The 64,747-nt window shown below is 41.3% G+C and overlaps 3 protein-coding genes across 12 annotated transcripts in view; all 3 read left to right on the top strand.

Moving 5' to 3' along the window:
- Positions 1-997, top strand: part of LOC145653109 (uncharacterized) — a 5,415-nt gene extending 4,418 nt beyond the window's left edge. Inside the window, exons 4-6 of the mRNA XM_081705746.1 lie at positions 309-408; positions 600-639; positions 777-997. Of these exons, the coding sequence (XP_081561872.1) occupies positions 309-408; positions 600-639; positions 777-984 (348 nt within the window). The 3' untranslated portion in view covers positions 985-997. The remainder of the gene's footprint in view (positions 1-308; positions 409-599; positions 640-776) is intronic.
- An 8,328-nt stretch (positions 998-9,325) lies between these two features.
- arhgef2a (Rho guanine nucleotide exchange factor (GEF) 2a) lies at positions 9,326-32,986 on the top strand. Of its 2 annotated transcripts, XM_027028595.3 has the most exons (22): positions 9,327-9,594; positions 13,592-13,754; positions 15,376-15,443; positions 16,442-16,508; positions 16,643-16,772; positions 17,160-17,269; positions 17,501-17,644; positions 18,029-18,279; positions 18,761-18,886; positions 19,592-19,709; positions 20,701-20,949; positions 21,176-21,252; positions 21,570-21,745; positions 21,858-21,925; positions 22,022-22,210; positions 22,414-22,512; positions 23,611-23,660; positions 23,925-23,966; positions 24,696-24,746; positions 24,929-25,240; positions 29,109-29,295; positions 31,593-32,986. In XM_027028595.3, the coding sequence occupies exons 1-22, from the start codon at positions 9,532-9,534 to the stop codon at positions 31,661-31,663; spliced, it is 2,811 nt and encodes a 936-aa protein (XP_026884396.2). In that variant the 5' UTR covers positions 9,327-9,531; the 3' UTR covers positions 31,664-32,986. The 2 variants fall into 2 exon arrangements, with proteins under 2 accessions (XP_035385138.1, XP_026884396.2); XM_035529245.2 differs by lacking the exon at positions 24,696-24,746 and having other exon boundaries at positions 9,326-9,594.
- A 1,705-nt stretch (positions 32,987-34,691) lies between these two features.
- tpm3 (tropomyosin 3) lies at positions 34,692-51,019 on the top strand. 9 transcript variants are annotated; one of them, XM_081705704.1, is made up of 10 exons: positions 34,692-35,045; positions 36,135-36,260; positions 41,840-41,973; positions 42,097-42,214; positions 42,466-42,536; positions 42,735-42,810; positions 44,920-44,982; positions 45,095-45,164; positions 45,442-45,520; positions 48,172-51,019. In XM_081705704.1, the coding sequence occupies exons 1-10, from the start codon at positions 34,932-34,934 to the stop codon at positions 48,332-48,334; spliced, it is 1,014 nt and encodes a 337-aa protein (XP_081561830.1). In that variant the 5' UTR covers positions 34,692-34,931; the 3' UTR covers positions 48,335-51,019. The 9 variants fall into 9 exon arrangements, with proteins under 9 accessions (XP_081561830.1, XP_026884406.2, XP_026884404.2 ...); XM_027028603.3 differs by lacking the exon at positions 48,172-51,019 and adding an exon at positions 46,180-47,025 and having other exon boundaries at positions 34,693-35,045; XM_027028600.3 differs by lacking the exons at positions 42,735-42,810; positions 48,172-51,019 and adding exons at positions 43,436-43,511; positions 46,180-47,025 and having other exon boundaries at positions 34,695-35,045.
- Positions 51,020-64,747: the final 13,728 nt, after the last annotated feature.

Raw genomic sequence — 64,747 nt, 5'->3', positions numbered from 1 at the left:
AGTAATACTTCTGAGTTTTCACTTTTATTTCATTTTTGAAAGTCTAAAAACATGTTTTCACTTTGTCATTGTGGGTTACTAAGTGTAGTTTGCTGAGTAGAAATGGCAATTCTATCCATTCAACATCTAATCCACAACACAAGTGGTCCGAATGCTCCACTGTATACCTCTTAATAAGTAAAGAAAACACATTGTACCATGGACTGTTAGTCAGTACTATCAAATGTTATTAACTCTGCAGCTGTAAGACATTCTGTGCATGATAACATTTAAAATGTAAATGTAATACACTGTGCATCTGGAAACAGGCAGGTCAGGTGTTTATCTGCAGCGTCTCTGACCCCAGCCTATGTGCGGTGAGACGGACCCCAAAATCTCTTGCCACTCGGCCTCGCTCGTTTTGCTATGGTGAGGGCATCGTGTGTGTATGTGTGTGTGTGTGTGTGTGTGTGTGTGTGTGTGTGTGCGTGTGCGAGTGTTGGTCATGTTTGTATCAGTTCCTCTCTCCCATCTTTTGTTTTGTTCTTTGACATCCCTGTCTTGTGCCATATTCTAAACCATATTCTAATCGCCTGCACTTTCTGTTCCATTTCTCCCAGGCAGCACACCCTACTCTCAAAGCAGAGGATCGACTCTCAGGTTAGTCTTAACAAGAGTTTTATCAAGTACTTAAGCAAACTAGGACCACCCAACTCAATGTTCTTAACCTACACATTTGCTCCATGAGACACAGTTGCTGTTTAATGTCCATGAGCCTCCAGCGTTCTCCATTTCAGTCTAGACAGGGCGTTGTCTGTACTCACTTGGGAAGATGAGGAACAGATTAAAGAAATGAATGATGAGGACAGAGAGGTGACAACTGCGAGTCCCTTGGGGCGAACACTTAGTTTCCTACGTGGTATCACAAGTAAAAAGGTAAGAGTCCAAACTCATTTGTTCAGTTTCACAGTATGTTCTGTCATGAAGGCAAAGCTTTTTAAATGAGAATGAATGGTTTTTGTAAGAAGGGTAAATCACATAATTGCTTGAATGTTTGTAGGGTTAACTCAAACTTATTCTGTTTTACCATCCAAGAAAAGTTTGTCAGGCTGAAAGCGACCAGTGTGTCTGCATTACCTGTTTTTACCAGCAGTAGGCAGAATGAGACACTAATGTTTAGAATGACGAGACACAGACTCATGAGTAATTCGGCTCCCCTGCACACGCACAGACTTCCCCTCTCTTAACCTTTCCTTTTTGACTGCTGAGTCACATTCATGATGTCTTGTCTGCATCCAGGCTCTTACTCATAATACAGATTATGAGTAGTGCAGAGTGTTCTTTCGGTTAATTGACACTGAACGCAAACTATGGATGGAGAAAGGCAACAAAAGACGTGCTGGAGTTCTCAGAGCAACTCCCACACATCTTTGCTTGAAGTCTGGACACCCCCTGCTGAAGATATAAAGTGTAGCAAGGGTGGAGGACTGGGAGATAGGGAGGTAGAGGGGTTACAAAAACAGAATCGTCATGTTAGGGTGGGAATATTTGAACTATGTGGGAAGAGTCTAAGGTTCTCTCAAATGAAATGTGTGGCATAACCGAATTAAAAGCCATGGTACTACTATTGGACAATTCCACCATTTAGGAGCTCATACTGTACACAAACATGCAAGATGGCTTATTGCGAGCTTAGCAGCAGAATAGTCTGGTTTAAACACCAGCATGCATTGCATAGTCAGGATTTATATTTTAGGATTTCTCTCAAAATGGTGCTTCCACAAAACATACGATGTGAGATTAGCTTTTTTAATTCTTCAGACTGCGTAATATAGATTTGACATATGAATTTTGAAATAAAACATAGTGCCATAGTTGCCAACTGTAAGATGAAAGGATGTTCAAAGTGGTGATAGAAAAACAATGCAGTCTTGTTATAAAACAGTACAGTTGTGATAAAACAACACTACAGTGGTGTTAGGAAAACTACAGTGATGTTTTGTGTAATCCCATTTTGGCCTGCTGTCTCTGTTATGTTTTACTAAACCGTAAAAATGTGCTTTAGTGAAGCTTCTTAAAATGGGACTCCAGCCCGTTCCATGTGGACAAACAACAGAGCTGAATATTAGAGGGATAACGTGGAAAATACATGGAGCTGAAAGACTTTTATTCTAATTACACCGCTAATAGAGGGAACAAACTTGCCATTTGCAGGAGTTTTGTAAAGTTATTGTAACTGTCTTACATTGTTCAGGGTGGCCAACTGACTGTGTAGATAACTACTAGAGTTAATGTATATGTGTAGATATTTATTGTAATAAGATAACAGGAGTTTGGGTTCAAAGCATGTACCTATTTGTTTTGTTTAGCGGTTGTAAGGGGACGAGTTAAGAGTCATGTCCAGAATTGAGGGAGTTGTAGTTTGGGTTCATGTTATTGGAGCAGGTAATTTTCCAAATAGAAAGGGGGATAAAATGTTGATTAATGGCTCTGTGTTTGAACATGGGTGTAGTTATTTTAATTGGGATAATGGGAAAATGTTTTAAATGATAGCCTTTGTTTGGAATTATAAGGGAGAGATATTAGGAATTTAATAAATTAGGTATCTAGAATGGTTTGGTCTAAGAAAAAAGATTAAATATAAGGAGTGGCGTTGGAATGCAAGGACAGACGTGTTGATCGAATGCTATAATTGGGAGCACGTTAAGTTGCGTTATTTTGGGTTCATTTTTGTTGGCGTGGATGACTGGATTTATTTATTTTTGTTTTGGAATTAAACCTTTTTTTGTTGTTGGTTTATGGTCACTGGACTTTTGAGGAAAATAAATCTCCCCTATTGGCATAATTACTATTGGAATCGCCCTCTGTTTGATCTCCCCCGCTATCCTGTTACACTTCTCATACTTTTAATATCTAATACTGTATTTCATTTAGATTTTATAGATGTTGATTTTGTGAATTTTGATTGATTTTATTTTTCTAATCAAAGATATATAGACTTAGAATAACGTGCTGAAGATGCTAACACATCATTTAGCTGATGCTTTTCTCCAAAACAACTTACAATTCTGACTGAATACAAAAAAAAACACCAACAAGCGAAGTGAATAACATTGATTATTTTATAATAATGGCACTTGCAAAGGAGCATGTTGTATTAGGCAGCTAGATGTCTCAGTCATAGATGCTTACGCCACACGTGAAAAAATTGAACTGAAGGTCTGATATCTGTCATGAGTTAACCTGCTCACCCTGTCCAGATTCTGCCAGTTACATTCTGACTGGCTTTGTGAGCTTCTGCACCTCCAAGCACCATTTTGTACTGGCCCCACAGGGAATTGAATTTTGTTGTTCCAGCTAAACATGACTTTAGTGGATGATTGTAAAATGAGCCTCTCAGTGCAAGATGTATCTGTGGGACTGAAAAAAGGTGTGTGAAGCCCACGTTGTCTCATCAGTAAAGTAGTTCAAGAGTTTTGCTTAAAGCAGTTAGTAATAACGAAGAGTGACATTTGCTTGTTTACCAGTGAGCTACAAAGCCTGATATTTCAAGCTTGAACAAAAATCTGTGATTAGCTACCAGGGTTTCTGAATCACTGAATTTTGTTGGTTGCATGACCCTGTCAGTTATGGTAGATCAGGTGAAATACCTTACAGACAAAGGCATAGTTGGGGCTTACATGGGGAAAAAGACATTGATGCTGATATTGAATCTGGGCAATTTCATATTGTATTTGGAACTCCTGTGGACACTAAACCGTGGAGAGAAAGACTGACATTTAATGTGAATGCCTTATTGGACAGGCAGTCTGTGTTTCCCAGGGGAAAAAAATGTGACTCCATTTTTCAAGATTTTGTACTTCTATACATCATGACAACATATTAGACTTGTGATTGGTCATTTTGCATCTCCAAAAGGCAGGTCCTGTGGGATGTTCCCCAGTTTGTAGTAGTAAGTACCTACTAGGAGTAGAAAGACAACCAGTGCCACAGACATCTGATGACAGGCTAAAGGGCACCCAAGTCTCATTTGGGGAATGAAGGCTAGCCCGTCTGGTCTAGTCCACTGTAGCCCAAATTGCTGAAAACATTAATGGCTACGATAGAACCATGTCAGCAAACAGAGCGTATCACAGCTTGTTGAATATGTGACTGTGTAGCCACAGAATGGTCCTAGTGGACAAACTGATTCAGTGGGCATGTGAGCATCGGCACTGGAGCAGTGGATGAAAGCAGCCTGTTCTGAAGAATCGCATTTGCTTGCATCATGTGGACAGCCAGGAGCGTGCTTCCCTGGAGAAGAGATGTCACCAGGAAGCACTATGGGAAGAATGCAAGCTGGTAGATGTAGTGTGATGCTCTAGGCAATGTTTTAGATGGAAAACATTGGGTCCAGGCATTAATGTGGATGTTACTTTGACACATCCCACCTACCCAATCATTACTGCAGACCAAGGACATCCCTTTATGGCAATGGTGTTCCCTAATACCAGTGGCCTCATTCAGAAGGATAATGCAGGGTGCCATACTGCAGCAATTGTTCAGGAATGGTTTAAGGAACATGACAAACATGTTCAGTGTGCTTACTTGGCTTCCAAATGGTTTCCAAATGAAGATACTCATACTCATTTGTATATTCTATTATGTGCTTGTGACACATAGATGATCACACTTGGGCACACGCACACACACACACACGTGTTCCAGTGGACTGTGAACATTTACTGTTATTCAAATAGCCTATATTATGTTAGTGTACTCCTATGTGATAAAGACATGTGATCAACTCTGGTCTGCTTTGGGGTGTGGACAGTGCTTCATGATTGCAAATCCTGGGAAATGTGTTCTTCTCATTCCTTTTCTCTCTGGTTTTCCTCTCTCTCACACACACACACAATCATGTCAGCTGTTAGCTCGAGTGACCTCACACTTAAAGGGCCACATGGTGTGGTTTGTGTCAAGAGTAGCCAAAGGCACTCTGACATTCACAACATCATGGGGATTGTTCCGTGCTGTTATTTATGTAACTTTTTGGTGTTTTCAGCAAGATAATTCACTTTCAGTTCCTTAAGAGTAGAAACATTTTGACAGAGAAGTTTCCAGTGTGCTAATTTGTCATACAAAATGTGTGCTGTGTGAATCTTGTTTTAAAACAATTGTTTGTGTGTGTGTGTGTGTGTGTGTGTGTGTGTGTGTGTGTGTGTGTGATGTTGTATATCTGTTAGAGGGACAGAATCAACCACTGTGTAGAGCTAATAGGTTAATTTGTTATTGAGTGAACATCTTGACCTTAATCCTGGTTCTTCCAGTTCCATAAATCAGCTTCTTTCTTTTTTATTTATTACTTGTTTTTTTCTTTTAAACTCCTTCCTTCATGCACTTTGGCACCTCTTCAACTAAACAAGTGTCATTATTCCAACACAAACACAATGGTCTGTCCCTCCTTTGCAGCATTCATAATCTGTAATGAAAGCGATTTATAGGCATATCACCCAGTACCGGCATGATCCCGTAGGCCTGTCTGGGGTCACAGTCTCACTGTCGGTGACTTCGACTGGCACTTTCTGAGAAGTTATTCTCACTTTCTGAGAATAACTCAGGCCAGACTGAGCTCATATCGAGCACAGAGAAATCAGACAGTTCCCTTACAATACAATTTCCTTGCAATGCAATTCCCTCATATTCACACACGTACCTAGCCATTCTGTGTTAACTCACACCAGTGAGTGCTCGGGTCAGATTGAGTCTCAGACAGCCACGCTGTGCTGTGGAAGATCCTGCTGGGTGGAGCTGGAGGCTTCATCCGGGGCAACACCACCTCAAAGATTTAGTGAATCTCTGAATTGTGCTCGCGAACATCTGGCTGCCATGTTCCCATGTGCTGCTCCTTTCCTCCACCAAGCTGAGCTTTGTATTATTCCGGTTTTGAAATGGGCCACAAATCGGAGACGAACCAGGGGCACGTATGTGGTTGCTGATTTATTAGAATTTACAGCAGCCTGGGATAACAGCCAGGTGGGAAGCACAATAAACCAAGCCTGAATTGGGAATTCTCCAAGACAGTAATGAGGAAAGGAGTTAGAGAGGCAGGTAGGATAAACAACAATGATAACAGTGGCTCAGAAGAAAGGTGCTAGTGAGACCAAGAACAGTCTGATGACACAGAGTCTACACAATACAGGTATGTAACGGCTAGGTGGAACTCAGGGGACATGGGAAACAGGTGGTTAGCAGGCTGTTGACACTAATTTTGACAGGTTAAATGGAGGAGAGTGGTGATGAGGGCATGGCCACTGAAAAGGCTAGAAGGAGACGTATGAGGAATTTGGGGCTGTATTAGGGTTAACTTCCCTTTTTATTGTTGCTCATGGTGCAGCCTGTTAGTCAGAATCTCTCTCTCACACACACACACACACACACACACACACACACATATACCTTATTGCCTGCATTAGTGTTCTGTGACAAGGTCCCCTGAGACCTGTACTGAATGACAGGACTTGTAGGTTCTAGCCACTGGTCATTATCACACAGGCACACACTCTCGTATGCACACGCACACACACACACCTCCAGGAACACCCAACCCACACAGTCGAACTCCTACTGTCAGAAACACACAAAACACACACATTTTCTCGCCTGCCACAGAACAGCTCTGAAGTGCAGCTCCTTGATGGAGTGGTAACCCACGGCAACGCTGTGTGCTCTGCACACACTATCTAGCTCTCTCTCCTTCTCTCTCTTTCATGCACTCTCTCCTCTCTCTTTCACACTCTATCTTTCTCCCACATGCACATACAAAGTGAAGAAGTAGAGCCTAAAAGAAGAGCCTAAAACTGGATTCAAATCTATGCCCTGAGGAAGCCTTTGGGAAATCTTTGTACTCTGTGCTTTACTTTAAAAGTGCATGTTTAACATGTTTTTGTCTAAAACATTAGGATTTGCATTTATTGCCTTAGGTAATGTAAACTTACATTACAAATACCAATACTCCAAAATCAACACAAAGAGTCAGGACTGATCTAAGGACAACACATTGCAAACACAAGAAATCCCCATTCTTTAGGTGAGGTCCAAAATGACTTAGATGATTTTCTAAATGAGTAAACAGATAGCATAACCCTAGACTAATGTTGTTTTTTTTGTGGAGATTTAATTTACAGCAGTGTAGTGTATTACACTGTGGGGGCTCCTGTATTTCATTTAACATCTATTCATGAACTAGAACTACCTTTAGACAAATATTTAACTTCCTCCAACTATACTGAGCAGCCATCCATGCTGTAATGTTTGATATGTACGTGGCAGATGGCTGTGTTAACTACAGTGTTATCAGAAGTGTTAGCTACAGTGTTATCAGAAGTGTGTTAACTACAGTGTTATCAGAACTGTTCACTACAGTGTTATCAGAACTGTTAACTACAGTGTTATCAGAACTGTGTTAGCTACAGTGTTATCAGAAGTGTGTTAACTACAGTGTTATCAGAACTGTTAACTACAGTGTTATCAGAACTGTGTTAGCTACATTGTTATCAGAACTGTGTTAGCTGCAGTGTTATCAGCACTGTTAACTACAGTGTTATCAGAACTGTGTTAGCTAGTGTTATCAGAACTGTTAGCTACAGTGTTATCAGCACTGTTAACGACAATGTTATCAGAACTGTGTTAACTACAGTGTTATCAGAACTGTGTTAGCTACAGTGTTATAAGAACTGTTAACTACAGTGTTATCAGCACTATATGAATGCAAAGTTACAACTCTTGGCTTTTGTTGTGTCCAGCTTTTCAAAGATACTCAGGTCTTTACTTTATCTCTATATCGATTGGCCAGAAATGTTTTTGTCGGGGCTGTAGGTAATAAACAGTCTAACTAGTGCTATTTCATTAAAGAATGATTAACTGTTCAATAGTTATTTATGTTTGGGTCATTCCTTACGTACATGTTCGTGTGTGTGTGTGTGTGTGTGTGTGTGTGTGTGTGTGTGTGTGTGTGTGTGTGTGTGTGTGTGTGTGTAAAATTACAAGAACTCATGAGCAAAGCAAAGGAGAAAGGGAGAGCAAGAAAGTGCTGAAATGCTGTGTGGAAATCCGCCCACAGAGCAATCTGTCCTGTCCTCAGAGAGAGGGAGAGGAATAGAGAAAGAGAGAGAGAAACAGAGAGAGGCTCTAGTTAGCTAGCTGGTGGATTTCACAGAAAGATCTTTCTACATGACCAATATGCAGTTCTTGAATAGCACACATACATAATGTACTGCAGCCTTCACATCTATTAAAAATACTTGCACTACACACTTTTAAGTTTAAATTTTAAAAGTATTTGGCCACCATTAATCACTGCACAATTTATATAATTTGTTTTGTTTTAGACAGATATATTTGTTTATGTAAAATGCCATTTCTTTTTCTACTGTCAAAATACAAAATTCAGAAAGATTGGTTTTGATATTAGAGCTATTTCTGAACATTGCTAATGCTCCAGCTTTTAAATAGCATCTTCATACCAGATAAATAGTGGCTTCGTTTAGTACCATTATCAACATATTCATTTGGACTTATTTTATGGAATTAGCATACAGGATACTCTTTTAGAATTAGTAGAGTATAATTGATGCATCTCGGTGTACAGTTATATTAGGGGAACAGCACTTCAAAACACAAGAACTTTATGTATCAGGATCAATATTTCGTGCTGCAGTCTGAATTACTGTTTTCATTAGTATAGTGTCCCAGGAGGGTGGTTTTTGACTGGTTTCTGGTGTATACTGTGTGCTGCGGTGGTACGGTTGCTGTAGAATTCAGGTGAAAGATTTGAAGCCAGCATCACTGTATAATATCGCTATGAGAGATTACTGAAGACTTGTTCAGTGTTTAGGTTTAGGTTTTCCTCCTAATGTCCGCCAGTCCAGGTTCTGAACTTGTGCGTAGCCCAAGAAATAATGTGCGTATTGTTTGCCAACACCTGAAGTGTGTGTGGCTCGTGTTAGTCGGATTGATTTGCCTGCCTGCTGGGCTGATGTTGAGGAAACATCAGTGTCTCTGCGGTTTAGAGATTTGCCATTGCGTTTGTACGTCGGTATGAGAGTGTGAAACAGAATTTGTCTTGGCGGATGGCGGAGTTGTTAAGTTAATGTGGACAGAGTGTTTACAGTCGTGCGCTCGCTCGCTCTCGCTCTCTCTCTCTCTCGCTCTCTCTCTCTCTCTCTCTCTCTCTCTCTCTCTCTCACACACACACACACACACACACTAACTTGCGCTCGCGAATAAGAAAAAACGGCATTTAAAAAAACTTTCGTGGGCGCGGTTTGGAATCGTGTTCCGCTCCCTTCACGCGCTGCAGTCGTTCGCGTTTCCTGTACGCAAGAAGCATCGCGCGCTGTTGGGAGAGCGAACGGTTCCTCGAAGAGAAGTTACGGTGCGTCGCAGAGCAGTTAGGCGAGACTAGATATGTGATTATAGCGGACAGAAAATTACGCGACGTTTCTTTGGGATATTCTGTTAGCCTTTGCCAGGAATTGACGTGTCTTTGTAGTAACGTAACTGCACTTCGCAATGTCCCGAGTTGCGGATTTGTCAAAACTTCGCCAGGAACGGATGAGGGAGATCACTCTACGGGTAAGTGCGGGCAACGCTGCTTAGTAATGGAAACATCCCCTGTGTTCACGAAGAGGAGGTTCAGTTGCACCGTTGGGCTTACAAACCGGCAGAATCTTAGCCAGGCGGATGTGCGTGGTTTACGAAAAACGGGCAAAAATAGAGAAAAGCGTGGTTTTAAAACAGGCCATTTACCTCATAGTATAAACGGTTCCCTTCCTATGTTGTGGGGTCGTCCTTGTGGGATCACACACAATTTCTTTGGAGTCTGTAATTTTCAGCTGTAATTTACCAGCAACAACCTTACTTTGCCTGTGTAGGTGTTATTGAGTGTGTGTGTGTGTGTGTGTGTGTGTGTGTGTGTGTGTGTGTGTGTGTGTGTGTGTGTGTGTGTGTGTGTGTGTGTGTGTGTGTGCATGGAGAGTGGACCAAAAAGAGCGGTTACCACAGAAATACTAGGCGACACATTGTACGACCCAAAAAAGCGTGACCGTTGCACACTCACATACAAGCAAGTGCACGTAATGTGAAACTTCAAACTGTCTCGTCGTGTAGTGTGTGTGTGCTGTAGGTTAGTGTAGAACTTATAGATAAATCCGCAGATCCCCTCTCAGTCACAGGGGAGAGCCATCATCACCCAGCATTACAATCACCATCCTTTCTCTGCTATTTAAGCAGCAGCCGTTCCCTATAGACGTTGTGTATTTGGGCCACTGGACCATCGTTGGCTGGGATAAATGTGGAGCTCAGATTAGCACACTGGGGGTGGTGGTGCTCAGGACTCGGCCCCTGCATTTGTGCAGTCCACGTTCACTGCCGAAACAGACTTTGGTGTGGACTTCAATGTGGAACAATTCAGTTAGCTGTCGATACTGCGGTAGAAATAAAGGCCGTCTGGACTTGAGCTGAAGTCTCAGTGTATTTTAGGTGAATCACACCTTCAGTGGGGCTTTTTTGACCTTGTACTTTCACATACCTATTTTTCTTTCTCTGTTTCTTTTTCTCTCTAACACACACATGTACATGCACAAACAGTGCAGTTCACATCTCTCTCTCTCTATCTCTCTCTCTGTCTCTCTCTCTCTCTTCCTCTCTCTTGCTCTCTCTTGCTCTCTCTTCCTTGCTAGCACACACGTACATGCACAAACAGTGCAGTTCACGCTGAACATCTTTTTATACAGTTTTTGCTGCCCATTTCCACCCCCATGCCTGTGTTCCCATGGAAACCATTAACTAGGACCATTGCAGATTAGAAAGAGGAAGTACTCACTCTCTATTTCCTGTGCAGTATTTCAAAACAGTGGCGCAGCACCAAAAAAAAAAAAAGCCATACAAATGCAGATATAGACATTCTCTAACAGAAATGGCATACGTTTATAGTCATGACACAAATCAATATGTGTTCAGAGAAAACCTCACCAATTGAATCAACTCCAGTCAGAGTCATTTTTTGTTCACCCTGTACATGAAATTTGTTGTCTCACTTGACAGTCTAACCTGCAATACAATATAAAGTCACATGTAGTTCGTGTGCATTAAGACAAAGAACAGTATAACAGCATACCTTTGGGAATCCTAACTCACAATGTGAACAATTTACAGCAATTTACAGTGCATTATGTTGTGTATAACACGCAGTCTGTAGGTTGGGTGTGTAACTGCGTGATGGTGGGATTGAAGAGAGGAGACATGGGTGATGTGGACTGGACAAAACCCGCTCAGGTGCTTTGCTGGTTTGGGGTTTTGATTGATGTGATGAGCTTCTGTGAACGCTGTGTTTTTAAAAAGGAAATGTCTGGAGCAAGCTTTGGTTTGGGGAAGGACACGGGTCACAGCCGCATGAGTCTGATTGTTTTGTTTGTGTTTTGTGGGTGTTTTCATTCCCCCTTTTCAGTGTCACTGAGTTCCTGGTTATTAGTACAAAACAGCACCAGGCAGCTTACCAGAGTAAGGGGAAGTATGGGAACAGTACTAAAAACTAACAAAAGCAGAGCAAAGACATTTTGTTACTCCAGAGAGGGTATACAAATAGCAGTGATCCTTACAGAAACTCCACAAACAATCAAAAAAGAACATTTAAGAAATATAACAGTAAATAATGTCAGAGTTGCTATGGTAAAACAACTTAAACAACTGACTTAGTTAGAAAAGTCATGTTCTTAAAGTAAAATATATCAGTCATAGCTGTACTCAAGAATGTTTACTGTGATTAAAAAAAAAAAAAAAACTAATAATCCAAGAGTAGGTGAACTGGTTTCAATCTGTGACCTAATGCATGTTAGTAGGATATCGAGGTATACAGCAGTGGCAGGTATAAAGAGAGTCAGACATTAAATGCTGAAAAGGTCAAGAGGTCTCCAGCCACACAGCTGTGGAACTAGCATGATGATGGTGTGTTTGAGAGTGATATAAGCGTAGGGGTTAGAGAGATTGATTGATTGGTTATGTCTGTGAACATTGAGGCTAGTTGCCTAAACGTGGCAAGCAAGGAAGGAGAGGAATTCTTTACAGAGTAATTATTTATAAAGGAATTCTTTTTAGAATTGTTATTTCTTGTGGAACACCTATTATAGTCGGCTTGGAGGGGAGAATGATAGGTGAATGGTGTAAGGACCAATGAGAGCAAGGAGTTATGAGTTTGTAGCACATGACCTACGTTTCCAGATAACTGTCTGTGGAGGTCAGAGCAAGAAGAGCATTTTTTAAATACATTCCATTTCTTTCAGTCAGATGAACTTTTTTAGAAGTTTAGCATCTAAATTGTCATTTGGGAGAAAAAAGGAAGACAACCATCCGGAAAGCCGGAATGTTCAGCTTAGTAATGCTGAGGGGGACAACAGATGTTCTTAGTGCAAAGGTTTAAGATGTACTGTCCACAGCACTGATTTTTAAGGAAGGCCAACTTGTCTATATCCCATCACGAATGACACATTCACACAGTCCTCCACTCAAAATCTGCACTGAGGTTGCCTTTATTTTTTAGATGTCTTTGATTTTTTTTATCTCAGCAGCTCCTAGATCTAGAGCCTACCCTAGATCGCTCATTTCATTCCCTTCTGTTAAATGCTTGCATGTTTTTTTCCATAGTATGATGTACTGTATTTATCACTTACAGTGCAAGACTGTAAACAATGTAAACAATGGCTATAAGGATGCAGTGAGTTCAGAGCATTTTTGAGTACAGTTTTACATTCAACAGTTTATGATGTAGTGCAGCTCACTTAGGACATACTGGCAGTAAACCGTTCTGTCATTTTGTCATATAAAGTATACCTCTAACTGTACCTTAGCCAAAATCTAAGATTGCTTTGAGGAGAGACTGGCATCCCCAAAGTGAAAATCACTATTTATAGGATTGTAATATTATTGGATTTAAACATTGTATAGGATTACATTATAGGATTGTAGTATTGTAGGAATTATAGGGCTTTTGTGGCAGTAGTAGCTCAGTGGTTATGGTACTTGACTTACAATTGGAATGTTGCTGCTTCAAGCCCCACCACTGACAACAAGCTGCTGTTGGGCCCCTACGCAAGGCCCTTAACCCTCAAGTTGTACTCAGTCATAATTGTAATTTGCTTTGGATAAAAGTGTCAGGTAGTATTGTATGAAATATTATAGGATCCTACTATTGTAGGAACTGGATGATTGTAGAATTTTTGTTGCAAAGACATTTGATGTTATAAAATGGCTGTTTTCCCATCGGTAAGCTCTGACTACACGTTGGTGTCTAGAGCATGAGAAATGATTCAGAGCTGTTGCACAATACAGCACAACTCACAGATATCATCACTGTGTGTGTGTGTGTGTGTGTGTGTGTGTGTGTGTGTGGATTACACATTATGAAACACCCCTTAAATGCTTATCAAAGAAAGTTATTTACCATAGTTCTGAACTTTGGCTAGGATTCATATTATTGTTGTAGGTATGATAATAATGACAATAATCAAGATGTAAGTGAAGCACTTGGTCAGGGAGGAGGTGGGGTTGTTCATGACTGTGTGCTTTGTTTGATCAGAATAAGGAGAAGGAGAGGATGAGGGAGCGTGAGCGGGAGGCCAGGGAGAGAGAGGCCCGCTACAGTAATGGGCATCTGTTCAACACCCTCACCGTGAGTGGAACCACACTCTGCTCTGCCTGCAACAAGAGCATCACGGCCAAGGAGGCCCTCAGCTGCCCCAGTGAGTGTCAAATACAAACACACACACACACACACACACACACACACAAATACACATACACGCACTCACACACTTTTGTATATACAGTTTTGCATATATACACCTAAAATATTGATAGTTCTGCAAAATCTTGGCTTTTTGAGTTAAAATAGAAAAGTCTTAGAATAAATTAGAATAAACACCATATCACAATGTATTTTACTTTCTTTCATTTTTCTTTCAGTTTTATGCAGCCATAATGCCTTAACTAACAAATTACCACTTGAAGACTAGCTGCGTAGCACTGTTTGTGCCATGTGCAGTGTGTTTTATCATGCCAAGATTTGAATGTGCCATACACTTGCACAGGGCCTTACTGTCTAGGGTCCTAGATGCTTTTTATCTGTCAGGGAGAGAGGCAGAAATAATGATCCAGCACTTCCCCATGCATCCATATACATGTACATGAACACACACACACTCACACACACAGATATACTATTTCTGTACAGAAATTGTTCCAAACTCTGCCCACATGCGTACGGTGACAATCACATTCACATCCTCGACCTCTAATGGGCCACTGTCAGACATTTACACACACAATTACATTCACGTTATATGAGCAATTTTGAAGTACTGAAACATAATCCAACACGAAACTGCACAAAAAACCCCAAAAAACCCACATGCATTTGCACACACAAACACACAAACTCACACACACCCACTCACACACACACACACCCTTTCCTGTTTTGGTGTCACCCAGTTCACCTCTCCACTGTTCTCAATTTCACTATTGTTCTTTATTTTAGCTCAACTTCTGCATTTTATCAGTGGTCTTTGCTGCAGCGAGACAGTACCGATAAGACCCACACACTAGCTCTGTTCTCTGCTGAAATGGTCTGTGTGTCGGTACTGATGGCACTGTGTAGGTGTTGGAACATGTAGTTCCTGCCTCTGTGCCCAGCAACAGACAGAGCAAACGCATAAAGACTGTTTCTGAATCAGTTGCTTTTTCCATAGCATGAACTTCAGTAGGCATCGGGTAGAGCAAAACTGATACTGGGTCAATTAGACAAGCCTGTGATGTGGTCTTATGTGGCTGATCTGTCACATAGGTAATGGAGGTGTTTGGGGTTCAGGGAATACCCACCGGCCCCAAAGGCTCCTTCTTGCTCAGTCAGTCTCAAAACAGGAAGTGGAACTATTGTCAAACAAAGGGCCCAGCAGTGGCCATATGCTCAGGAGAGAACTCACTCAGAAAGAAAAGGGAAATTTGGAGAGCAGGTTTCGAAGTATGGACAGTACACAAGAAAAAGTAAAAGACAGGTAAAGGATCGGTACAATACAGCAACATTCTATACAGAGCACCCTTTGAATCAAGTTTTAGAAAGTTGAACTGAACATAAAAGGCACACGTGCTGCACGCTATAGAAGAGCTCTCCTCCTTGGCCTACGTATTATCGGAGGAATCGAGACAGTGCGTGTGCCACGTCCAAGTTATCAAAGTCACAAGCTTTTCAGTGACCCGTAGACCTGAAACAGCAGTTTCAGTGCATAGCCGTGATTTGAGACGGAGAGGAAGACCACAGCAGGCACAGGAAGTCACATGTCCTTTCTCTTTTCTCTTTCCCAGCCTGCAATGTCACCATCCACAATCGCTGCCGAGACACCCTGCCCAACTGTGTCAAGATGAAACAGCGGGTAAGAGAAGATCCACCGCTGTTTCTCCAAAGCGAATTCTAACAAACACACCACAGGAAACTAGTCATATGCAACACCATACCGTTATTATCATTAAGTATGGTTATTCTGCTTGTGGTTGTGTGGATAAAGCCATGGTAATCTGGTGTGGATAAACCTTCATGATAATATTGGGTGACAATATATAGCTTGTCTTAATTGTCGTAATGGGATATTTTTTACCATATGAAGTTTTAAATAGCGTAATTCTGCAAAAAAACAAACAAAAAAAAAAATTGGTGTTTCTTGCCTTTAATGCTGAATTGTGTCATATATTCCCATATTCTATCTAGATATTCTTTGAACAGGACCATTATATTAAGTCTGGACATTTTTATCTTTTTTCTTCCAGGTTATGTTTATGAATTTGTTTAGAAATATGGTTACGAAACGGATGGGTGATGTGGCAAAATTATATTTGAAGTTTCATGATACACAATACACATCAATACACATTAACACACATCAAGAAACATTAAGCATCAAGTTAATGAACATTTTGTAACAAACACATCAGCTAAACAGAAGTACCTTTTATATATATATATATATATATATATATATATATATATATATATATATATATATATATACACACACACGTATATACATATATATATTTTATATATATATATATATATATATATATATATATATATATATATATATATATATATATTTATATATAAAAGATGTTACTATTCAGTTTTAATTTGACATGAATGGTTGTTGATTACAGGCTCTTTGTTTAAATTTTTCATGCGGAACTTGCTGTTGGTCAGTGATCTAGAGACAACTGCAATAACAACTGCGATATTCCCAGAAAAGACACAATTTATCGCCGTAGCGACATTCTGTCCTTGCACTGCCTGCCGCCATGTTTTTGGCTGTGTCTCCAGTTCTACCTGTTTTCGTTTTCAGTCTCTAATTCAGATGTTTCTGTGCCGTGTTTTCCACAGCAGCAGAAGCTGGCTCTGGTGCGGAACACCTCGGCCTACAGTGGAACGGTTACGCTTCGGAACAAAAGTGAGTGTTCACGGCCCGTCAGCCATCACCATCCCCAGCGCAGCCTTATCTCTTTCCTTTTTTACATTTCTTCCTCTTTCGTTCCTGTCCTTCTCACTCTCCACCCCCCACCCTGTTCCCGTCTGACCCCGCAGCACACTTGAAAGAGCGGCCTAGCTCGGCCATCTACCCGTCCGACAGCCTCCGCCAATCTCTGCTCGGCCCTCGCCGTGGGCGGTCTTCCATCCTGCTCTCCAAGAGTGTGTCCACCAATAATATTGCAGGGTGAGTGCCTTGTCCCGCGACCATTGGCTGGTTGAGTTGTTACACAGCAGACTATGACACATACACCCCCTCACCCCCCCCCCCCCAAAAAAAAAACCCAAACATTTTAACTGTATGTGGGTGTTAGGGAAAAAAAAGGTTTTCTTGGTCATGTTCACGTTTTGATTTGAACAAAACATGTAACTCCCCTCCTACATCTGAATGACAGCATCTCCACCATCAACCTTTTCTGTATATGTCGTTATGTGCTAGTGGTGAATTTGTATCTTCATTAAGGGTTGCGCACGTTCGTTTGTTCTTATATGCTACATGTGTTTTTGTATGCTTCCTTACGTGTATGTGCATGTTTGTGTGTGTGTGTGTGTTTGTGTGTGTGTTTGTGTGCAGAACACTGAATGACGACTCTCCCTTGGGGCTACGAAGGATCTTGTCTCAATCCACAGACTCTCTAAACTTCAGGAGTAGGACCATGTCTATGGAATCATTAAACGATGAGGGTAGGGGACACACACAAACACACACAAACACACACACACACACACACACACACACACTTGGTATTACATGGTTTAGGCTGATTTGATAAGGAATCCAAAAATTCAGTAGTGACCGCTTTCATTACCTGAGATGTATCATAATATTATTCCCATCCTCTAATAAAACATTACATTAAAACAATCTTGTACGAAGATCTGACATTTGAACCGATCTCCATTTCTGCCCTGCAGGAGAGCTTTTCTACGCCACCATGCTGGACGAGCTAGAGATTGAGGGTCGGGACTTTCAGGCCGACTCCTGGAGCATGGCCGTGGACTCCGCCTACCTACAAGCCCACCGCAAAGATGTCATCAAGAGGCAAGACGTCATCTACGGTGAGAGAGAGGCGACGTTTGGAGGAGACCGTTTATGAAACCAGACCTTACTGCTATACGGTCTCTCTTTCATACAGCCACAGAGGTTTAATCAGTATGGTCAAGGCCTGTTTTTGTATTATGCGTTGAATTCTGATTGGACGCCTGGATCCTGTGTTGAATCGGTTGCATGACCACACAACCTCCAATGACCTCTTCGGTTCACGTACTTGCGAATGGCTCACACTTTAAAAGAGCCATTAGCTCCTGCTTTTCATTTTTCCCTGTCCTCTGTGACACTGTTTATCCAGGGGCAAGCCCACACTCTATGCTCCCCAACTATGCTCCCCAACAACTCTGTCCCACTTTCTCGTCCCCACCCACCCCTCTACTTCCCCGGGGCAGAGCTGATCCAGACGGAGCTGCACCATGTGCGCACACTGCGGATCATGGATGGTGTGTTCCGCCGGGGCATGCTGGAGGAGGTGCGGCTGGACCAGGGCGTGGTGCACGCCCTCTTCCCCTGCCTGGAGCGTCTGCTGGCGCTTCACACCCGCTTCCTCACCCAGCTGCTTGCCCGACGACAGCACTGCCTGCAACAGGCCGGCACACGCAACTTTGCCATCCACCACCTCAGTGACATCCTCCTCCAGCAGGTGGGTGCGTTGGGCTATGGTTGGGTGGAGAAGGCTTGAATTGAACATCAATGCTGCAACACACAGCACAATCTTAAAATGTTAAAATCTGCATGTGAGAGAATGTGTAGGCTGTGTTGGCATGGTTGTGCAAGGTGTAACTGTTAGGGTCTCTCTGCTGCGTTTGCTATGTGTTGCGGGAGAGTGGGAGGAGCTGCGCATAGACAGGGCTTACTTCCATGGGCGGAGCTTACTTCCATGGGTGGGGTTTACTTCCATGGGCGGGGCTTACTTCCATTGGCGGGGCTGACTCCCATGCACGGGTTTCAGAAGGGGAGAGAGACCTCGCATCCGGTCCTGTGCCAAGACTCTTGTGTGGGAAGACCAAAAGCTTGTCAGTGGAAAAATGCTAATACTCTATGTTCTTATGCTGCTTTGCATGCGTGTACATCTGTGTGTGTGTGTGTGTGTGTGTGTGTATGTGTGCGTGCGCGCGCTTCAGTTCTCAGGTCAGTGCGCTGATGAGATGAGGAAGGCCTATGCTGAGTTCTGCAGTCGACACTTAAAGGCTGTTAAACTGTACAAAGAGCTACTGGCCCGAGACAAGAGGTTCCAGTATTTCATACGGGTAAGAGCATAGGCCACACGAGGAGGAGCAAAGTGCTGGAAATTAGACCGAGCATTGGCTGTTTTGGAAAACGATCCCATGTAGCACTTGCCATGCACCACCCTTAAACCAAGGCAGCTGGGGGCCATCTGGGGAGAAGAATTTAGCAGACTCAGGGAGTGTGTGATTTATCCATAAAATCTGGACTGCATGGCCCATGCACCCATTAACATAACCCCCCAGACGCAGGTCACGCAGGAAAGATTGTGAACTGGTGCACTTTTGTGTGCGCTACTGCAGTATGAGAACAGTAACAGAGGCGAGTGGGCAGCATGCATGCCAACAGGCTCGCTGCTCGCGTGGCGGTGTCATAGTTCCGTGAATCATCCGGTTTCCGGGTGACTGGCAGTGGGGGTTTTAGTAAAGACAGAGAGAGTGTAAGTGATGCATTAAAGCACAGCGGTTCGTGTGTATGCGTCGACCAGGTTCTCTTGGGTTTCACGTCCCCACGTGTCACGCGTGGTGTGTTTTGGCTATTGCCGTCTAGAGCTTCTGCCTTGTTCCAAAGCAGAATCGCACAAACCTTGTACATCTACGTGCTTTTCACTCCACACTCCACACTGAGCTTTCCTGTAATCCACACGTTCTCTCCATCTATTGCTTATCCTCGCGTCCTTTCTTTTAACCCGCTTCATCTCTCCCTCTCTATCTCTCTCTCTCACTCAGAGGGTAAGCAAAGGTCCTTTGTTACGTCGTCATGGTTTCCCAGAGTGCACCCTGCTGGTCACTCAGCGCATCACTAAATACCCTGTCCTGGTCCAGCGCATCCTTGACAACACCAAGGGTAAGTCGTTGTTATGGCAACACTGGCAATAGCAGAAGCCGCACCAAGCCTGCCGTAAGCGTGGCAGAGAGGAATGCTATTGCTACAGCAAATGTGTTACATGTTTATATATGCAACGGTCAACCATCAGTGACTTTTGTTCACACCTGGAATGTGGTTCAGATATCTTTGTGCTGTCAGTCTTAAATTTGATCTGCAAATTATGTGAGACTGCATCACCAATCCAGGGTCTTTGCTAGCTAAATTGTGATTGTTAATTACCTTCAGCCTGCCATCCTATATGGACCGATAAACCTGCCTCTCCACCCCTCCATGGTTATTTGATTATATGAACCAAGCGCATATTCTACAGTCATGTTGCTGTCTGTACCAATGCCACAGTCTCACAGTAATAAGGGCCAAAGCCTTAAAGTTTCAGTATCACATCCTGTTTATATGCCTCGTGTGTGTGTATGCCCCATTGTGTGTGTATGCCTCGTCCTGTGTGTGTGTGTGTTTGCCTCGCCATATATGTGTGTGTATGCCTCATTGTCGATGCGTATGCCTTGTCATGTGTGTTGTATATGCCTAATCGTGTGTGTATGCCTCGTCATGTGTGTTGTATATGCATAATCGTGTGTGTATGCCTCGTCGTGTGTTGTATATGCCTGATCGTGTGTGTATGCCTCGTCATGTGTGTTGTATATGCCTAATCATGTGTGTTGTTCAAGTTCAAGTTCGGTTTATTCGTCACATACATAGTCATACACAGTATAACTCGCAGTGAAATGGTGGAGAGTGCTCTGTCCAAACTGAGGAAAGGAAACAGGGGTGCATAGAGAAAAATGTATATATGCAAGATCGTGTGTGTATGCCTCATCATGTGTGTTGTATATGCCTAATCGTGTGTGTATGCCTCGTCATGTGTGCATGTGTGTGTCTCGCCATTTGTGTACGCTTCTTGCTGCTCGTGCCTGACCCCCTGCATGCGCATGCTCTCCCCCATATGCAGACAGCCCGGACGAGGTGGCGGGGCTGGCGCACGCCCTGGCCCTCATACGGGAACTGCTGAGCGCCGTGGACCAACAGGTTATGGAACTGGAGTGCACGCAGCGGTTGCAGGAGATCCGCGCCAGGCTGGACGCACGTGCCGAGGCCAAACTGCGCTCTGGCGCCCTCTTCAGGCCTGCTGAGCTGTTGCGCAGGCAGCTCATCTACGAGGGCACACTGCTGTTGAAGACACCCAGCTCCAGGCTCAAAGGTGAGCAAGCGAGGGAGAAAGAGGCATCCTCAGTGTGTGCCTGGGCCTTACAGCTTTGCTTTCATTTATTTTTTGTGAAAATCATGGTGTAAGACTGCTTGGTAGCATTGTTACCAATGTTAGTGTTGACTTCACGAGTACAGAAATGCAATAGAGTGTGTACGTATGTGTACATGTGTGCATATTAGCACATTAATATGTTTGCCTTGCTGTTCATGCCCTACAGATATTCAAATTCTACTAATGACTGATATATTAGTCTTCCTTCAGGAGAAAGATCAGAGATACATATTTGCCAGTTTGGTGAGTCAGACGTATCATACACAGGCTCAGTAAAGGACACACACTGAAATAACACTTACGCTTCTTTTCACATCATCGCAAACACATCATCATTTTGGAATTTCAGTATGAGTGGATCTTTAATATCAATCTTTAATATCATTCAGTTTAGCCTTAATACTTTATACTGAAATCACAGCATTCCATATAGCTTGGATTATCCACACAACTCAGATTATCCACATAGTTCGGATTATCTACATGGCTCATATTATCAGTGAACAATTTTTTTCTCAACTCCACTCTCGCTCCTCTTTCTGCCTAAATGTTTGCCATAGGATAAGTCTGCAGTGGTCTCCCTGCAGCACCTCTTGGTGAGAGACATAGCCAACCAGGAGCGAGGACTGTTCCTCATCAGCAGTGAGTTCGGCCCACCAGAGATGTACGAGCTCCATGCTGCTTCCAAAGATGACAGAAACACCTGGATACGACACATACAGCTGGCTGTCAGCAGGTAGACAATCTAGCACAAACACATCCGGGTTTCACTGAAGTCACAATAACCAATAATCCATGTTTTAAGGGTGGAAAAAAAGCAAAACTATTCCTTTCCTTGGTCGTTCCAGCTGTCCCTCCAGGGAGGAGTTCCCACTCATCGAAACGGAGGATAAGGCTTTGTTGCGGAGACTGAAAGGTCTGTCCATTACACCCTGTCCTTTACCGTCCTCCCCTGCTTTAAACGCGACCCCGTGGCTCAGACCCCCCCCCATTCCTCCCCCTCCCACAATAGCCGACATCCAGCAGAAGGACAGGGAGGTGCTGGAGCTGCTCCAGGAGCGCGTCACCCTGTTCTCGGACCTCGCCGAGGTCATGGGAGGTCACGAGGTCATGCCACCTCCCAACTCCAGGAACTTGTTCCGCGCCGACACACCTCAGGCGCCACGAGGGGAACAACTGCTCACTCAGGCTGTCTCCGAGGGTGAGCGGATGACGAATACCCCTATAAACTTTCTACCCTGTTCAGAAATCTTTCTTATTCTCTTCCAGCCACTTTCAATCTTGAATTTCCTATATATGTCCTCGCAGTCCAGTTACCTAAATGAATCATGGAAGCGTGATTTTCTTTCTGTGTTTTTATTTTGTTGCTGGTATGTGGATGCATCACTGTTGCTCTCGCCACAGTGGACAGGCTGACCGAGCTGTTGTTGGGATCCTGCCTCGAAGTTCCCATATCCCGCAGTCTCAATGGCCTTCACAATCACACAGGGGCGCTACTTATCAGTGAGTATAAATGCACTGATGTAGTCTGTGGGATTTCAATGACTGTGCCTATAACCCTTGACCTTGTGTTGAGTTTTTAACACTTTGAACAGTCGAAACACCAACGTTGTTGGGTAACAGCAGCTGCTGTGCTCCAAAGGAGTCGTACAGTGCTGTCTTGAGCCAAGAAACCACCTGTCACATGTTCAGACTAACCATTTCAAGTTAGAACTTTATCTGACGTCAGCTGAGGCTAAAAATAACCCCGGCTCTCTGTGTACGTCACTCCCTTTGTGTGTGGTCTTACATTTCATTTATGCAAAAAGTGAACTTCTACATGATGGCACACGCTAACGTCAATCCCGCAGCCTTTTAGAGGGATTAATAAAGCATATACAACTCACCAGATCCACACCTCCGAGGTTACATAAACAGGTGAAAAAGCAGAAAATTAAAGATATTCCCTAAAAGGTGAAATATTCGTAACAGTGATGAGTGGTTTTCAGCCTGGTCCTCAAAACCTCCCAGAATGCACCTGGTTTTATCCAAAGTCAAAAATGCTGAATCACTCAGCACGCTATGATTAACTAGTCCAGGTGCATTAGGAACAGGAATTTAAAAAAGAAATTGGAATAACAATATGCACGTTTGTATATATTGTAATAAATGTTCAGTAATTTTACACCGGTATGATGCAGTGTCATTGTCTCTACCTCTAAGGGGCTATATATTTCATGCAGCCACTCTGGCCCAGTAGCCCTAACCAATGACTTTAACACTGGGGTTCCTCACTACATTTCCTAGAATCCCCAGGGGAGATCGATGTTCCAAGGATACTGATGTGAAACACCTGTTTTCTACCTCTGTTTAAGTCCTCTGTGTTAGCTGCCTGTGTTCCTTTAAGCTTACTGAGCAGTATTCTTGGTTTCATGTACTCCCTGTGTATTGACGGGTTTGCGATCACTCTGTTGCTTTTGTGTTTGCCTGCTTTCTGTACTGTTTTGACTACAATTTTGGATTGTCCCTCTACTAACAAAAACATCATTTGGCTGATCTGTACATGTCCGGCCGTGCTAATAATTTGCTTTTTGACAATTCCGAGAAATTTCTCCTCCTCAGATGGACAAGAGCTGCTAGTTAACGGCACCCAGGAGACAGCAGCTTCTCAGGTAAGAGTTAGACAGAAATACTGAAGAATATGCAGTTATCAATATGCACTCTTAATTTCACCACATTCGTTACCCTTATTTTGATATTTTACAAATATGTACAAAACTCCACAAACAAGGAAAAGACGTTCTGCGTTTTGTGATTACTCAGTCTTATATTGTGCATTGATTCCTTTTACCTCTTTACAACTGAAATAATGATGTCTGAGTCAGTGAATCATATGTGTTTGACACATCTGTATGTGTGCTTCTTTAATTCTAAAGGATGGGAATGGGAATGAAATGGAGGACAGGACACCGAGTGAGGTACAGAATCAGCTATGTGATTCTGTTTTGAATCACATTTTGAATCACAAAAGGAAACATGAATACTAAAGTGCACAAGCCCAGACTCCAGAGTACTTTAAAAGACCAAGCCTGGGGTACCCCTGTTCAGTTATTTACATGCAAATTATATGAGAGACGCACATGGTCTTAATGCAGTCAGACCTTGACTTGCAGTGTGTGCACTGTAGCAGACACACATTTGTACACATTTGCTGGAAACTGGTTTTCAGATAGTTTTACTATATATCCAATTTCAGTGTTATGTTTAACTTGTATGTCAAAATATACAGAAGAAAGGGAGAAATTATTGCTAAATCAAATATTGTTGTGTGTTGTCATTTAAAAATGCAGTGTGCTGTCTTTTAAGAATGTAGTATATTGTTTTTTAACCTTAGATTCCTGAGAGTAGTCACCTTTTTGTTTAAAGGCAGTTTCAAGTGTTTAATTCATAATTCTGACACGAAATCACATGATGTAAGTTTTTAAGTGATATTAGCTTTAAATCCACTTGGTTTTTCATTGGATCTATCACAATTTTTTATTGCGGTTAACTTAAGATTACTACTTATATTAAAAAAAAAAACAAAAAACACATTAATAATTAATAAATGGTTATACAGGTTAAAAATATGTATAATCACTAATAAACTGATTTGACTGGTACCTGCAAGTTAAATTTGTTCCTGAGTTTTATGGATCATGTTTTAGGAGGTATCCCAGAGGTTGGTGAATCTCAGTGCTCAACTCCACGCTCTGCAGGTCAGACTCTAACCCACAGCCATCGAGTCTGATTCAAGTTTGATTCAGAATCTAATTTATGCTTTCACATAATGCAAACTGCTGTGTTCTGCATTCCTTTCCTTGAGGAGACGCCACAGTATTGCAGAGTTAAAGTAGCCAGTTATCACCTCGGAATGGCTCACAAGTCCATCTGTTCCCAGGGCGCAGTGATTCGGCAGGACTCGGTCTTAGAATTCTACCTACATGAGACCTCCATGTCCCTGGCAGCGTGTGGGACCAGGACCACACGCTCACTGTCCCGCGATGGAGTCGGCGAAGTGGGCTCGGTCGGTGAGCTAGCCCTGCTACAGAGGCAGCACAGTCTCCTCCAGGAGGAGCTTGTCCGCCTGAGAGTGGCAGAATGCAGGCTGAAGGACAGCGAAAAGGCAAGAGTCCAACTCGAGAAACAATTAAGAGACCTGAAGTCCAGCAGCACTGCCCTGGGGGAAAGTACGGGAACTGCAACCTCACAGGTATCAGACCGAGTTATTTAAACTTTTCAAACAATAGGTATAAGACAAATATAAAGGTGGTTACATGTGTAGACCACAGTAGAAATAATTTAAGCTTTTATATTTATTATTGATTTAATTGAAAGATGCAAGCTTATGTTGAGATTGAGAACTGGTTTCCTAGACATAGGTTAAGCCTAGTTTAGGACTAAATATGAGTGCCAATAATTCGCTATTGGATGTTTTTTTTTTTTAATTCAGCCTTAAAATTAATCTGGGTTATTACCTTTCTGCAGCAGTTTGCCATTTGTGTGGTAAGGTGCCAAATCAGTAGACCATTAGTAGCTCCCATGTGCCTAATAGATTCTGACATGGCTCTTTCTTCAAAACCTGTACTTCCTTAATGGCCAGTTCAAAGAAGTAATTCCATAATGCAAACAGTTTTCTTTCCCCTGTAAACTCAAAGTCAGTCCTGTATTCAGGACATGAGGAGCACCATATTCATGTTGTCGGATTGGTGCTTAGTAAAAAGGCATCATGTGCACTGCTTGGATGGAAACCTGTCAACAATCGCATCATCACGGCACGATTTCAATCAAGACATGCTAAAACTTCCATCATCCAAGTATACGCTCCAACTGAAGACTCCGATGACGATCAGAAGGATACGTTCTACGGACTGCTACAAGACACCATTGATGAAATCCCGACCCATGACGTTAAATTTCTCATCGGTGATTTCAATGCGCAAATTACCGACGACCGTCGTGGCTTAGAAAACGTCATTGGTCCACACAGTTCGGGGCGACAGACCAACGATAATGGTGAATGACTTCTATCCTTTAGCAATATGAACAATTTCTGCATTGGTAACACATACTTTCGACACAAAAACATCCATAAGAAAACCTGGCGATCGCCGGATGGAGCCACATACAATGAAATTGACTTTATCTGTATCTCTCGGCGATGGCGTTCAGCACTGTTGGACGTCAGAGCCTATCGCGGAGCGGACGTTGGATCAGACCATTATCTCATACGATCCTCAATCCGGTTACGGCTTAAACAGAGAGAACAAAAGCAACGACAACGTCCTTACGCTGTGGAGAAGCTGAAAGAACCTGCCACGGTCCAACAATTCCAACTGGAGTCGAGAAATCGGTTCGAGCTACTCCAAGATGCGGGCGACATCGATGAATACTGGATGGCATTCAAACAAGCAGTCATAGAAACGGTAAAGGAAACAGTGGGTCGCCGACGCGGGACACAGACTTGGAGCCTGATTGACGAAAGGAAAATCGCAAAATGCGTACGCGAACAGGCAAAAGCTGACCCTGACAAGGAAACCACAGCAGAGCGATATCGGCAACTGGATAGGGCAGTCAAACGAAGCTGCAAATCTGACAAGAAGGCATGGTTGGAATGCAAAGGAGCCGAAGCACATAAGGCGGCTAGCAAGAATGACAATAAGACGCTGTACCGCATTGTACGAGAGTTGACTGGGGCATGGAGCAACTCAAGTGCACCCATCAAAAACAAGGACGGGGTGTTTCTACTCACCAGAGAAGAACAAGACGCGCGCTAGGTAGAACACTTCAAGGAAACCTTAAACCAGCCCACCCCTGCCAACACCTATGACTTTGATAGTTAATCTTGATCTAATCACTATCGAGGAAACTAAGGTGGCTATTCGAACACTCAAAGCCAACAAAGCACCCGGCCTAGACGAGATAGCACCGGAAATGCTAAAGCACAGTGGAGACGCAATTATAAACACCCTCACAGTGCTGTTCAATAAGTGCTGGCAAGATCAGTGGGTCCCAAGTGACTGGAGGAAAGGAGTAATCGTTAAACTCCCCAAGAAAGGCAATACCGTCGACTGCAACAATTGGCGGGGCATTACACTCTTTTTGGTTCCTGGGAAAGTCTTCTGCAGCGTTCTATTACGGCGCCTACAACAAGCAGTGGACGAAATTCTCCGGGAAGAGCAAGCCGGATTCAGAGCGGGCCGATCGTGCAGTGAGCAGATTTACATGCTTCGTAATATCATCGAACAGTGCATCGAATTCCAGCGCCCCCTGCTCATCAACTTTATCGACTTCAAAAAGGCTTTTGATAGCATCCACAGGGGCTCCTTGTGGAAAATGTTACGAGCCTACGGCATTCCACAACGGTTTGTCAACATCTTCCAGAACCTATATATCAGCTCTAGCTGCTGCGTCAGGACAGACGATGGCTACACAGACTTCTTTAACATTGAAACCGGAGTCAAGCAAGGATGTATCCTGTCGCCAATTCTCTTTTCGCTCACAGTCGACTACGTCATGAAAAAGGTGATGATGAGCCCAGTGACTGGAATCCCTTGGACAAATGGATCTCATCTCACTGATCTCGATTTCGCAGACGACATTGCCTTGCTAGCGAATACAAAACCGGCTCTACAATCCATGACAACATGCCTTGAGGGCGAAGCGGAAAAGGTTGGCTTGCGCATTAACACAGACAAAACCAAGGTCATGCGGGTGAATCGTCAAACCAAGGGGCAGATAACTATTGGGCAGCAAACGGTGGAGGACATCGACGAGTTCACATATCTCGGCAGCATAGTATCCAATAATGACAGTGGCTCAGAATGCCGCTTCTGGTCCTCAACAACAATCAATACAGGAATCAAAATGCGTCTATACTCCACGATCATCATCCCAACCGCCATTTACGCCAGTGAAACCTGAAGGAACACAAAGAGGATCGCCCAGAAACTAAACGTTTTCCATCAACGGTGCCTCCGCCGAATATTGGGTATCTCGTATAAGGACAGAATTACCAATGAGGAAGTTCTTCAATGGAGTGGATTGCGGAAGCTGGAAGAAATCATCACCAAACGCAGAATGCGCCTCGCTGGTCATCTCCTACGTCTTCCAGACAAATGCATCTCAAAGGCAGCTGTACATTGGACACCGACAGGAGGAAAGCGAAAGCAAGGCCGACCCAAAACCACCTGGAGATCAACCTTCATCGCTGACTTAAAAATTATTGACATACGCTCATTGGACGAAGCCAGAGACGCTGCAGCCGATAGGACCCGTTGGAGAGCGCTTGTTGGCCAATGCACCAAGGAGTGCGGGAGGAACTAAAGTTAAAAAAAAAAAAAAGAAAAAGTAAACTCAAAGTAAACAGTCAATGAAAGGGTTTCCCCTTTTACATATTTTAAATTTGGTAATGTTTCATGACGGAATATAAAATTTAGACTAGCTGTGACGGGCCAGGCAGAATTGTAGATATAAAACGGGAGCTTTTGTGTTCAATTCAGTGGTAGCAGAATAATCCAGGGTCCAGAAGAACAATCCAAATCCAGGCAGTAAATCCAAAAATGGGGGCAGGCAAAAATCTACAAGGAATACAAAATCAGGGTACGGTACACAGGAAGATGGTCAAAAATAATGCTGAGTATGCTCAGAGAGTCTAGAGGCAATAGTTCACAATGTCTTGCGCTCAGGCTTAAATACAAAAATCCTCTGAACACACAGGTGAATTCAATATTCCGGGGACAACGATCGGTCTGAGCGTCTCTGAGGCGTTGGCCGGGTGATGGACAGGCTGCTGGGTAGTGTAGTGTTATGGGGGATTGGGCGGTATGACACTAGCCTGCAATGGTTTGTTAGCCTGTTCTGTTCACATCTGCATCTTCATATTGTAGGGGTTAGTTTTTTGGAGGGTTAGTTTAGGGTTAGTTAGGGTTAGTTTGGGGAGTGTTAGTTTAGGGTTAATTTGGAGCCCCTAGATGCATTCAGGATTTAAAATCTAATGTTTTTTCCAAAGCCACATTTCTCTTGTAATGCCTGGTAAATTGACAGGACTTTTAACTTCCCTGTATGTCTTTAACCTCCAGGCCCCTTCCCATCGCAAAGAGAGCGAGACTGACCTAAACACGGACACACCACTGGCTAGCCAGGCATCTATGGACCAATCAGACTGCCCGCAGGACGGCAGCGACATAGATGTAGATGTGATCTCTGATGATGACGACGATGATGACGACGATTTGAAGGTGTCCCCTCGTTCAGAAAGCCCGAGAGGTCAGTACTAGGGTGACTGAGAAACAGGATTTGGACCTGATGTTTCAGAAGCATGTCAGTAGATCTTAAAAGGGTATTTTAGGACATCTGACTTATATCTGTTTCTAATCTGGTTTATTGGTTATATTAGAGTTTGTAATTTAAACAACATTTAAACAACTACACTGAGCACACTGGTGTATCGCAAAAATAGCACATCTCCATAGCCCCTACAGCTCTGAAACACAGTGGAAGTTAATGGTTTGAGTGATGAGATTACCCCTCCTTTTACCCCAATGTGACTCATCGCACGCAGCCTATAATTGAAGATGTTGTGTCGCATCAAAAAGCATGTCAGTTTTATTATTGTTATTAGTCATAATCCATCTACTATCGTACAGTATCACAACCATGATTATCAAATGGATTTCCCATGGCTTACTGTAATTGCTGTGCATGTGAATGCACATTTTGTGTACAAATGCTCCTGAGATCAGATGGTGGCTTTAGATGATTTGCTAAGTTTATATGAAGTCAAAAGATACTAGTGTGCTCTAGACGTGCATGCAACAACAATTAATCTTTTAAATCAAAAGAGCATTAATATATATGATGACTATAAATAGAATATAATGTCTGTATGTGTCCTGAGACCGATTAATTTTCTCTTAGTACATATAAAGAGTATATGTCTGGTTTCCCTCTTACCTGGCTAAGATGTTTCGCACAGGCAGGGAAACAAGATAAACTCAGGAATAGTTTTTTCTTCAGCTATTTACCAGTGAGCATTTAGGCATCTCAGGAACATGTGTGGGGAAAAAAACCCAAACATTTATGCCATTTAACTGATGTGTTTATTCAAAGCAACTTACAATTTTGACTGAACAATTTTAACTGAGGGTTAAAGGCTTTACTCAGGGGCCAAACAGTGGGAACTTGGCAGTGGTGGGACTTGCAATGTCAGCTTTTGAACTTGTAATGTTTATCTCAACATGACATTTATTTCAATGGAAACTATAATTCTTGCTTGACCTACATAAGCCAATTATTAGCTGATCTCGGGGGTTTCTGGGCTAGCTAGCATTTCTGAACCCTTGACAAATCACAAACCCAATGTTTCTCTGTCTAGAGTATTCATATGCCCAGTATTGCAGAGCGTAATATTAGTGTTATAGCAGAGCGTGAGAGCAAAATATATTCTATCAAGAATTAACAGTATAAATTAATTCAGAAATTCATGTAACATAGTGGATTTATCCACTGCTTCTACATCATACTGACCTAGAAACATACTGCTGAGGAAAGTGTCTGAGTTGGTGCACTAAGGACACAAACCAAGTCAGTTAATTCTTGAATCTTGAAAATTGTAAATAAAAAACATACGTCAGTAAATGTGGGTGACACGCTTATGTCAGCATGATAATTTGTTATTTTATGCATTTCTGAGCATATTGTGATCCTTGTTGATGCCTCTAGAACACACTATGTTTCATAAAGAAAGCTTTAGAGACCAATTAGTAAGAGTCCGTTATTAAACATGTGCACCAAGTAATGGATTTTTCCAGTTGTTTAATATTTTTCTTGTCATTAAATCCTAAATCCTTCCTTAAACCTCTTGTGATTATGAAGTCCACCACTATCATATATGCGTTGATCTACCTGTATATGTTTCAGTGTATTGTGGTTTTGGTTAAGGCCCGTTTAAGGCTCCATCTGATGCGCTAAACTTTAGCCTCCCGTAACACTTACTGCAGCCTACATGCATGGTTATGTAACCGATATGGATTTGGTCAGAGTATTTGCAACACAGCATTTAATACAGCGAGCGGTCTCAGAAATCGTGCTCATCTATGTGCCAGCCCACATTCTGCACCATACTTTCTGGGGACTGAGTGTGAGCAAGACGGCAATACGGCAGATTTTTGTACATTTGCGGGGACAAGCGTGCTCATGTTTCATAGGGAGGCTGGTGTTGTTGAATGTGCTACAGCACTCTGGCTGCCATTTCAGGTATTTCACCGTGTTTGCATATGGATGCCTGTGTTGGCAGGCATGCTGTTACGTACGTGGGCATGCGTGTGTGCGCGGGTGCGTGTGTGCGCGCGTGTGTGTGTGTGTGTGCGTGTGTGTTCTGTGAGACTCTCAAGTTAGGTCCATAAAAATAAAGCCTAGCGTTCTTTTGTACTAGCCACATTCTCTTTCCTTGTTCTAACAGCAGTGCCTCGTGAACATCAGATGGTTTTTAATCTGGGGAACATTTATTTGTCACACACGTTCGGTCTTCAGCAGTCTAATTTCTCATTTCGAACCCCATCCAGATCTGCAAGACATTCCAGAGGAGGGCGAGTCAGCCTCAGAATCCCGGGAGCGAGACGTCTCGCACTGCTGATGGTCTGCCTACACCTGCAACTTGGAAGTTGCCTTTGGTCTATCTTAATAGACCTGTCCAAAATCTGCTGAACCACAAGACATGAGCAAGTCTTCCTCCAATTTCCAAAGGAAGAACCTATAGCTATTGATATTACATTAATCATATGTATATTTGATTGTCAAGTGATTTTCTTTTTTTAATAGCTCTTCTGTGACAATATTTGACTTTGTATTATTTGACATTTGTTTGTTTCTTTGGAATACAGTTTTTTGGCATTTTGACGTGAGTGGGGACCGATAAGACTGTCAGAGAAGTATGATTGACAACAGGCTTGTAAGAGTGACGGGACATATGATGAAACTATACACTTCATATTGCATGAAATGTACAGTGCTATCATACGAACACACAAAGCAGCCAAACCTGATATTTGCTAATGGAACGGAATGAACCGAAGTTTCAGCATGTACCAAGTAAAGGCATAGTGACCATGCACTGTCTCAGAGGTTGTGATTTCTGCCACATCTAGACCTCACTCTTCAGTAATGGTGAAAGTCTTGTGTGTCACAAACATTTTGCTGTAGGAACTGAAATGTAATGTTTTTTCATTGCTCATTCAATTTATTTATTCTTCTTTCACTAAAGTAGAAAGGTTGACAAGCTTTCAAACATTTTCAAGAAAAACATACAAGGGGCAGGAACAAATGCAACAGATCCTTGAACCAAACGTATGTACTGCACTTAAAGTACAAAACAAAAAATGCAAACCTGTTTGCAGTGAGGAAAAGCACACGTTTCCATACACTAATGGAGTTACAGCTGTCCAGAGGCATAAGGACTCACTACGGTGTAGATATTTTGCTGGTCGTTTTACACCCTGAACACAGGCGCATTCATATGTTTACATTTCATTTGCTATTTTTAGCTTGTATATACAAGAATTATTTGCTAAAATGACCTCATTGTCAAAACCCTTGCTGATTTACTTCCATGGTTATTTCAGGGTTTTTTCTTGTATTCTGTGCTGGTTCAAATGTTTGACTTTGAGTTTCCAATTGTATAATTTGCTGCTTGGTCTGCATCAGAATAGATAATCTATCTTAAAATGTGATTTCAGGAAGAAAATGCAGGAATTGTCAGTTTGTAGACAGATTCTTCCTATTTTGAAAGTAAGCACAATGTATCTATTTACCTACAAATGAAAGAGTTTGTATAGAAACTGAAGAAATATTGACATGATTAAATATTTTTAAAAAACTATTATAACTCAAAAAATATTGTTACATATTTCAGAATTAAAGATGTTGTACTATTGGATAAATACAATTCACCTATAAATGGCTTGTTCTCTCACCGTATCTTTATTTGTTAATAGCATGATTGCGTTCAGTCAGGTTATCATGAAAATCACAGTAATGTTTAACAACCTAGTCAATGTTGGATTTAACTGTTCCTCACCTGTTTTTCTTTCTCATACATGCGCGCGCGCACACACACCCACACAGACACAGAGAAAGAGAGACCATGAGAGTTGAGTGGCATACCCCATAATCCTTTAATCAGTCTTTATATCTTCATATTTAAGTGACAAATTCAAATTCGGTGCGGCAGTACCACACACACTCATATTCTGACTTGCACATTCAAATGCACATTTTATTTTATTTTATATATACACACACACACACACACACACACACACACACACATATACACACACCCATGGAAGGGAATGTCTATTTCAAACCTAAATCTTTCCTTTTATCCAGACTAATATCAACCAAATGTGAACATTAATATCACCATGTACACATGTACAAACATTTATTTACACGTGTACACAGAACCCAGACCCCCACATTTATGTCTTGAAGACAATCTGTCATTGTAGAAATCTGAGAATGGACAGAAAGAGAGAAAGACAGGATTAACTGTTTAAGGATGGGGCATCTTTCACAAAAACATTTAGAAATGTTAACTGATTCAAATACTGTACATAAATAATGATTCCAATACTGTACATGAACACTGATTTCAATACTGTACATAAATACTGATTCCAATACCGTACACACATAAATCAGATCATTTACGGGAAGCATAACGAACCATTTATAACTGCTATAAAATCATTAAAAATCTCCATGATCTTTTCGGGGCAGGTTATTTTACTATAATGTAATGGTACGAATTTGTTCTTCTGAATGTTGCACTTATTATGTGTAGTTTGAGTATTTCCCTTCTACAGTAAATTTCCAGTACAGTCCCAAAATGTATGACAAGTACTTAAATTGTTAAATTATAAAAAAATGTTTCAGACAGATATGCATACAAGTAAGAAACTAAGAACAGTCGTCAGTGGGGATACCCATTGTTGAATACAGATGGCTCTTTGCCCTAAAACCAGCCATACGTTTACCTTGACCCCAAGCCCTAAAAATAAAGATGTCACAGGTTGCCTTTTTGGGTCTCCATACATACTCGCTTGCTGCCTGTTTAAACCTTTGCTTGTTTATTTGTCTTGAAATTAGATGTGACGTAAAGCTCATAAAGTGATTAGTGTGCCATTTGACAGGCTATAAATGCATAGGCTGGTCAGTAGAAACGTCAGACACACACACACACACACACAAACACACCTGTGCCTGTCACAAACATAAGGGCTTTGTCTTATAACAGCAGGAGCCAGTCCATCCATTACTGTCAATACTTTTCTTTGGATTTATTTGTCGCATGTAAATCCTCGCTTTACCACACACTCATCTTCTACAGCTGAGGATAAGACACAATGAGATCTGTCCTACAATTAGATCTGTCCTACTGAACTATACTGCAGCGCTTACTTTGACTTTTTTAGAAAATAGTGCAGAAAATCTAAATAAGACAGAATACCACCAGAGTTTGCTTCATCATGGCTCTGATTTGGTTTCTGCCTGTATTAGGTAAGCAGCTAGGAGAGGCAACAGAGTGGAGCAATGATAACAGGAGTTGTGGCTTTATTTAAAATGGGAGGAGCAACACGTCCCTCTGATATAAAGGTCCTCTCCTATATCTCTCACTGAGCTTGGGCTTTCTCCTTCACTCCATCCCTTTCTTTTTCAATCCCCTCACTCTCACCCTGCAAGGGTTTCAAGCTTCATCTTTCCGTCCCCCTCGAGCGATCTGATCCTCTGTCCGTCTCCAGACCCACGGCTGCACTGCTTTTTTTTGTGCGCTTTCGACTCTCTCCGGTCCTCCTCTGTCTCCTTCAGCTGAATTGAGTAAAAAGTGAGCACCATACACCAAGATGGAGGCCGTCAAAAAGAAGATGATGATGTTGAAACTGGATAAGGAGAATGCCCTGGACCAGGCTGAGCAGGCCGAGATGGACAGGAAGGCAGCAGAAGAAAGGAGCAAACAGGTGAGAGAGAGAGAGAGAGAGAGAGAGAGAGAGAGAGAGAGAGAGAGAGAGAGAGAGAGAGAGAGAAGAGGGAGAAAGAGCAAGTGAGAGGAAGAGGAGCTAAGCTTAAAAATCTAAGGCTGTTCAACTAAGCTTTAACAAATGGAATTTTAAAGTGTTTGCAAAGGGTGTAGCTGGGATGGTTAAATGTGTTCTGGTAGACAATTCCTGTAGCAATTAATGAGAGATGATAAAAAATGAAAATATTTTTACCCAGATAGTGACCTGATATTCACAGGTTTGTAGGCTGACTGAATCCAAGTTTTGTTACATTTTGCTTGTTACAAACTAATCTAGTTACATCTTGCTACTAATAAACTAATATAGTTTACAGCCATAATCAATAAAATGTAATGACAACTCAGCGTGATTTGGGCTTCAAATCTGCAGCATAAATTCAATTTGGTGAATTTGGCCCTTAGTTATCTGGAGAAAGTAGGCTATGAGGCAGAAATGTCCCGTGAGCACCTGGAAACAGCTGTAAAGCCTGACGAAATGCCAGCGACAACACAAACCGGCATGGAAACATGGCTCCGGCACCACAGAGTGTGCTTCTCTGACTTCTCAACACTTTGAAAGTCAAGGCCATTTTATCTGACTGCCATGATTCACTAACTGAACAATCCTGTGGAGACAGAAAGAGCTCCAGGACCAGAAAGGGGAGAGGCGTGAGCTTAGGGTGATATTTATACCTGCGGGGTGTCCTGACTTGGCCATAGTGGGATTGAGTGTCTGGGGTAGATGAGGCGGGGGTGTAAAATACCTGAATGGAAATTTAAGTTTAGCATGTGTGGGGCTACAGAGGGGGAGAGTGATCCTATGTGATCCTGGATGTAGCTTGTGTGTGAGGGAGGTGGATATTATGACATCATAGTGACATTTCACACTTTACCAATTACCACCATGTTTATTCTACTTCTCTCTCTCTCTCTCTCTCTCTCTCTCTCTCTCTCTCTCTCTCTCTCTCTCTCTCTCTCTCTCTCTCTCTCTCTCTCTCTCTCTCTCTCTCTCTCTCTCTCTCTCTCTCTCTCTCTCTCTCTCTGATCCCAGCATGAAGATGAACTAATTCAGATGCAGAAGAAGCTAAAGGGCACTGAGGACGAACTGGATAAATATTCGGAGGCCCTGAAGGATGCCCAGGAGAAACTGGAGATAGCTGAGAAGAAGGCCGCTGATGTGAGTGTGGCAACAGTGCGCAGATGCACAAACGCTAATGCACAAACACTAACACCCGCGGAGCCCATCCACAACCCACCGGAGTTCTTATTCGATCCTTCCACAGCTGCCCCTGTCTCGTCTCCCTCTTTAGGCCATGATGTCAACAAAATCTCCCCCACCTGCCATCATACCCGCTGTCTCTATCCCTTTGTACTCTCTTGCCCTGAACCCCCGCCCCCCCACATTTTTCTTCCATTTGCTACTCTCAAGTGCCACTGAGGTGACACAGGGTCTTATTTGACACCACCGCTCTGTGTGGGTGTGCTCCAAGGGGGGGTTATCACCACAAGGTCACTGTTGTTTTAGCTCCAGAGTTATAAATCAGTGTGTCTGAAAGGATTGAGGGATCTCTTTGGGCCATGACAGGTAACAGAGCATTTTCGTGAGCCAAGTAGCTTGGCTTCAAGGATACACAGTGCTGAAAGACCCAGCAGTCTGTTTGAATACAGTCATTCTAAGAGTGACATTTGTCAAATCATTTTTCAGTGCAAAGTAGATCATGAAGGCTCCGGTATTTGCCTTTCAAACTCAGCTGCACAGCTGAAGGAGGAACTGAACTGGATCATCACATTCAATCTCAGGCACTTCAGAAAAACATGGCACTTTTGAATCATTGATAGCATGTAATTTACATCCCCCCCCCCCCCCCCCCACCCCCCACCATTAACTGTTAAGTGCACAGTAGACTTGCAGTGTTAGCTGAACTTTTAAAAGACCAAAAGACCAGTCTACCAATTCTGGGCTCAAGTAAGATATGTAGTTAATTGAGCCCATATAAAGTACAGGACTTTGACAAGCTCAGGTCATGTACAGGACTGTTAGGTGTTAAAGTCAACCTTAAGCTACATTCTCCGCCTGAGATGAGTTCGCCTCTCCATCTTTCATTCCTCTTCCGTTGCCCTCGCCTCCCACACCACCTTTGTGTAAGATTAACGGATTCCCCAACATTCTCGATATAGCAGGCACACCTGTTGTCATAATGTGTGGACTTCAAGTTATGCATGGACTGAATGCAAAGGGCTTTTGTATTGTATGCACCAATCGGTGTGTGTAAGATACAGAGGAAAAGTGTGTGTGTGTGTGTGTGTGTGTGTGTGTGTGTGTGTGTGTGTGTGTGTGTGTGTATACAGTTTCTAGTGAATCTCCATTCTCCATTACACACACACTTCTCCATAAATGTAACTGTCTCTGCAATGTGGCCCCTCGATATTAACACCTTATGGCAGGCCCATTGTCTCCATTGACATCAGTGCTCTAGGGAGACACTGTCATCTGAGGGGGATTTATGGCCTTCAGCAACCTGGCAACCCTGGGACAGTCAGCTGTGGCCGTAAGCTTCTGTTACTGGTGAGGAATGAGCTTGATGCAGCTGTCACTTTGAATTCTATTTAAAACCTAACCTTCAGACAAAAGACCAAAACCAGGCCATCACCTATCTTATAATCAAACTTTAATAGAAACACCCTTCTCCTGCCTTAGAGATATACCATGTAGGTGTCCACTTAGAGCTCAGAAGAGTTTTTTCCCCCACTCATTATAAAGTTGACAAGAACACTGTAATGGATTCAGCAGTCACTGTACTTGAAATATTAAAGGAATATAAAAAAAAAGAAAAAAGAAAAAAGAAAAAAAAAAGAAAAAGAAAAAAGGACCTTGAGTAACTGGCCCTGCATTACCACTGAATTTCCACAACTTAAACTCAGGTGTGCCATATGTCAAGACAGCATCAAAAAAAGAGAACCTCTGACTCCTAACTGAAATGTATGTGAACAACTGAAGTGGATAACATATGTTATCCAAGTTTCAGCATGTGGTGCTTGTTATTTGGGTCTTAAAGTTTGAGATAATGCTATTCACCAATTACAGATGCTTAAAGGCATAATTTACTAAGCTACCAGTTTTTAATTTACCAGTTTTCGTTACCTCTAACTGTGACTGCATCCTCAGACGTACTCACACAAATGTAAAGACCAGTCAATCTTCTCAAATCAGACCAACATATATGTTCACGTTTCTATTCAAGTATGTAATTCTAATCTGCATTGGTACAAAACATGTCATCTTTCTGTTACCAGTATATGTAGACTGGAAATAAGCGTATTTTTTTGTATCTTTTATATAAGCCTAGCAAAACACTGTAGTAAGCAGAGCCATTTATGCAAGTTATTATTGCTAGTGGCATTCCTGTCTGTGGAAAATAGTTGGATGAAACGTCTTACGGACACACTCATGAGAGTTCATATGACTCATTTCATTTTGTGGAAAACCTGACAGCGCAGCACACAGAATCCATATGATCCTTTATTGTCTGTCTGTACTAGCACTAGGAGCTGGTTTTCCACTACTTTAAATATAATAATCTTGCAGTCAAATATGTACTGAATGTTTGAGGCTTTTTTCCTGGCTGCAGGTAAAAAGTTAAATTGGGCAATTAAATCAGAAAGCTACAAAGACAGCCCAAAATCATCTGTGACGTTTGAATGGCACTCTGACGAGACGCTCTCTCACTGAGGACAGTTTTTCACTTTAGCATCAAAACTGGTTGAAGCATTGGCCTTGCCCAGTTCTAAAATGGTCACAAACCGTGGTTCTGAGTGTCTGGCGCCATCTGTGGGTGAGGTCGTAGTAGTGCATACTAAATGGGTCTTGCCGTACAGGAACACTTCACACAATGAAGGGATCAACAGGATATGATCACTACAGCCAGGTCTTACAACGTTCCTCCGAACCACTGGAAAACTGAACCTCAGGATCAGATTGACAGTGTCCCCAGACCCTTACACCTAAACTGTTAAACAAAACACTCATTGCTCATCGTATCCGGATAGTGTAAATATCAAGCACAATCCGTACCCTGAAGCTTTCTTTTAAGTCCTGATGCGTATTTCACTACTGCCATTAAGGATGATGCCAGGATCACTGCTCATGGACCAGTGTGAAGTCAGGGTGAGGACTGATCTGCACACACGTGCCTTCAAGTTCGGTCTTGTTTTCAGACTTCAGTACAGTCACGTTAGATCCAACTGCGTTTACAAAGCTGCGGACTGCTCGTGTAATCCAGGCGTTACAAGATCTGGCAGAGGTGTTCTACATGTGAGGCAGAGGTGTTCTACATGTGAAGAAGGTCCACAGAGGGTCTGAGTAATAATCACGTGATTACACCTGCTGTACCGACTTCATCGTGAGTATGAGTCAGTACTTCTTTCAGCATCTCATTTGGTTATGTAAGAAAAACGGAGACGACCACACAACGTTGCGTTGATTTATGGCACATTTAGTGACGCAGACATGATATAACTATGCCAAAGCAATATATCTTTACAAAGAACCTATTCTGGCAGCTTTGGTACAAAACACGCCTATACTCATTGACTTATTACTTGCCCCCCCCCCAAAAAAAAAGTCGAGAAAAACACACAGTACTCGGGGAGGTTTTAAAACGTCTTGCTTTAACTACAGAAACACGACAGCTTGCCTAGACCCACCCAACGAAGGAATGCCAGGAGCACTGATTCAGCATGCGTTATTCACCTGGACACGTGTAACATAGGGGCGGATTCTCCCGCAAAATTACCGACTCGAGATCAGCGAGCAAGCGCGTGGCGCCTATCGCAGGGGACAGGGAGCGCGCGCACTGCTTCTGACCCGGGGACGGCGTTCCACGCGATATCGTCTCCAAACCTTCGGAGACTGGGCGGAGTAAGCAGGAAGTATACTGAAAAAAAGGGAAGAGCCGAACGAACTAGGGGAGGAGAGACCAGACACACTCTCTCTGTTTTAAAAATTCATCACTTTTAAGTGGAAGGTGGAGAAACAGCAACGTGCAATCGAAGGAGCTAAACCGACACGGCACAGCGGAAGCCAGTGAATTAGGAGAACTTGCCACGTCCTTCTACTGAGAAGAAAAAAAAAGCTTCCTGGCCACCACCGGGATAAGCAAATTGTCAAGAGTTTAAACGCTTTATTAGTTGCATCTTCGAAGTTTCGCAGTTTCGAGTGTGCGTACATAGTAAAGGCCACATTTGCACGGTTGTAGGTGCTGAATGCTGGCGTGTGGTCCTCGCGGTACGTCATCTGTCTGCGCGTGACCGGTTCGGCGGGGCGTTGGTGCTGCTGCAGGGGTTCGAGAGGCCGCTGACCCATCCGCCACACTGATATTAAATCACTTTAAAATGTCCGGAGTCAACAGCATCGACGCCGTGAAAAGAAAGATCAAGGTTTTACAGCAACAGGCGGATGAAGCGGAAGAAAGGGCCGAGACTTTGCAGCGACAGGTGGAGGAGGAGAAGCGTGCACGCGAGCAGGTACCCGCAACACAGTTTTGGGGGGCATTTTTGAAACCTCGAGGGTGGAAAGTACGCCGCGAGCCTGCGCGAGGTTCGGCTCGCTTCACACCCTCTACCCACGAGAGGCATTTCGAGGCGGCATCCTAGCATGACTTCCTCGTTACTGTCATAAAGTTACCACTGACTTGTTAGATAAGTGGACTGTATCTATGTTTCTTGTTTTTATTTGGTAGGGTTACGCACAAATGGTGCAAGCTGTTTCCTTCTATCTGATTTGGCCTGCAGCCTACCGTTCTGAGATGAAAACATTTTCTTAGTTTATTGCCTGTACGTTCTACGTGTTCCGTTTTAATGAATGGTACAAATTTCGTATTTTATGCATTGATTTCTTGCCTGTAGTTTTGCTGTACATTTTATTATAAGCAATGTTTCTTTTTTTGCAAGCCTACTCGCCGAATCAGGTTCAAAGCCAACTGGTCTTTTTAAAATCGGTCTCGTGTTCCCACGTTTGGCTTTGAGCGCGCGGCGTCACAGGTGCAGCGCACCGTTCACCTTTGTTCGTCTGCTTACGGTTTCTTTGTCTCTAATTCATGTGCTTCACGGGACTGACATGGTTATTGACATGGTAATTATTGTCCAGCGGAAATGTCACGTAGCCGTTCGAGCATGTTTTGTGCATCATCCGAGATGAGCTCGCCCCGGCCTCAAGGTTGCTTAGTCCTTATTAGGAGCTAAACTCCACGGTTCGGAGACTATGTCGTAATATCCGGAAGCCAGGCGATGTAGCGTGCCATCCCCCAGCGGAGTGTGTGCCGAGAGTGGTGGTACCCCTATTGCGTCTATAACTACTTCTGTCGCTTCAGGAGATTCTTTTAACGGATTGAAAGGGCCACGGATTGAAGACGTGTCTGTTTCTGGTTTTAATGAATAAACTCGCATGAAGGTTTTTTTTTTTGTCTCCCTTTTTATAGTTTATATTGCAACACCTTGGTGTTTAAGTGGATAGTGTGAACATGGATGGTAATCAGTGTCTGTGGGAGGAGTATAGCACATACTGTTTGTCTGTATAAATGGTCACCTCTGCCAGGAGCCCCTGTCCCTTCACTGTTCAGTCATTGACTATATTTGTCTTGACATGTCAAGATTGGTCTAGCTCTTAAGATCTATCACCCCCTGCATACTCTCATATTACAGGAGTATGTTGACATCACTGTGTGTGTGTGTGTGTGTGTGTGTGTGTGTGTGTGGTAGGCTGAGGCAGAGGTGGCCTCTCTGAACAGGCGTATCCAGCTGGTCGAGGAGGAGCTGGATAGGGCTCAGGAGAGACTGGCCACCGCCCTGCAGAAGCTGGAGGAGGCAGAGAAAGCCGCAGATGAGAGCGAGAGGTAGAGCCGCTTCCCACCTGGTGACCACCGGCTTACGGCTCGCCTGCACACACCGGATTGTTCTGCAGTAAATCGGATGACTCGCACAGGCAAACCCTTCTCTTCTCTCCATGTTTGTCACAGAGGGATGAAGGTGATCGAGAACAGGGCTCTGAAGGATGAGGAGAAGATGGAACTGCAGGAGATACAGCTGAAGGAAGCCAAGCACATTGCGGAGGAGGCTGACCGCAAGTATGAAGAGGTGGGCAGTGTGTTGGTACTCTGTGTGTGTATGGGGGCGGGGGAGGTCTGTGCTTGCTCACTCACAGACGATGTGTATGACTGGTAAGTATTTGCATGGCACAGAGGTGGAGGTCATGTGTAACAATGTGAAAGGTCACCAGATGTGCTTATGCTTGTGGGTAGGAAAAGCCTCCTCTGTATACCAGCTGGGAGGTACAGAGGACATCCACATGTGCTCCGACTTAACTAACTGAGTGTGTGTCCGTACAGGTGGCCCGTAAGCTGGTGATTGTGGAGGGAGAGCTTGAGCGCACTGAGGAGAGGGCGGAGCTTGCTGAGGCGTGAGTTCCATCTCAACATGCCCTGCATGTTCTACACACACTGAAGTCTGTCTCCATATCCAAACTCTGCATGTGCATGTCAGAAGGATTGCTGTGTCATAACCAGAGTACAGCAAGTGCACGTGTGTGTGTTCAACCTTCTCTCATCCCTGTGTTTGTCCATGTTTGACCCTCGGTGTGACCCATTCGAACTAACAGTACTAAGAAGCAGTTGGAGGAGGAGCTGAGAGTTCTGGGTCAAGCAACGAAGACACTGCAGGCTTCAGAGGACAAGGTAGAAGGGGCACTGTGCCAAATTCACATTTTTGTGTTATTCATTTTCCAAGTTTTTGGAGGTAAGTGTCATACGGCTACTGGGCAGACGTGTATTGAAGTGGAACCTGACGATTTCAGATCTGCATCTCTTGAGAACTTTGAGATTGAGAGAGGTGGCTGTGCAAATATGTTTGAGTGGGTTGTGGGATCAGTGAAGCCCTTAACCAAAACGATACCGAGGTCCATCCTTCAAAAAACAGCGTTCTCATTCTTTGCTTCTACTGTCCTGTGCTGCTTTAAGTCAGTTTTTTAACTTCCTTCATCCTCTCCACTAACCCCACTCCCACTGGTACAAATCTGCTTGTGCAAGCCTGGCCTGATGCCCATTTAGCATGTGGTGCTTAGCATGATGGCTTGTTTCCCATAGCATTCCCAAAACCGTGCGTTTTGCTGAGGGCCTGAGCATGAGCGGCTCAATGTTGGAAAAAGGCTCCTCCGGCTTCCTCCGAGCTTTTGTTCTTCTGCTACTCTTAGTCACGTTCCATTTCTCTGGTCCCACCCCCCCTCCCCTGTGGCCCCTGTTTTTCCATCTGTCTTTTCCTGCTGCTCTTTCCTGATATCGCAAATGGCTGCCGCGTTGACAGCAAGTGCGCTGAGCTGGAGGAAGAGCTGAAAAACGTCACCAACAACCTAAAGAGTCTGGAAGCGCAGGCTGAGAAGGTAGGGCCCGCGTGTACTGTGTGAGCTCAGCCGGAGCACGTGCGGTGGGGATGGTCTTGCAGACGGGGTTGCTGGTCTGCGCTCTCCCTGCCCAGTCTTGCAGACCAGTCACATCCTCCTGCTTTAATGAGTGGCCTTTGCCTGCCTGTGCAGCTGTGTTCCACCTCCTGCTTGGAAAAAGGCCAAGCGTGGATGCTCTCATTATGACGTTGGCACATTACATCAGGAATAAGCTTTAATCAAAAGCATGGAGGCATTTTCCCCTCCTGCTAATGCCCATTTTGAGCCCTGAATATTCTGGGTGTGATGGTGTCCCGGCTCCTGAAGCAGAGTCACTCCGTCGTCGTTTCGCAATGCTACTGTGATAGAAACCACAAGTTTTGTTACATGGGATAGCTGTGATGGTGGAATGTTTAACACATCAGTTACAATGGTTTGGATGCTAGGATTTTATTTTGGTGGGTTGGCCTGTATCTTGAAAGTCAAATGTTGATTACCACAAATTCTTATGGGGGAGGCTTAAAAGGACGTTTCAGGTTTTAAAGAATTTAAGTCATCTGTACAACTTCACATAGAAAACATTTTGACTGCTCCTCAGGCAGTTACATTGACCTAAGCAGTAGTAAGAGTGGGTTTATATTAATTTGAGAAAAATGCATTAAAAAAAACAAGGATAACATATTTGCGTTGCAGATGCAGGTTACATTCACTGCACGTGAGATGTACAAATTTTTTGTTTCTGTCTTGTGATGTAGGGAATTCACTGAGCTGAGGGCATCAGGGCACATGGTTTGTGGGAGCCTTATATGGAATTGAGCCTTTCTTGTGCAACATTGTTTGCATAGTCTGATTTATACTCTGGAAGCATGGGTCTGAACTTGTGTATCTAGTGTGGGCCAAACACAATCGGAAATGATATATAACAGTCCTTTATATATGCAGTAGTGCAAAACTATTTTACAGATAGAAATCACTATTAGGAGAAGCATGCCTTTTCCTTTCACAATAATGTTTCTTGAGTGTCCTTGTAACTACTGAAAATGAAATTCTGCTGTCTCAGCATTCCATGCATAAATGCAGCAATTTTTAAAAATGTATTTATTTTTCCCGTGTCCTACCTGCCGCTGCATTGCTGTGGTTGCATTCCTCCACACAAGTCCGGATCTGTTTAGAGTCCTGGCAATGCAGCCAGCAGCTCTCAACCCCGGCATCGTGAGCCTCGAGCCTCGTGTTACAGCTGCACCAGAGCTGGGGGGAACAAAAAAAAAAACACACCTAATTTGTTTAGACTGTTTGGACTTTAGTCTTAATGAGTAAGTTGGATTATTTTTGTGGGTGATCAAGGTGTACTGAGAAATGTGTGTAAATCCTAAATTTGCATCCTACACCTCCCGCTATTTTTCTGTAGTACTCCCAGAAGGAGGACAAGTACGAGGAGGAGATCAAGATCCTGACGGATAAACTGAAAGAGGTGAGTGGCAGCTGTGGGTTCCTGGCCCCTTTCTCATAACTTCAGGCTGGCTGGGTCTCTCTGTCCCTGGTGCCAGTGAAAATTCAGAAAAGGCTTCTGCTGCGTCCCATAGGCTGAGACCCGCGCTGAGTTTGCTGAGAGGTCCGTGGCCAAACTGGAGAAGACGATCGACGACCTAGAAGGTACAGCCCCCTCCCTCTCTCCCTCCCCCATGATCTTCAGCTTTATGACCCCTGTGATCTTCCTCTTCTCTTCCTACCACTTCTCTTTATCACAAACCATCCTCCTCCTCTCCTTTACTGTTTGCTTCTCTTCTTCACATTCTCCACTTTCCCTTCATGTCCTTTTGGTTTCCTGTCCTACGTGACATCCTAATGCTTTGACCATAATTCTCCCTTCCTTTATTCTTGCTGTACTTTTCTTTCTTACTTGCTTTCTCTCTTTCTCCTCTGTAAACAGATGAGCTCTATGCTCAGAAACTCAAGTACAAAGCCATTAGTGAAGAGCTGGATCATGCCCTCAACGACATGACATCTATGTAATTACTGTGTGTGTGTGCGTGTTTGCATGCCTGATCTTGCACCTGATGTTTTTGTTGTGAACCAGTGTCAGTTGGAGTGGCCAGAGTACACTTTAATTAAACGACGAGTGTACTGAACTTAGATCCACATGCTAAGAACTGGCACTGCAGGTGTAACATTTGTAATAGATTTTGGGCACAGTGGTAGCTCAGTGGTTAAGGTACTGGACTAGTAATCAGAAGGTTGCCAGTTTCAAGTCCCATCACTGCCAAGTTACCACTGTTGGGCCCCTGACCCTTAACCCTCAGTTGTTCAAATTGTAATCAGTCATAATTGTAAGTTGCTTTGGATAAAGATGTCTGCTAAATGCTGTAAATCTTAACCTAATAGATGCCCTGTGCATGCATGTGTGTGTTTTGACTGAAGCAGGGACTGCACTGTGTTCTCTGAAAACAAGAGAAAACAAAGCTTTAAAGCACAGTCTTGTTCCTTGCTCAGATACAATACTGACTCTCAGACTTCTAAGGTTGCTGTGGTGAGGCATTAACACAACTAACCTGTTTTTGATTGGCGAACAATGTCTGTTTTTAACTATATCTCTCATTTTGGCCGTGGAAATAGACGGATGTGCTTTGAGGGGTTTGTAGTGAGGCGCTTGTGTTCCGTCTGTTCACAGATAAGTTTCTGGATTTTACCCTGGCTGGCTCTGACTTCTTCAAGAAATTCTGCTCCATCCTCTGTGCCTTCTGCTCATTTTCATCGCTCGCTCCCCTCCCTCATCTTCCTCTCTTCCCCTCTGTCTCTGCAGTTTTATGTATCTGTTCTCTATTTGTGTTTCAGTCAGTATTTATGAAGTATTTTCCTGTCTTTTTTTCTTCTACACTGTTGTACGTATTGTAATTACATCAGATGGTATATGAGTACCATGCACTTGAAGTCTTTTGCTTAAATTTTTTTTCCTTCTTTTCATCTTCAGTCCTGTCCTTTTGTCTTCTTGCTTTATTTAGATGTACCTGTTTAAATGCAAAATGAAGGGAAGGGAGAACGAAGTTCTTGTCCTCTCTTTTAAATATGTACCATCTCACCTTCTTGGCATGCCATAAACAAAGAAATTGTGACAGTAATGAGGCTTTCTTGCTTAGTGTCTCCAAGGTCAGCTGAGAAAGGCGAGAGCAGAACACAAATTGACTTTACATTGAGCAGTAATGCATATTTTGAAATTACATAATTAACGTTGCTGGTTGTGCAGTGTTTGTATAGCACTTATGTGGATTATAGATCACTAGAAGACTTATCCTCTGAAGCAATATGGCTTTTCTACCTGCTTTGGTCAAATATTACCTCCTACTCGATACACACACTTTGACATTTTAACATGAAGTGTCCTTCAATACTGTGATGTTGGGGTCAGCCGATGTTCTGTCAGTCTGAAGCGTTTTCTTAATAGTTACTAAGGAGTCAATAAAAAGGAAAAATGGTGTACTTTTCAGATATGTAATAAAGAGAAAACGCCCACGAGGTAGAGCTGGGAGGTGGTGAGTTTTTAATGATGAGTTCATACAGCAAAAAACTCGAGAATGAAAGCATACAGGCTTATACCTGAATTGTGATCCAGAAGCTTTTAAGTTTCACACTTCTCCTCAAGATGCTTGCTGGCTTTTAACTCATAGCTGTCAGTCACGGGCGAAGATCAGGCTCATAAAATAATTTGTTCAATAGAGTTTATTTCTCAAATAGAGGCCAGCCAACATACAGTATAATTTAATTATTATACTATTGACATATTGTGATTCTGCTCTTACAAAAGGCTGTGATGTGCAGATGAGCTCTCACAGCCAATCACAGATTACATTTTGTAAGTACTGGGACATTCCAGAGAAGACCTCTGTGGATGCTTTTATGACTGCATTTAGATGATACCATTTACTGTTTTGCTCACAGTAAGGCAAGGCCAAATTTTTTTCAGGCGAGGCACATCACAACTGTGATATGCATTAGTACACTTTCCAGCCCCTTATTGGTGGTATTCAAACCAATTGACACCATTATAAATCCTTGTAAGTGTACAGTTGATATCTATAGCTAATCTGTTGCAATGCATAATTTTGTTATCCAGCCAGTGATTAGTTTTGTCCTCCTTACTTGAGGACAGCAGGAGGCTGGATATTGTTTTTGTGGCATGTCACCCAGCACTGACATATGTAAAACTGGCAACGCTACTACTACAACTGCCAGAATAAACCAGCTTTACACCACCAACACTTCTGGGTCCCTGCTGCACGGCGAATGGTCCATCACCCAGATGATATCTGGTAGTAAGTGGTCCTGTGTCAGAAACCGACTGATGCACGGTAAAGTCAGGCCGACGTATGCCAAGAGTAGAGTTAGAGACTGTACACTTTTAAAAGGCATTTGTAGGAGTGCATCCAATAAGCTGACATGTAAATGTAGGTTAAGGTAGGTATCTAATCAAATGGTTTGATTTAATATATAGTATAATTAACTATATTGTACAGCGCGTTTAGAACACCTTTTATATTTGTATGGTTTTTAAAGTGCAACAAACAAAATTAGTCTTAACAATAAATAAAGGTCTTTGCAAATGTATTTTGCAGGTTTCCATGGTTGACACTAGTTTAAATTGTGTAAATTGTTCCCTACTTTGCAGAAAAACTGAAAAACGCCAAAGAGGAGAACGTCAAGATCCATGCCACCTTGGACCAGACCCTGAGCGAGCTCAACAGCTTCTAAAGGTCGTGGACCAAGATGCTCCCCATTTTCCTTTGCCGACACGGTCATCTCACCTCCTCTGTCATTCGGTCCAGCCTTAATTTACTCAGTAACTTGTCTTCCTCTGTCCCACTTTGTTAAGGCTGAGCTCAGTCAACCATTTCCTGGAACTTTCAGCAAAGCTCTTAGCGTTTCCTCGGACCTGTTGAGTCCGCCAGTCTGCCGGCCTTGTGATTTCGGCACCAGCGTCATGGGTGGTTCTGGAGTGGTGGTGGTGGTGGTTTTGCTTTTTGTTTTTGTTTGTTTGTTTTTCCTTTGTTTCTTGGAAGAGCTTCTGTGAGTTTTTCCCACGTGCCAATTATTTGGTCGAGATGTTTTGTTATAGGTGTTGCTTTGGTTCTGTTCAAATTTAATGCTTTCCACGATCCTTCATCTTCCTGACCCAAAAGCCTTTTTGAACATGGTGACTGAGCTTTTTCCAATGAATTTCTTTCATATTTGTATTGTTTAAATATAATTTCCATGCTCAGCTTTCTTGTTTATTGCCCCCTTCTCTCACCTTTTGTGTTTAGTTTATATAAGCTTTTGGAACTAAAACCACACAAGGTCACATATATAAAACAGTATACTTCATAATTCTGTAAAGGCTGCTAGTTTTTGAAATGGGAGCCTTTATTCATATTTGAGTCTTAATTTTACGTGTGTTCTGTGTGGGTATTATGGTTGTCTTCCTGAAATTGAACAGTTTCCTCTGTACCAGTGTATTAGAACCACTGTGTGTTGAAACACTGCACACGTGGGGACTTAAATCAACAAACCCCAGAGCAGAAGGAGTCACATCATCCATTTTATTAAAAATAATAGACTACGTTCACTTTTAATAGCGCTCTAGTTAGGTCATCCAAGTAGATAGTCTTGGTTTTTTTTGCAGCATTACCTGCCAAATTGGATGCTCAGGCACCTATATATATTTTTTTGAAAAGTGTGCATTCCTAAAGATGTTACAGACAGGGCAGCTGGGAGTAAAGTAACATTTAAAAGTAAATAAATAAAATAAAAATAAAATAAAAAGTAAATAAATAAAATAAAAATAAAATAAAAAGTAAATAAATTAGTAAATAAATTAATCATTTATTAGCATAGTTAAGTGGAAATGCCCCAAATGCAAATATAATAATCATTTTATTACTGTGTGTTTTTGTATTTTTTTTAAAAAAAACAAAACACATTAGTCACAACATCATAAAACCCTTCATGTGTGTATAAAGAAACAAATGGCAGCTTATTTTAATTTGCTTGAAGTGAGGTATTGAAGCAAACTCCACTGTTTTATTGGGGAAATATCAGATTTATTTAGTAGACCTTAATATAATTTCTCATCGAATTCTAGAGTTCCATTCCATCAGTATCTGGATGCAAGATTGACAAAATTTTAAATATATTTGGGTGGTACTCCAGCACATATATAATTTAACTGAAATGATATTTACATGAACAGAAATATGTGAATATTAGTCCAACTAAGACTGTATGTTTGGATTTAGAGTTGATCATGTAAACAGCACTTTCTAACTGTAATAGAGTTAAGCTCTTAAATCAACCTATGATCTTGGCTAGTCTGTTCAAGCAGCGATATCTGGACATCTATCTAAATGCACGAGGAGTGTTGCATATCCACAAGGTTGGCAGTGGTAGGCCAGTGTTTAACGTACTTGACTAGTAATCAGAAGGTTGCCAGTTCAAGTCGCACTACCACCAATTTAGCAGTTGTGCTCCTGAGCAAGACTCAATACTCAAGTTGTATTCAGACATAATTCTAAGTTGCTTTAGATAAAGGCATCAATTAAATTCTGTAAATGTTCTCTGCTTATTCTCATCACTTGCTTGTGTTTCCCCCCTGGTTCTTAAAGACATGCTCATTGGGGTATAGTTTATGGAATTTACTTTTGGAAACACTTTTATTACATTTACATTTTGCTGATGCTTTTACCCAAAGCAGCTTAGTTATGACTGAACATAATTTTAATTATTGCAGATTAAGGGTCTTGCTCAGGGGCTCAACAGTGGTAAATTGGCAGTGGTGGGGCTTGAACTGGAGACCTTCAGATTACTAGTCAAATATCTTAACAGCTGAGACACTGCTGCCCCCAAGAATTATGTACCATTGTGGGGCCAATGGCTTACTGAAGGATCATTGGTTTTTGAGGCCTTTGGTTTGATCTGAGCAGTTGTCTCTCCAGCACACTTCAGTATTCATCCTAATGCTGGTCATCATATTAAAAATAAACACAAGGATGCTCATTGTACAGTGATTTTTCCTGTATGGTCGCTGGTCTCAGAGTCTATTATAGCTCACCCAGTATAGCTGTAGAAATACATTGTACAGCAACCTGCTCTAATTTTCAAGTTGACTTATTACCACAAAAATGCTTTGTCATGTTTCTCCCCCCCCCCCCCCCCCCCCAAAAAAAAAAAAACCAAAAAAATTATTGAATAAAAAAGGTTGTTTGGCATGTTCACATCAAGAATGGAATGAATGGCCATGTACTTCCAACTTTTCTATAGCCTGCCACAACCTGTGACAGCTAACTGGCATGCTTATTAGCATCTAAATGACAGTACAGAGAGGAAGCGACTGTTTCTGTGGCATTTCTTGCTTACAAGAAAATTGCCCTTTTAATAACCATTGGGAAGAAGTTTGTTGCAACTATCTGTCCTGATTTTTTTTGCTCTGGTTTGTTTTGTTGGTTTACAGAAGTATGTGATTAAAATCCTATTCCACTAAATTTATAGGTAAGTGCTTTATTTTTCCTGTCAAGGCACAGTTATACAATTAGTGATTTATCCATTGAGGATAGATGCTGCCTCTTAAAGAAAAATTACAGAAGGCTTCCACAAAACTACGCCTTGTCACGTACAGTAAGAGCTGTATATTTTAGCTAAAATTATTTTTCAGTGTTTCTTCTAAAAAGGATAGTAATTAAATAATGTTTAAAATGTTTTAATCAATGATGGTGTTTGCCATTTCATTAAATGATAAAGCATGCAAAATTTTATTTTGACATTTTTAAATTTGAGTTACTGTGCATATATGTGCACTTCAACTTGATCTTCATGTGTAATTTTTTTCCACTTGTTTCAGTTTCCATTTATTTTAGACATTCAACAATGCACATTAGTTAAATAAAGTTAAACCTAAATAAATATGTATGAAATAACTAAATAACAGTTAAACTGAACAAATAATGCTGCATAAATTATAACTCCCAATAGTGTGTTAGTTCTGTAAACTGCTAAATGAAAATGCAGTGCTTAATGACTGCAAATATGAAATGACTATGATGTACTCAGACCATAAATAATCTTTTAACAATTTTTGTAGTCGAGTCTGTTTTCCCCCTGTCCAATCTTATACGGTTTCCTCTGAGATTCTAATTTTGGTTTTACCTAAAATCAGCACAGTATAGCACTACGAAGGTAATCTGTTTTGGCTAATTTGATGTCATAATTTCAACCTCAACAAACGGACTCTTCTCTTTTTTCCCCCTCAAATCATGTCGGCATTGAAATGCCTACATAATGTCTGTGAACACATCAGATTTTAATTTCAGTTTGCTGGTGTGGTAAAGGAGTTATGCTGAAAACATGACATGAAACTATAAAGTAAGTCATGTTTTTTTCATATATTTATTCAGAGGAACATTTAAAGACTGTTTTAAAATAGTGGATCGTTTTCTGATTTCCATGCAGGTCTGTCCCTCAGGCGGAGTTGCCTCCTCCCAAACAGACAAGGCATTTTACGATTAGCTTTCATTACCACTGCAATGGTGCAGGAGTCCGGCTTCAGGATGGCCTCACACCAGTCAGGGAAATCTACAGGTTGCTTTCCACTATGGGCCAGCAAAGAATATTAAAAAAATTAATGGAGTGAGCTCATTTGTGTGCGCGAGTAAACGAGTGTGTATGTCTGTCTGAGACTTACTGTTCGCAGCAGCCCACTCCAACTGGTTCAAAACACACACACTGGAAACACTGGTCGTTTAGCCAGCTCTCCCCTATGTCAAACCGCTGACCATTGTGTTCACATGTGGCTATAGGAAGAAATGAAAGGGAGAGGTAAAACCCGATCCCTGAGCCCTCATTTAATACCAACGAACATGATTACCTACAGAATACCATTACAGCAAGGTCCTCGAAACTCATAAAATAGTACAAATTATATTTTCAAATTTCCCTCTATCAATTAACATTGTATCAAAACCTCAAAGAATTGTGAAGGATGTTTTAGAAGCTATGTTGGAGATCTACGCTTAATAAAATCCCATTCAATTATCTAATTCTTAGGTGACCTCAGAGTGAACTACTTGCATAAATGTTAAAAATGATGTTCATTATTATACACAGCTCGTATTTTCATGGATATTATGGATATGTTTGGACTCCAGGGAAAAGTGACCCAAATGTTGTTGGGTTTTTTTTTTTGCTGTTGCATCATTCATTTATATTTACAGCATTTACCAGACACTTTTATCCAAAGCTACTTACAATTATGACTGAATACAACTTGAGTAAGTGAGGGTAAAGGGTCTTGCTCAAGGTCCAACAGTGACGACTTACAAGTCGATTAGAAGTCGAGTACCTTAACCACCCATTCACAGTTTTTTAAAGAGCAGCCAATATCTGACATTAGTCGTACAATTAGTCTACATGCACAAAGAAATGATGCTTCACATGACACATCCAGATGTAAAAAACAATCAGCCAATCAATACTACTTATGATACTTAGGATAATGAGCCTGTCTGCAAATTCGGCTACAAATTATGAGTGTGAAGAGTGTTCATATTTGAATAAAGGGAAATATGTGATTATATTTAAGATAGAGTCTGTAAAGTAATGACTACTTCACCGCAGAGTATCTGTAGTCATGACTACATCATTCTAGAGTCCCTGTAGAGTCATGACTACTTCACTGTAGAGTATCTGTAGAGTCATGACTACATCACTGCAGAGTCTCTGTACAGTCTGTACAGTCATGACTACTTCACCGTAGAGTCTCTGTAGTCATGACTACTTCACTGTAGAGTCTCTGTAGAGTCATGACTACATCACTGCAGAGTCTCTGTAGAGAAATGACTACTTCACTGTAGAGTATCTTTAGTCATGACTACGTCACTGTAGTCTCTATAGTCATGACTACTTCACTGTAGAGTCTGTAGAGTCATGACTACTTCACTGTAGAGTATCTTTAGAGTCATGACTACTTCACTGTAGAGTCTGTAGAGTCATGACTACGTCACTGTAGTCTATAGTCATGACTACTTCACTGTAGAGTCTCTGTAGAGTCATGACTACATCACTGTAGAGTCTGTAGAGTCATGACTACATCACTGTAGAGTCTGTAGAGTCATGACTACATCACTGTAGAGTCTGTAGAGTCATGACTACTTCACTGTAGAGTCTCTGTAGAGTCATGACTACTTCACTGCAGAGGAATTTGTTGTTTCCATCTTTCTTTCCTACCAATGTGAAACTGATGAACGTCAAGTTGGATTGATTTAAAAGTCACATAAAATCTGATTTGTGAGACAAAGGTCTCATCCTGTGAATATAATATCACACATAAAAATTCATCTGAAGACTTACCCTTGGCATTAAAGTAGCACTCTCCACTGCTGGAGACACAGCAGCAGGGCAGCAGACAGAGAACTGCCACAAAACATGTCATCAGAGTCTGCATTCTCGTGTCTGTAATATGAGAAAAGCATGTATGGTAGGAAGTGCCATGTTTCATTTGTATAAATGTGTATCTCAATAACACAATATCGACAAAATTATTTTGTTTGATTTTGCACAAAGTGGTAATATAAAGCCATGTGATTTTGGTGCTGTTATGTTTTTTGACAATAAACCTACATGAACTGATGTTTACATCCACATACATTGATACATCCAATGCCTTCTGTCAAACAAACAATACATTTTAGATGTTTCTTACCTCGAGAAACCTTCCGACTCTCCTTTTGTCTTGTGCTTGGGTTTTTGCCCCTTATACCCTGTTCCCTGGACAGTGCTCATACGTGTGGTCCTTGGTGCTTTGCTCATCTCATGGGTTTTTATATGAACATCTCTACACTCTCCCTCACACCTCCCAACTAGTGTTTATGCTCATTATATTCTTTTCACCCTTTTCTACACATTCACTCTTTGTTACACTTCCTTTGTGTGTGTGTGCAAACAGAGTGACCTACTGCTGATAACATGGGTGCTATTGTCAATGGTAAATGTCAGCTTAGCATTGTAGATTTAACTGACTTAGTGTGATGTGTTTCTATAATGCACTCAGAATGTTAATATTATAGGTTATAGTGTAGTAAAAATAGATTGTAGATATTGTAGTTAAAAATATTATACGCTGTATATCACGATAACTCCAAATGTCACTGTTTTCTGTATCAAAGGATGACTACTCAAACTTGTTCTAGCAATAGACAATAACTACCCACCAACTTTTCAACTGTCTCATTCATTTACCTTTAGCCCAGAATAACATACAGAGCTCAATGCAAGAGAGAGATTTCTGTTATTCATGGCTAGTTTTAAGTAATTACTGTGATTTTTTAAAATCCTGCTAGATTCTTTTTTTTCCATGTGAGATTTACCTGCAGTCCTCTAGCTCACAATCTACTTACACTGAATGTGTACGTCCTATATGGTAGATCAGAGGTAAAGGTACTTGACTTGTATTTGAAAGGTTACCAGTTCAAGGCCCACTGCTGCCACTGTTGGGTCCCTGAGCACAGCCCATAACCCCCAATTACTCAAGCTGTTTTCAGTCATAACTGTAAGTTGCTTTGGATAAAAGTGTCAGCTAAATAACATAAAAGTAAGTCATTTACTTTCCCACATTCAGGTAATCTGCCCGAATGAGTGCTACAGGGCAAGGAGCAGGATTTATTAAACATGGATAAACAATGAACATTAATGGCACTCATACTTAACAAGCAGTGTAACGTGACACATACATTGCATGATAAACAAACAGAAACACGAGCACAAAGCGTAAACGTGAGCAAAAACATGAAAGATGTTTCATGTTAGAAAAACATGCTACACACACATAAGCTACAGGGATTTAAATACATACAGAAATTATGTGGACAACAACGTCCAGGTGTGTGATAACAAGGGGGCACAGAGAGAACAGTCAACACATAACTTCCACTGCACGTGGCAGGCCGTACCACGTGAACAGTGGGAACGGGTGTGTACCATAGCAAGGGTTAATCTATTGTGCTATTTCTGATCACAGTGCTTGACGTCATTAAAAGACTCAAAAGGCACAAATGTGTGTCTCTTTACATTAAAGCGTCAGCGTTCAAGACCGCATATACCCAACACTGTCGTCTCTGGATACACACTGATAACAAATACTCTCACAATGTACATTATAAATAAGTGTGTTTATATTTAGGCTACATGTTGGTGGACAGACATTGGAGCTCAAATTAAGAAGGCATTTAAAAGAGATCAATAAAAAATATCGATATATGTCAACATGAACACTACTTGGTCATGATCATCCTTCAGTAAAATAATGACTAATAAATAATTATAATAACTAATAATAATAATAATATTTAATAATAATTACTACTACTACTATTACTACTACTACTACTGCTACTACAAATAACTAATAATAATGTCTAATAATAATGTCTAATAATAATAACTACTTCTACTATTACTACTTCTACTACTACTACTACTAACAACAACAACAATAATAGTAATAATAATAATAATAATAATAAATAATAATAATAATAATAACTAATAAAAATAACTAATGATAGCGGGCTTATGTGTCCTTTGCCTTGCCAGACAATATTCAACCTTGTTTTTCTATCTGCACTCTGCACATATTTATTTATTTATTTTCATTTTATGATAATACGTCTCACATGTTCGAGCCAGAGGAGAGGTGGGACTTACCTCAAATATGGCTTGTGCACAAAACCGTCAACAAAGCAATCACGGCACATGCTGAACTCCACAATGTTGGATGTTACTAAATGTAACATGTCCCTTACATGGTACAAATAATGACATTTACAAATATAACATTTACAGTCTACAGTTTAAAAAGCAATTTAGATAAAGTGTTAGAAAGTTTGTGTTAATTCAGGATAAAGGGGAACAAACACTGGAGAACAAACACTGGAGTCTCAGTGAGTCTCGTTATAGACAGATAAATTAAGATGTAACAATGTAATGCCAACTTATATTATGCTGGGAAAATCTGCATATTTGAGTACATATTAGTATGGGCCTAATGTTACCAGAGTCTGGTAAAAGGAGATTGATGTATTTAAATTAAGCAATTTTACATGGATGGAATTACCATGTCAAGGTGTTTAAGTTGTCATACTGACTGGGATGTCCTATCTGATGATTTATCCATGCAGACAACATGGAGGGACCACCCTATTTCTAAAGAGGACAGTGGAAAATTGGTATCAGGGGCTTGTGTATAAGGGATGTATTTCTTTGAGGGTCTTTAAACACAGAGAATGGCAGTTTTATTTATTTTATTTTTTTTGTCTTTGTATTTATTCAAAAGAATAGAAACAGGGCTTTGAACTATTTGATATTAAAGTGACGTGTGATATGTCTGTTTTCAACAATGTGAATTTTTTTTTTTTATTATTAATTGATTTTTTCCCTTGATATTGGGAATCTAAGAAGGTGCTGAACATCTGGAGGAATCAAGACTTTAGGATTCCGTGCACAGTAAATGACTCCATGATGGCCAATACCAACCTCAGTTGTCACTTCATTTGTGTAATTATTTTTTATGTCTCGGTTTATTTATTTTGCAATTATAAACCCCTACATTTTATAGTTAGAATTTAGAACCAGTCTCCATTTTCTTTCCCCCCAAGTTGAACTAAAAAACTACAATGCTCTCTGATATCAGAAAGCAAACTAAATGAACCACAGTATGAGTGCTTTTGTGTTCTGATACACCTATGATTACAAGATGTTAAACTGATGGACTTCAGCCTGAAATTTATTTGATTTATTTTTGTGACCCTTGTTGGAAATCTTTTTCCTTACTCAAAGGACAGAGTAATTTTCCCAGGATACTGAAAGATTTATTGTTGCATTTTTAAACAGGTTTTATTGTAGATCAAACACATTCCACTCCAAACAGGTCTGAGATGCAGACTTTATACTATACAGTTGTTAATGCTTTCATGCACCTTGATAATAGCAGTGATAAATAATAGTGCATATTATTTGCTATTATTATGATCATTTAATGACAAGAAGAAGATGAATACACTGCACATACACTGTGTAGGCACTGAATGCAATAAGAACTGGTATCTCTGTAGGCTGCAGTTGTGTTCAGGAGGCACTGGGGGAAAAAAAACTGAATTTTTAATGTCTTATAAGATCATTTTATATCTTATTTAAAAACTAAAATAATTACATTATAGGGTGTGGATTTTGTGTGTGTGACTAACATCCAAATGCCAAATATACATGATTTTTATAAATATGATTATAGAATTTACTTTCTTTTGCTCAGTATACTCACCACTGGGGGAAATCAGGTGCTCTGTATTGGTTCATATATGTCTTTATGCTTTCACCAGTAATAGAAATGCTCTCTCCACCAGTGAGTTTTCCACAGGCACCACAAAGTTTACCAGCCATTGCTTCACTCACAGTCACTGTGATTTGTGACGAACTGTAGGACACTCTGAGGCCACTTCCTGTTTCTATGACAACTGCTCTGTCTTGAGACAAAACTGAAATCCCATTGGTTTTCACACCAACCACCTTCTTGCCATTGGCCTATGAAAAAGTATAAATTATATATTTTATTTTATATTTTATTTTATACATTATATATATATATATATATATATATGTGTGTGTGTGTGTGTGTGTGTGTGTGTGTGTGTGTGTGTGTGTGTGTGTGTGTATTTTTTATGAATGTGATTTTTCAGTGTGATTTTTACTTAACGTCACGTAGGATGTTTATTAATGCCCATTCTTTGCTATAAATCTTTAATCTAACATTAATGGACTCACAAAATAAACGTCATCTATACTTACCCAAATGCCCAGTCCTACAGTGACAGTGACAGCCAACTCTTTAAAGAACACATGTACTGCCACAACGTCACTTTGGCCATCAGCCCGAGTTTGAAATTGGGCCACCACACGGAACCACTTAAATACAAGATGATCATCACATACTTTGACTAATTCATAGGCTCCAATCAACCTGATGATCCATGACTCTCCACTGAACAGGGTGAAGGTGCCTCCAGTCTCTAACATACACTGCCTTGGGTAACAGTCGCGAACCCCATCTTCAACCCTGCAAACCTCATTGCTCTTGCAGTTCATAGTTGCATGTTTCACTTCCCCAGAGGGAAGACAAGACAAATGTTCTTGACAGTTTTTCGTGATGACAGACTCACCAATCTGCAGAAGGAATGAGCATATAAGGTATTATTGAGAGACAGTATAATACTTAAAAGCCACTTTATTACTTTAGTGTCTTATAAGTACAGAGTTTTATAGTTTTTTATTCTTTGCTTTGATGAATTTGTATTTATTTTCTATTTCTATTTTATTATTATTACTTTATTTCTCTGCTATACCTCACAGGAAGTTACTTGGAATAACCTAATTTTACTGCAGAGATCAATAAAGTTAATCTTATATTATTTTAAATAACTATAGACCATCTGCACATATAATCGATCATCCAAGCCAATCACCACTGGTCAATATCTGATCAAAGGAAACAGCTCTGACCAGGTATTATCTGGGTGCCAGAGCCTTCTCAGTTCAACAGCTGATATTTTAAAGGTATGCTTGACAGTGCTGAATTGGTAAAAGTCATCCACACCAGAGTTACTGCAAGATTTACAAGTTTATTGATAGAACAAATAATTTATTTGCTACAACTCTTTTGTTGATTTGTTAATGCTAAAAAACAAATTATAAAGATCACCACAAATTTATTCCAGTAGTTTTTTCATGCCACATTGCTATGCTGTTTTCTGTGACATACCTTGTAGGTGAGTCCATTCTCATAACAGCTGCACTGATCTGCTTTAACACAGCCCGTCCCATTGTTGAAGAATCCAGCATCACACATGCAGCCTTCAAAACACGTCTGAATATTACATTTGATGAGCTCAGTGAGGCCAGGACAGGGTGTGTCACATGATCCCGCACAGATTTCATAGTGACTGTTAGCAGGACATTTCAAAGCTACAAGGAAAATGGTAGAGATTATTAGTGAAATAACTAAAATATTACCTATAATTATCTTAAACGATTTCTACAAAGTGACTGCATTTACGACAAAATGTTGGTGTTCTCCAGTGTTTAACAGTAACTCCAAAGTTCTGACAGTCAGTCATGTATGCAGCAATGCTGTTGCAGATCGTATTATTATCTCCATCGCTCATGCAGATGTCATAGACACAATCTCTGAAGTAGGACTCAGGATTAATTACATTGTGACATGCAGCAAATGGACCGAGAGGGTTGATGATGATACTGCAGTCCTTTTCAAACACAAGTTTCTTGTTTTCAGGGCACTTTGGACACACGTCACCACTGCAGCCATCATCACAAACAACGCCAGGAACAGGCACTTTCCAAGCAGCTCCGAATGTTTTTACATCTTTGGTTTCTTTACCATCTGGCAGCAGAAAGTCATCGTTCTTATTGCCATTAAAGTTTCCACACAAGCCACAAGTCTTGCCATGATAGCTGCTCGGGACAGTGATGGTGACGTGATAAACCATATCGTAGGTGACTATCAGGCCGAAATCTGTTAAGATTACATTTTCAACACCTTCCTGCTGGACCTTCACTTTTCCATCATCCAGACTTACAGGGATGTTTGCCAAGATCCCGTTAACCTTAAAGTGTGACATAAAAATTCCATTGTAAAATCATGGAGACATTCAACATTTAACTACAAAGTTTTCACTTGACACCTATTCCCTACCTTAGTTACCTGCAGCAACAGTTCTAGCTGACAATTCTGGATAGAGTATAATTTCCCCTAGAAAGCTGATTAGATTTTGTTTACATGGTTTCTTCAAATGCAAAGGCTGATTCTGTTACAGATGTTATAATTATCTGAAAATCAACGCTAGCTTGAATGTCCAGTCAGGACAACAGTCACCAATGGTGACAAAGCACCACTATTTTTTCCTTTTCCTAAGATATCATTTTATCACTAAATCATAACTTTACAAACAAGAGACGAGACACACCAATCAAGAAGGCACAATGAAAAGATGGTGGTTATAAGAAAGATCTCAATATTGTGGAATAAAATGGACAGTTCTTTTGTGGTTTGGAGTCAGTGTGTTGTTTTTAGGAATTTATTTTTGGACAGGAACTGACACTAATAAAGAGTTCCAGGCCACTGTACACCCGCCAGTATAGATAAGTGATTTAGTTTTACAAGAGCTTCTGTTAACTATTAACACAGAAATTATGTCTCGCTTTACTGGAGAGAATAAAAAATCTATACGTTTATTTAAACGTTCTTTTTTAAAGCATGTTTACTTTTTTGAAGTTTTTAAAACAGCTACAGAGAATATGAATGTTGGGGTGTGTGTTTTTCTTTTCAGTTGATATCACAAGTCTTCTTAACTAGATTGTACTAACCATTACTTGATGTAGCTGGTTTCTTCACAGCACTAAGATCATTCCATACACTTCCACAACAACCACCTTGGCTGCAGAGACACTTGGGTTGACTTGGATTTCTGTCCACTTCTCGTTCTCCACTATAACTGCAAATGGAGTGAGGTGTGTTCCCTCCAGATGGCAGCTCTGAGCTACAGTGTAGGTGCAGGTGCCCTGGAAGTTGTAGGTCCTGTTGTTAAAAGTGTTGTAGTGGGGGTCACCGTAGATGTTGCAAATTGCATGAGAGACTGGATGGCAGCCTCTGATCCCTTCTACTATACTGCATTCTGATCCATCTGGGCAGCTGGCTTTTTCACACACAACTTGACCACTATTACAGGTGCATTTTGTGCTGCAAGTTGCATCAGCCCAGATGGATTCTCCAGCCTGTAGGTAGCGTTTCTGCCCTCCGTTGCTGTATATGCAACCGCACTGATTCTTAGGGACACACGTGTTCCCACTCCACAGGAACCCGTCATTGCAGGTACAAGATGCCACACACTTGGTTTTGCAGTCAGCGGGTGGAGAGGGGTTCTCGCAGGTAGCAGGACAGGCACAGGAATCAAAGTGACTGTTTGCAGGGCATTTTGGCTCAGCTGTGAAGGGATGAAAATGTGAGTCAATAAAATTAAGTCAGAATACATTTTTAGATTAAAATTGGTGTGCCATAATTACAATTCAAGATAAAATACAATTCAAGATCAAATTACTATTCTAGCAGCTGAATGGATGTATCATAAATTTGCACTAAGCCTTCTGTTTTCTTGGCAGCTTGTAAATAACTTTCCCTAAATGGTAATTGTATTATTTGAATGGGTGATGAATACAGTTGAGAGTACATATTTCTATTAAAATACAAACATTGTAGCCAGGATTATAATATATAGAAAATTATTCATATACATTTCAATTGTTATAGATTAACAACTGATACCATTCCATTAAACAGTATAAGACAAACACTGACAAGTAGCACCCGAATGCATTGGATCAAATAGTCTATATTTATTTATAATACTCACGGCAACCAATAAGATTTCTCCAGTCATGCACATGAATACCAGCTCGCTGACAAGCATCTGTGTAGATTTGCGCTGTCTTACATAGAAATTTCTTGTACCCCTTTCCCATGCAGTAGTCAAAAAGGCAATTTTCATAGAAAACCTTGGGATCAATGAGAGACTTGCAGTCACGTAATGGACCATCAGTGAGAAGGGTGACCAATTGACAGAAGCTCTCTGCTTCCAAATGTTCAATCCATGATTCCCCCTTACAAACGTTACACTGCCCAGTACAATCATCAGTACAATAGGCCTCTCCTGGTAAACCGGGAACCCTCCAGCTCTTTCCCAGTGCTGGAATACTGGCTGCCAAAGAGCCACTGGGAATGGTGAGGTCATCATCCTTCTTCCCATTGAAGTTCCCACACATGCCACACATCCTTCCCATGAAGCTGGCTGGTACCTTCACCACCATGTATTGCTCCCAGTCATACTGCACTGACAGACCAAAGTCTGTCTCCGTGACAACCGAAAAACCACTCTGCTGAAGAGTGACTCTGCCATTGGCCAAGGAAATTGGAAGGTACCAGAGTGAATCACTAATCTGAAATATGTGAGAACAGATATGTCTTGACATGAATGGAGAAAACACTGTATTGATTTTAAGTTTCAAATATTTAACTATTATTTGATTGGTGTTGGGCTTTTACTTTTGAAAAAGACTGAGAGCTCTATGACCTAATTATATCTTGTTATGTACTAATACATTCACTTACCCGAACAAGGCCAGTTTCATGCCGGACAATAGTGATGGTTGTATCATAGACATTAATGATGACTTTGCTAACAGATATAGCTTTTGTACTGCCAAGGTGTTCATTCTCAGCCTGGATTTCAACGGCTGGATGTACAGTGTCTGTATGACAGTTTTTGGCCATGATGTAGGTGCAGTTTTCCATGAAGTTGTAGTAAGTGCCATCAAATGTGCGGTAGTGTGGGTCACCCATAACCCAGCAGGTACCGACTGGTCCAGAAGATCGAATTACAGGAGGAGGATTTGTGGTTATTAAACATCTGGCCTCACCCCCCATCATCTGACATTGTTCACCTTTCGGACAAGTAACTCTGCTGCAGTCACGATGTCCTAAAAGTAGAGGAAATAACTGTAGGCAAATAAATATTTATACTGCTTATAAAAATACCTGAAGTGTGTTGACTTTCTATTATTTCACTTAATAAATTTCCCTTTTGTATCTACATTAATGATCCAGTTTTGGATGCCAGGGACTTGAAATTATTTCCTGAGACAATGAAATATCATGTAGACTATGTAAACGTGTAATATCTAATTTTGATTAAATACAATTATTATTAAAATCTTGATAATTAATATTAAAATTAAAAACAACATACAAAAATTTAACATGCAGCTCTAGCACCCTGACATGGTGGTGATAACGTTGTCATGTTCAAAACTGAATTGAAGTTTTAATTTTAAACTTGTTTTTCTTTTTTTGATCTTGGTCCAGTACAATCATCAATACATCTTGGTCTCACCCCACAAACTGAGAGTTCAACATTGTTTCATAACAAATCCACATCGCTCAGATTGTAGAGAAAATTAAACCTTCCCCTCACCCTGGAATCAAATTTCTGCCATACGGATTACAAATGATTATTGGTATTGCTTATGGTTGGATGACTATGTAAAATTTAAAAAAATAAATAAATAAATAAAAATAATAATAATAATAATATATATATATATATATATATATATATATATATATATATATATATATATATATTTATTTATTTATTTATATATATATATAAAATATCTTATTTATATATATAACTTATTTATCTGCTTTTAATCTGTGTCTGTCTATTGTGGATTTTTCTTTTGGGCATTCATGTATTTATGGTTCTTTTGCTTTTTTCACCTGTTCTAGTGTTTGGTAATTGTTCAATTATCTTTTCTTGTAATCTCCTGTTATTAAGGGAACACATGTTAATTATTTTTATGAACACGTGTAGGATACGTTCCATCAAAAATGTTGTATGTTTCATCAAAACCCAATAAACAATAAAAGGTTTAAAAACCAAATTCACATGGCTATCTTTCTGTTTTACACCATTCAGTTCCCCCAAGGTTTCATCCTTATTTTAAATCAAGTAATTTTTCTATTGTTGCTTTTGGTTTACTCAATAAGGTCTGATCATAGTTGCTTGGATAATTCCTATAATGAAAAACACTATTTTAAGGAAAGTAAACTGAGCGTAGTCTTGCCTTACCTCGCATGTTACTAAATGCCGAGGTCCCATAACCATTGACACGGGAAATCCCGAAGCTGTACAGTCCAAATGGTGATTCTGGATGGGCTACTTCAAAAAAGCCTGAAGCATCATTGTAACTGATCTCTGCCCATGAGTATTGACCTCCACCTGTTTTATGCCACTGAAAGTCCTTGGTTGACGGGGCTTTACCCAGTTGCAGTCCACTGAGGTCCTCTGTGCGCACTACTAGAAGGGCTTCATTTGTAAAGCCAATTTGTGTAATCAGTGTGTAGGAGGTATCAAAGTGATCAGTAGGCATGATGTTAATCAAGAATGGGTCATTCAACACATTATCAGAACTTATTCCTCCATTAAACTCATAAAGCACCTGGATCCCATTATTGGCAGTGATGTAGAGAGAGTCTGGCCAATTTAGATGTATATCATGTGTTTCTCCAGTCTTCATTTCTTTGTTCATGATTGCAC

Source organism: Electrophorus electricus, chromosome 2 (assembly GCF_041902795.1).
Source record: "Electrophorus electricus isolate QZ-2024a chromosome 2, ASM4190279v1, whole genome shotgun sequence".
In the NCBI taxonomy this organism is placed as follows: Eukaryota; Metazoa; Chordata; class Actinopteri; order Gymnotiformes; family Gymnotidae; genus Electrophorus; species Electrophorus electricus.
The sequence above is the reverse complement of the archived record's forward strand: the minus strand, read 5'-3'. Positions and strand labels throughout refer to the sequence as shown.

What these genes read in the sequence shown, in the direction of transcription:
- arhgef2a (XM_027028595.3), top strand. Translation starts at nt 9,532, where the DNA reads ATGTCCCGAGTTGCGGATTTGTCAAAACTTCGCCAGGAACGGATGAGG. An exon ending in GGAATCATTAAACGATGAGG is followed by an intron (nt 17,270 to 17,500) that starts GTAGGGGACACA and finishes TCTGCCCTGCAG; the next exon opens with GAGAGCTTTTCTACGCCACC. An exon ending in GATACATATTTGCCAGTTTG is followed by an intron (nt 21,253 to 21,569) that starts GTGAGTCAGACG and finishes TGTTTGCCATAG; the next exon opens with GATAAGTCTGCAGTGGTCTC.
- tpm3 (XM_081705704.1), top strand. Translation starts at nt 34,932, where the DNA reads ATGGAGGCCGTCAAAAAGAAGATGATGATGTTGAAACTGGATAAGGAG. An exon ending in CTGAGAAGAAGGCCGCTGAT is followed by an intron (nt 36,261 to 41,839) that starts GTGAGTGTGGCA and finishes TGTGTGTGGTAG; the next exon opens with GCTGAGGCAGAGGTGGCCTC. An exon ending in TGCAGGCTTCAGAGGACAAG is followed by an intron (nt 42,811 to 44,919) that starts GTAGAAGGGGCA and finishes ATTTTTCTGTAG; the next exon opens with TACTCCCAGAAGGAGGACAA.